At 40.9% G+C, this 69968-nt stretch overlaps 2 protein-coding genes across 4 annotated transcripts; both read right to left on the bottom strand.

Moving 5' to 3' along the window:
- Positions 1-5131: 5131 nt before the first annotated feature.
- On the bottom strand, positions 5132-14715 carry LMOD2 (leiomodin 2). Its single transcript, XM_066262207.1, has 3 exons — positions 14288-14715; positions 7895-9241; positions 5132-5608 (listed from the first exon to the last, which is right to left on the bottom strand). The coding sequence occupies exons 1-3, from the start codon at positions 14558-14560 to the stop codon at positions 5582-5584; spliced, it is 1647 nt and encodes a 548-aa protein (XP_066118304.1). The 5' UTR covers positions 14561-14715; the 3' UTR covers positions 5132-5581.
- Positions 14716-30088: 15373 nt separating this feature from the next.
- Positions 30089-66552, bottom strand: ASB15 (ankyrin repeat and SOCS box containing 15). Of its 3 annotated transcripts, XM_066262204.1 has the most exons (11): positions 66480-66552; positions 60320-60392; positions 54417-54525; positions 52670-52722; positions 52448-52579; positions 51202-51360; positions 43604-43849; positions 41125-41296; positions 38061-38631; positions 36973-37126; positions 30089-31981 (listed from the first exon to the last, which is right to left on the bottom strand). In XM_066262204.1, the coding sequence occupies exons 3-11, from the start codon at positions 54521-54523 to the stop codon at positions 31809-31811; spliced, it is 1767 nt and encodes a 588-aa protein (XP_066118301.1). In that variant the 5' UTR covers positions 54524-54525; positions 60320-60392; positions 66480-66552; the 3' UTR covers positions 30089-31808. The 3 variants fall into 3 exon arrangements, with proteins under 3 accessions (XP_066118301.1, XP_066118302.1, XP_066118303.1); XM_066262205.1 differs by lacking the exon at positions 51202-51360; XM_066262206.1 differs by lacking the exon at positions 36973-37126 and having other exon boundaries at positions 31896-31981.
- Positions 66553-69968: the final 3416 nt, after the last annotated feature.

Below are 69968 nucleotides of genomic sequence, written 5' to 3'. Positions count from 1 at the left end.
TTGAACTCGGCTGGGAAGTTGCTTCTGAGCCTCTCTGCTCTGTTTCTTCTGCCCTCGTCACACCCATGCGGTGTTCACAGTTCAAGTCCGCATCAGTCCGTCCTTAGATCACTGCAATCATCACCTAACTGCTCTTCCTGCCGCCAGGGTGGCCCTCACTGAGCCCATCCTTTGCTCAGTCACACAAATCATACCTTTAAAACCTATGTAAACATCACGTCCCTCCTCTTGAAATCCTTCCATGCATCGCATGGCTTTTAATAATTGAGACCGCATTGCTTAGTTTACACTAAGTCATTCTGCATGGGCTCCTGTGACTCTCGACCCGTCCCTGCCTTTTTATTCAGAAACAGAAACTCGTATGGACTTTCAGAAATTGCATCTTAGCAATGCCTGCCTTTGTGGTTCACATCAGCGTATACTTTGGCTGAGAGAAAGTTGCTAAACATGACAATTTGGTTGAAACCTAATTTCCAGTTGGTGTACCGCAGTAATGCCGCACAACTCTTGGCTAGCTGCGAGCTGTCAAATCATGTCTTTTAAGGGGTTTTGGGAAAAGTTAAAAGTTAGAATAACTCAAAGGGTTGAGTTGGAACAAAATAAATATCCAACATCATAGGACTAATCAAAATAACCTAAATATTCGACAGCTGTTGAAATTGCTTAAATAAAATATGGTAGGTGACACAACGTCGTTATGCACACTATCTTCCCCTTTGTGTAGAAAACATAGTTATACATGTATTTAAATATTCATTAGGAAGGAGCTAAAAGGATGTGTGCTAAGGGGTTATCAGTAGTTCTGTGTGGGTGGGATTTTAGAAATTCGTTATGGTCTTTTGCTTATCTGTATACTGTGATTTTTTAAAATAATCTTTTCTTTTGTAAAAAGAAAAGGCCAATAAAACAGTCCTATTCTTAATCCACCAAAATTATCAATGCTAGACGAAAAGACAAATATTACCTCTCTACCAATACATGTTTTTACAGAATATCTTAATCCTATGATTTTTGACATTTTTATAACACCCTATTTCCTCAAACTTAAATGTCCTTCCTCTTTCCCCACCCCCATCATTTCACTAACTTTTAGCCTGGCATCTTCTCTGTTTGTTTTGTTTTGTTAAATCCAAATCATCTTCCCTGACAGCTTGTCTTGACACTTTCTCTGCTTTTGGTTTACGGTTTATGGCAAACTGGCCACAAGTTTGACTCACATGTCAAATCCATCTAACGCCTGTTTTTGGAACAGCCTGCAAACTAAGAAAAGGTTTTATATTTACAAATGGTAGGGGGGAAAATCAACGAATAAAATTAGCAATACATGAAAAGCATATAAAATTAAATTTTTAGTGTCTATAAATAAATTTATTGATATATTAGGACACGGACACGTTCATTCATCGTGTATAGCTGCTTTCGCCCTGAGCTAGCAGAGTTGAATATTGTGACAGAGACCAAATGGCCCACAGTGTCTACATTATTTGACATCTGGCCTTTTGCAGAAGAAGTATGCTGACACTCGTTTTAGATGATCAGGTTTCCTCCCTATCTGTAACCACACAGGACTCTGAACCAACCTCTAACTCAGTTCTGGCCACATATCCTGGAAGGGATGGATATTTGCCTTAGAGTTCCCACTACTTTCAAATGGAGGACACTCTCTAATTGAACTTGGTTGATCTCACCACTGCATAGAGTTCCTCATACATGAGAGGCACTTGATAAGTACATACATGATGTATGAAGGAAAGAGTAAGCTCCCTCCATTAGAAAGTAAGTTACAGAGGCCAAGGGTTTTATCTTCTTTGTTGGCTGTGACTCCTCCTCAGTATCCAAAAGGGTATCGGAACAAGGTCCGCACTCAGAAAATATATTTGGAAGTTGTTCAGTGCACCAAAACTGGTTCTATATTTGAATTTTATAATTCTTAGGTCAATTCTTAGTCTTTTATATCAGGACATTTGATGATTGATGAAAATAAAACACTACCTCCTAAGACTCAGAAAAACAAAGGAAAAGACAGTGTTAACTTTGTCATAAAAGGAAGTAGTTAAGAGGCATTTTTTAAAGACTGTCATCTGGGAGTGTTCAGAGAGTGCAGCCACCGCCACCAGGAGCCTGCTCAGCAAGCTGGGGAGGGAGGGGAGCGAGATGACCCCCCGAGGGCGGCTGCAGAAGGCGGAGGGGGAGTCTAGCACAGCCCCTTCTCCGAGCTTACACAGTGGGTCAAGAACACCCAGGTGACCATCGACTTTCGACTATCGCAGCGACCAGAAGCACCCTGGCCACGTGAGGGCTTTTGACAGGCACTGCCACATGTTGCTAGAGAATGTGAAGGACATGTGGACCGAGGTCCTCGAGAGCAGCAAGGGCAAGAACAAGTTCAAGCCAGTCCACAAGGACACCTACGTCTCCAAAATGTTTCTGCGTAGGGATTCGGTCATTGTGCTCCTCCTGCAGAACCGCTGGTTGCTGGCAAGTAAGGGCGTCCTCCCTGTGGTCAGAACTCACTTCCCTGTCCCTTGTCCTGCAATGATCTGCCCTTTCACACACACACACACACACACACACACACACACACACACACACACGTTTGTGTGTATATATATAATTTTTTAAAGAATTTTGTAAAGAATATTCAGTATATCAAAATACAAGCATAGCAGCCTGTTGTTACCTCCTCCTGTTACTCACGCGTAGCAGCTACGACTGGGCAGGTATTAAATCAAGATCCTGCTGACACCGAGTTATTCAATACCTGTGGCAGCAAGGCCCTCAGAGCCAGTGAGACTCAGCATCTGGGCCCCATTTCAAATCGGGATGAGGTGTTCTTTAAGAGATTAATGTGCAGATGTAAATCATAGCTTAAACCCTTCAGCCAGTCTTGGACAGCCTCTTGCCCAGGGAGCTGAAAGCTCTTTATAGAGGATGAACTAATTGGCTTTCATACCGGCTCTGTGAGTCCGCAGGAGGGCTGAGCTAAGAATCTCTGTCCTGTGCTGAGTAACACCTTGCATGTTTACGGGACTGTCTTCTGAAATAACATCCTAGAAATGTTTTCCTCAATGACCGATGCACTCACTAAGTATCTGATCATACCACACTTGTCTTGTTATGGGCTTTATAATATTTCAGTTTGTAGATTGGGTGTGAGGGCCCATATCTTTATTTACATTTTGTAATGCACCTAGTAAGTGCATGCTGCTCTTTCCTGAGCCCAAAAAAGTTCCAGCAAGGCAGCCTTTTAAAATGCAAGGAAACTGGATTTGTCTCCTGATCTCTCCTGGTGAGAAGGCTGGGCCAGCCTTCCCAGACTGGAGGCCCCTCTTTCCACCCCTCACTCTGGGGGGTTGCCGCACACCCCTTTCTAAAATTCACGCATGGTTTTACTGACAGCCCAGTTTCTGAGCCACCGTTTGCTCCTCTGCTCGTCATGACAGAACTGGAAGCCGCTGCCATCTGGGAGAGCCTCATCCTTGTGCACCCGCAAGGGTCAGGAGGCAAAGGCAGGTCTGCCTGGCTTTCCATTCTAAATTCACACACACATCATGCACACACGCCTGGTAAAAACCTGCATTTTAGCTTTATTTCTTTGAACAACAACAATGGGCATGATTGTGAATACTAATCAAAAGAGGTAAACATACTGAAGTCACCACCAAGGGAAACTGAAATTGCCGCCATTGGAGGTTGAGCAGAGAGGCACAGAGGGGCAAGAGCTGTAGGGTCAGAGATAGCCCGTCTCACATGCAACCTTCCCCTCACTGAGCGGACGCTTCCTCATCTGTAAAATGGGATGATAGCACCTTTTAATGTTGTGAAAGTTCATTTCCCTGGCCAGTTGGCTCAGTGGTAGAGCGTCGGCCTGGCGTGCAGGAGTCCCGGGTTCGATTCCTGGCCAGGGCACACAGGTGAAGCACCCATCTACTTCTCCACCCCTCCCCCTCTCCTTCCTCTCTGTCTCTCTCTTCCCTTCCCGCAGCCAAGGCTCCATTGGAGCAGAGTTGGCCCGGGCACTGAGGATGGCTCTGTGGCCTCTGCCTCAGGTGCTAGAATTGCTCTGGTTGCAACAGAGCGACGCCCCAGATGGGCAGAGCATCGCCCCCTGGTAGGCATGCCGGGTGGATCCTGGCCGGGGGCACATGCGGGAGTCTGTCTGACTGCCTCCTCGTTTCCAACTTCAGAAAGTTCATGAGACAACTTAGATAATTCAGAAAATGTCACTTTCCACACAGAGTCAGGACATTGACCTCGCTCACAGACCTCTGGAACCCTCCTTAAGAAACATTCAAAGTTGTTCTTACAAACTAGGAGAATGGCAGAGCAAGAGAAATAGACTAAAAGACACAGACCCGAGAATTTTCTAGTGAAAATTGAACGTAATTTTGATTGAAGATAATCCAAAGCTTTGTATATGAAGCAAACAAGTATTGAATGGGTGGCCAAGAGGGCTTACCAAGGCCACTGTTCCACTCAGCAGGACACAAAAGAAACATTGCTAACCGTAGTGATTACAAGGGGCTTCAGAAGAGATTTATAGCTTCCAAAAAAACTGGAGTGGAGAACTACAGTGGAATGAGGGTAACCACTGGGAGGTCTTTTTGAATTCAGATCTTTCTTGAGTGTGAGGGGGTGGAGTGATACTCCATGATTACAGATTCATGTGTCCTTGTCTCTGGATGTGTGTTGTGCATGTCGACTTCACTGTGTGTGAGGGCACAAAAGGCTGAGACCTACTGGGTTTGGGCTCATCCAGGGACAGCTCAAAGGATAGCTTTAGCATCGACCACGAGATCAGTCTGAATTCAGGGGGTCTGTCTTCAGGCATTCATGAGCACCTATTTCCTGTTTACTGAGAAACTTTATTCTGAGTGTAAATTTTCTTCCAGAAAGAGTTGGTTTTAATGATAAATGACTGGAATGTGGGGGTGTCAGCTGACATTCTGGGTCTAATATCAATGCATCCAGAATGATAATAGCCAATTTGGGGTCTTTTCCTGAGTTTTTATCTTACTATCAAGAAGATTTTTTTTTAAGTTTTTAATTCCAGACATTTAGAAAGGGCTCTGGTCAAATTTTCTTGTGGGAAAAAGAAAAACAAAAAAAGGCAAATGGTAAAGAACCCAAATCCTTTTTTGGTCAGAATGTAATATTTTTAATATTTGACAATGTTACATACACACCTGAAAATGTATCAACTCACACAAAACAATTAGTTTGTTTTAAAAAAACTCAAATACTTCAATTCAAATTCATTGCGATTACAAAAATAACAGCTCATTTCATTAACTCCTTACAACTCAGTTACCAACACATCAAAGAGATAAAGAACAGCTTTAAATAAACTGCTTCCTGCCAATACAAACCTCATGACATTTAAAAAAAAACACGTTTATTTTCATATTTACAGAAGAAACATGCTGACTGTTTCTTAGCATTCCCTTTGGAATTAACGAGTGAGGTTATTTTTAAAGTCAGAGAACATTTCAAATTGAAGACCGTGTTCTAGAAACATCTCACAATGCATTTAACTCAATACCAGTGAATAAGTCTGCGTCCTCTTCTAAAGACTGTGTTTTTATCGGAGAGCTTCTGGAACTTCCACCTACAAAATAGGGGATTTTCTTTCAATAAGAAAACAACGCAAATGATAAACTGAAAAAGATCTTTCTCTAGCAGTATTCTCTGAGAGGAACTCTGATATAGGCTAACTATTGTTACGTGCGATTCAGATTTTATATTAAAAATTGGGTTTGAAGCCCCTTGCAACTCTGTGGCAGAAGTTTTGACAAGTGATAAATCTTTTCTGGAATGCAGATTAATTATACTTCATTGGTTCTCAAAATGTGCGCCAGGGCGCACTGGTGCACCCTAGAAGATTTCCAGGTGTGCCCTATGGTATCCCAGAGAAATATGTGCCTGTTGGAGACCAAAAACCCAACAGGGTTTTTGGAGTTTAGATTTTTGGGGGACAGAGGTGTGAGGAATTGGCTGTAAACTGACAGTCTGGCCAACCCCCCACCTCACTTGCCTGATAAGGTCGCAAAAGGCTGTTAAGCTCTGGTGCTGGATTGTTCACACTACCCACCATGTTCCCCGGAAAGACTGGACACGAGTTTCTTTTATCCATTGTTTGAGGTAAAGTTAAGATGATATGTATGGTGGGGGTTTTCTGCACTCAACACAATTAAGAGTAAAAAGAGAGGAATTCTTCAATGTATTGGTAAGGAAATGAGAGTTTGCTTTTCAAATATATGCCGAACATTGAAGAAATCGCTAGGACACATCAGGCTCATGTTTCTCATAAACACAAGAATGAAAAAACTTAACACATTCACGCCAAGACCTGCTGAATTTACTAAATATTACTAAGAATGTATCTACATATATAAAAAGATAATGTTTTTTAATTTTTTAACCCCTCTTTTTTTTACTAATTCTAAAAAGCATAACTCAAAAAATGTAACATAAAAATATTTTTTAATGTCAGAATAAATTTAATTTTGTTGTATTTATTTCATTTAATTACCATAAAAGCACATTTGGACTTTATATTTTTTCTTTAATATTTGACTTAGTTATTATAATATATTTCTCAGAAATTTGTATATAGTGCGCCTACAATTATTTGTAGGATTTTAAATGTGCCCTGACTTCAAAAAGTTTGAGAACCACTGTTATACTCAGTAGTGGGATTCAGCCGGTTCACACTGGTTTGGCAGAACGGACACCTAATTTTTCTTTGAGTTTGACGAACCGAATGTTAAAATGCACTTGTAATCAGGGTTCTTTCTAAGATGGAGTTTTTCAAAGATGAACCTAATATGTTCAGAGATGAGAAGTCACCTAATTGTTTCTAATATATCAAACAGAATGACTATTAGTCTAATTGGCCTACCTCTAAAGCAGGGGTCCCCAAACTTTTTACACAGGGGGCCAGTTCACTGTCCCTCAGACCATTGGAGGGCCGGACTATAAAAAAAACTATGAACAAATCCCTATGCACACTGCACATATCTTATTTTAAAGTAAAAAAAAAAACCAAACGGGAACAAATACAATATTTAAAATAAAGAACAAGCAAATTTAAATCAACAAACTGACCAGTATTTCAAGGGGAACTATGGGCCTGCTTTTGGCTAATGAGATGGTCAATGTGCTCCTCTTACTGACCACCAATGAAAGAGGTGCCCCTTCTGGAAGTGCGGCGGGGGCTGGATAAATGGCCTCAGGGGGCCGCATGCGGCCCGCGGGCCATAGTTTGGGGACCCCTGCTCTAAAGGAATAGGATTCTACTCCTACAGGATGGTCAAGGATAAATCACACAACCATTGATGCTCAGAGAAAAGCAAAGAAAATTACCAAGTAAGGACGACAATCAAAAAGCAATATAGAAATATCTTAAATAAGTTTTATTGTTTTCAGTCAGGTATTATTTAATATTTTTTTGTTGATATTTTAAAACTTTCTTATAGCATAATCTAGTTTTTGTGTGCCTCTTTATTGTTCTTAAGTATTAAATCCAGGAAATGATAAACTACCTTTCGGTATATCATTTTTTATACTTAGAACAGTCATTAGGGCAGAGAACCGGTTGTTAAATTATCTGAATCCCACCACTGATTATACTCCTTAACTTTTTTTTTTTATTACTATTACTAAGGCAATCAAGATTTTTACATGTTGGAGTGTCTTTAAATAGGCCTGGCCCTCAAAGGACCTACCAACGGTCCCCAAGCACATCTCTCAATGGAAATCTGTTCCTTAGGGACCACCTGCTCTTCCTGTGATGTGTTCCCTCTTGCATACTAAAATAGCAGTATTTTGAGAGGCGACTTTGGTACCACTGTGCCAGGGGGCCGCCCCCTTCACCTGCCCTGCGGGTACTCACCCTCCGCAGCTGTCTGATGCTGCTCCCCCGAATCTCCTCCATGAGGTTGTCATGGGTTGATCGTTGTGGGGTAGATGGTCGGGAAGTGTCTTCTGATTTCCTCTCTTGCACTGACTTCAGGGAATTTTTTATTTCCTTCAGGATATTGTTTGGCTGTTTCTTAACCTTTTTCCCTTTTTTCTTTCTCTGTCCATTTTGTAAGGCCCGCTGGGCCCTCTCCTGTTGCTTGATGACCTCCGCGATGTTCCTGGTGACGAGTTTGGCGTCCGGGAGCGGCGGCGGGGGAGGCGGAGGAGGGGGCGGCAGCCGCTGCGGAGGGGGCGGGGGCGGCGGCGGGGGCGGGGCCTGCGGGGATAGAGGCCGGCTCCGCGCCGGTTGGACTTTCTTGGGCAGTTTGGGGGATGACCTGGGAGACTGCCTGGGAGACGCAAAAGGCGAAGACCCAGGCGTTCCTCGTTGCCAGACTGCGGTCCTAAGGTTCGACCCTCCATCAGACCCCTCCTGCTGCTTCTGCTCCTGCATCCGCTTCTGCCTCTGCTTGTCCATGTTCCGCGTCAGGAGGCCCGTCATGCTCATCCTGGGCCCGGGGAGCTCGAAGTGGTAGCCCAGCCTGAGCAGCGTGGTGTTGTCGCGCAGCAGCTTGGCGATCTCCATCTCCACCTGGCTGCCCATGATGTGCCGCTGGTTGTGGAAGCGCAGCTCCGTGAGCACCGTGTTGCGCTGCAGGGCGCGCATGATGGCCAGGATGCCCTTGCCGGTGATGAAGTTGGAGTCGATGTTGACGTTGGTGATGTGCGCGTTGACCTTGAGCATCTCCGCGATGGCCATGGCCGCGCTGTCGTCGGCGTGCGTGTTGGCCAGACTGAAGGTCTTCACCACCGTGTTACCCTTGAGAGCCTCGGCGAAGCGGGTGAGGGTCTGCGAGGTGATGTTCTCGATGTTGTTCAGATTGACTTCGGTGGTGTCAGGATCATTGTTTTTAATCTTCTCTAAGGCATCCTCGATCACTGTAGGGTTTCCGCAAGGGTGAATGGCCGCCGGGGACTCTGCGTTCCTTCCACTGTGGCCATTGGTTAAATTGATGTTTTCTATTTGACTTTTAAATGTCTTTGACCTAGAGCCGTCAGAATTGACACTATCATAATTTACAGTTCCATTAATACCTTTGTCGTCTTCAATTGATCTTTCCTCTTCATGGCTGTCGTCTTCCTCCTCCTCATCCTCTTCCTCTTCTTCCTCCTCTTCCTCCTCCTCCTCCTCTTCCGTGTACACCTCCTCAGAAACCTCACTGTTACTTTCAGTAAAAATAAGCTCTTCCTCACTCTCTTCTTTGTCTTCTTCAGCCACCTAAAGACATGGTATCATCATTGTCATTCTTAAGCACATTTTTTAAATTTACAAAAGTAACATGGTTTTCAGTATATACACATACCACATCATTATGTTGTACACATAAAACAAATACATTGTTAAGTGTCAATTGTATCTCGGTAAATAAGAAAAGTAACATGTGGCATGTACAGGCAGACCCTAGGTTCTGTATTTTTGAAAATATTTAAGTATTTATATGCACAGAAAAGTAAAAATAGATACTATGTTAAGACAAACATCTGTCTAAGTTGCATTTAATAGGTAAATGTACCTGTTCCAACTTACATACAAATTCAACTTAAGAACAAACCTACAGAATCTATCTCGTTTGTAACCCAGGGACTGCCTGTAATACAAAAATATTGATATGTAGGGAGGAAAGTTTATCTCCTGGGTGACCAAGGTTAACATTACATTGCCCAACTCTCAATAGCTTTTCCTACAAATATTTTCTTTTGTTTTCTGCAGAATTCAATTTATTGAACTAAAATTTACTATCATTTTGCCATTTTGAACAAATAAGGTGAGACTTGAGCTTTGGAAAACCCTTGATAGATTTTTTATTCTTTTAACTACCTGCTCTGAACTACTTGACTAGTCTACTTACAATTTAGCAATTCCAACCCTCCATTCTGCAATCACCCTCAGCCCTCTGTCTTCGCATATTTCTAAATCCCAAACAAATGACAACAAAAATGCACAACATGCTAATGGATTCCCTTTCTTAATGTTCAAACCTTTTCCGCAAATTTGTCTCCTATAGCAGATGTGACAGGAGCCAAGTGCTCTCTGCCCAGGTCTGTCTCAGTATAGACAGAGGCAGCAGTGTCACTTGCTTCTTCACCATTTATCTACCTCTGGGGTAGAGCCTGGCAAAGGTGCTCGGAGACCCCACACCATCTGGGAGCTGCTGCTGTCCCTGTCCTTGCTACGGGGAAGGAACACTAATGCGCAGACCTTTAGTCAGAGCAGCAGCAGGTCAAAACTCGGCTCTACAAAGAAAAACTTTCAAGTCACCCTTTTCAGCAAATCAACTTGAAATCTCATGCTAGCGCCAGGTTAAATGAGATAGACTGTGGAAGACAGGAGGTGGGAAAGGTAACCACCCTTGGCTCTAACCAGACTCTAACTATAATGAGGAACAGCGGGGAACAGTAGAAAATCTTGAAGCAAGCCACTGCCTCAGACTGATGGTCTTAAATGATTTACCATGTATCAATTATGAAAGACTTTCAGGCCAACACAATTTCATTCTATCTCTGTCTTTCTTGTTTACAAGATTGTTCGAAGAAGTCCAACTGACCCCTTCTTTCTTTTTCTTGTTATCTTTGTGATTAAAAATAAATTGGAAATTGCAATGAGTTTGATTTTCCCAGGTCCTTCCCCTGGCCCCAAAACCTTGGTTCTTCTCTCTATATTGGCACAACTTTTTTTTTTACCCTGAGGGCTTGCGCTGTCTGAGGCCTGTGGAATGAGCTTTGGGTAACACTGTGCTTATCTCTGTTTGCCCAGTGGCTGTCACAAAATAGCTTCCAGTTAGCCACCTGTTTGGAGTGGCAGGCACCAAGTGATGGCCTGGGGAAGGGGTCAGCCACTCCTGGGATGGCTTGTCCAGTCTTAATTTACTCACTCTCAAGATCAGGAGGGAGAAGGACACTGTGAGTGTGTGTGTGTGTGTGTGTGTGTGTGTGTGAGCTGTTTGCATGGTTGCAGGAAAGTGACCTGTCTCAAAATTCAAGGTATACCATCTCTGATGCCAACCTTTAATTGTATTCACTTTGGTTTTTAAAGAACTTTAGGTTTTATCTGCAAGAGATGTTTTCCCCTCAAAATGTACTTCCTTCCAGAAAGCCTTCTTTGACACCCTTTGAAGCCATCCTAGCGATGTGTTCCCGTGACATTGTACTCCCCCCACCCAAAAGCACCTATTTTAATGAGTTGTCATTTTCCCAAAAGCCTTAGTAGGGTGAGGACAGTCATCATGTCTGCTTCCTTCACCTGGCACCGTGCTGAGCAAATAGCGGCGGCTCTGTAGGCATGTGTTTACTGACTAGATGTAAAACAACATTGGCTAACGGCCTCAGAGTCAGGACGAGGCCCAGGAAAAAAGCACCCATGGGGCTGGTGGGGTAAGGGGAACAATTGTCCCGTTTTCCTGGGATTGAAAATTATCCCAGGAAGCAGGAGTTTTAGTTCTAAGGTCTAGATAGTTCTAGACAACCTGAAATGGTTGGTCATCCTAGGTTGGGGGGCATCTAGGGAAAGAACACCAAAAGCGAGAAAGGTGTTTAGACAGAGGAGGTAGAAGAGGATGCAAAAAGCAATGTTCGCTTACTTTCCAAATTATTCCAGCTCTCCTGCCTGCTAGCGCTCTGGAGTTAACCCTGACCCTCTGAGAAGGGGGTGGGAAGGTGGGATGCGGCACAGAAGGGACGTGTGCAGTTTTTCCCGACACTTCCCTGGCATTGTTACCTGAACAAGGGGGTAAGAAGCTTGATTTTCGGTTCTAGTACTAGGTTTACGCACAAAGAATAGTTGACTTTTGACAAGTCGCCTCTGCAGGGGTTTGGGGGCGAGTCCCAAAGAAAATCCAGTGTAGTTGAGTGCTTCTCAAACGGTAGCGTGTGGCATAATTACAGGCAGGGCTTGCGAGACCACAGAAGCTGGGCTCCACTCCCAGAGACCCCTTATTCAGCAGGCGAGGGAGCAGAGATTGAACAGGTCTGAGAAGTTCCCAGATGATGCTGACCCTTGGGGACCCACATTTTGAGAACCATGGTCTTTGTGCTAAAAGAGCTTGGCTTGAATTTCAGTCGACTTTTTAAACTGTTGATCTCAAATGTGTTTCTTAACCTCTCAGTCTGAGTTCTCTAACATTTCAATGAAATAATGTGAGTGAACTCATTGGCACTTATGCCTGAGACCCAGCAGGTATTCAAGCGAGGGAGGCTAGAGCTTTGGTCTCCAAGGCCCCCTGCCACTATTTAGTGTAGCGTAATTTTGTGTGAACCCAGGGGGGGCAGAGGCTGCCATCCAGTAAGAATTGAACATGATATTCATAAGCTTTTCAGAGCCAATAGCCAGAAAACAAAAGACCCCCACCTCCTTCTCATGGTCCATACTGTGCTGCTCCTTACTTAGGCTGCTGTTTCCGCCCCCCACCCCCATCAGCTGCTTTGAGCTTTTTCCTGCGGTGGGAATGGATTTACACCCTCCACCAGCAAGCTTCTGCTCAGCACTCCTTGTGACTCCAGAACAGCTGGCCAGCGGGGAAAGTGTCGTGGGAGAAAAACTAACTAGCAGGGAAAGGAATCCAAGTTCATCAACACGGCAGCCTCTCTAATTGAAGTTGATAAGCCATTGGCAGGGATCAGCAAGACCTTTGGCAGGAGGAGGTGGGTTCCGTCAACAGCTGACAACAGGCTTTGCCCTTCGTTTCCCATCCATCTCAAGACATTATGACATTAAAATGCCTTTGTTGGGTTGTTGTTACAATGGCTGTCTGTCCCGAGTCTATTTTGATCTTTATATTAAGGAAACTTTCTAATAACTGTAATAAAAATGTCATATTTTATCTATTTTGACACATAGTCCCACATCAGGAAGAAAATACCCTCCTCTAAAAATCATGGTTGTGCAGAAATTGACCTCAAATCCTGGCCTGTAACGCATGTCCTTCCTGACCACCTCCCCCTCCAGCCCTTCCATGCAGGCAGCCACCGTGGCCTTGGCAGACCCTGGCCTGATCCCAGTGACCCTTCCTGCGATGATTGACATGGACAAAGCTTACACATATCTTGCCACAAATGTGGCCTACAGGCCCCATCGTCAAGATCATCTAACAGCGCCTAGATTAGTCCTGTGGAAGTCTCAGCGTTGGCTGCAGACCACTTTGGTTTAAGCCAACTCCAGCGGAGCACGGCGGTTTTAAACTATTGCTCCTGACCTGTGTGCTTCCAGAAATTCAGACATTGGTTATATTAGCGTTCTTATTGCCTTTCCTGTTTTCCCAGAGCACAGTCTTTTGAACTCCTTTTTAATGATTTCTTTGGCAAATTTAAAGCAACTGTTTACTGACCAGAGAACAAGGGTATAATATACCTGCAGTCTAATGTGAGTACATTTGCTGGCCTCAGAATCACTGTTGTAAAGTAGGAAGAAATCTCAGAGGCCATCTCCACAGGCATGCTTAACCTGAACCTTTGGGTGGGCTTTGGATGTATGTGATCATTTGGAGATTCTATGTAAAAGTTCGTGTCTGTATGCACAGTCACAGAGGCGTTTTCTTGAGGAGAGGTTCCATAACTTTCCAAAACCTCAAAGAGATTTTGATTCTCTCTCTCTCACACACACACACACACACACACACACTATTCGTTCCCACTCCCTCAGTGGACAGATGGGAGAGAGAACCCTGCAGAAGTGACTATCTATTCAAGGTTAACAACTCAGGGACAGAGAAGGGACCTGAAATACGGTCTCCTGATTCTCAGTCACACGTACTTTCTTACCATCCCACAAACTTCTTGGTGTTGGGAAAAGAATTTTTACTATTACCAGCATCACAGTCAAAGCAACCAGATTACCCACTTTTGGCTTTATAGATGAAAATTAATTCACTTAATTCAATTAATTCACTTAATTCAATTAATTCACTTAATGAATTTTTAAATGTATATATATATATACATTTAAAAATTCAGAAACAGATACTATGCCACATCCCCAATTTATAACTCAACTTAGATTTACATTTGGCAAAATAAACCTACACCTTACTTGTGCATTATTTTCTTCTCAAAGATTCCATCTTTACTCAATTATAGAACTCAAGCCAATCATTTTACATATTATGATCCATTGGGTAGCCATAGATGTTACATAACTATTTCAGCCTGAGACATTTTTCAGTAACAGGTTATAAGAAAGAGAAAGTGACAAGGACTGCATAGTTGGAGAAAACAGGTTCCCAGGTTTGGGGTGGGGGCTGGGAGCAGCGAAGGAAATGTCCAGAAAGCCTACCTTTCCAAACTCCCCCAGCCTCTCCTTCTCCAGGAGTTTTTGGGACTCCTTTTCCCAATAGGCCATCAGTGCCTCTCTGCTGAATGTGCCCGTGGGGGTTTTCTCTGTCAGACTCTTTTGTCTTAGCCCCACGGGAAGGCTGCGATCAGGCTCAATGTCTTCCAACTCCCTCTCTAGTTCCTTCAGCTCCTCGGCTGACAGGGAAGCGAGGAGTTCGTCCTCATCGATGGATTCATATTTGCTGAGTCCTCTCCGGTAGCCGAAGGTAGACATGATCCCTGCTTCGTCAGAGCCACAGGGAACTGGAAGAACCGGGCATTCAATGCAGCCCAGTGCAGGCAGGGAGGTGAGTGGGCAGGCAGGTCAGCAACTGGTGCTAGGAGTGACTGTGATAGCTTTTTAAGAGCGGTGATACAGGGCTGGGACAATGCAGAGAGCGGTGAAGGCATAGGCTGTTTTAAGCATCAGACGTCAGCTAGACATTTGAACACAAAGAATGTCACATCGGTGGTGGATGGCGGTCTCTGAACCAATGGGGATTATTAACATACTGGCCAGGGACAGATTTAGCTGAGCCCGATAGCTCATGAGGACAAGCAGGGAGTGTTTCAGATAGGGAGGGACACGGTTTTCACTTTGTAGGCAGACAACAGGGGAATAAAATTTATTTTGAAAGGAACTCGCTACCACCACTGTGGCCATGAAAAGACTCATTATGATTTTAGAGGTTGAGAACCTACTAGCATAGTCACTCTATGAGGACTTATTTAGGTTCTCCTAAACACATATTGTGGGCGGCGTGGGTGCTAGCAGATAGCTACAATAACGGCGCTTTTGATTGTTGATTGTATTTTGTAGTTTACAAAGCACTTTAGTATAATATTCTTAACCATAACAAGCCTTGTGAGATGACTAAACATTATCCTCCCTTAACAGATTTTGGCAACCAAGGCTCTGAGAGATTAAGTGAGAATTTGAAGTCAGACAGCCAGAACTTGCACAAGTGGCTTTCTCCACTGTGTTACAACATGGCTTCCTTCTCTTCACCCAGTAGTGTTGGTAAATAATTAGATTTGCCAATAAAACTCCAAAGAGTTGGATAATACTGAGCATGATGTGCCAGCCTAGTGCTAAACATTTTATATATTTCATCTTAATTCTGCAGTTTTGTAAAGTATGTATTATTGCCCATATTTTACTAATATACATTCAGAGAGGCCAAGTAACTAGCTCAAGGCCACAGAGCTAAGATGTAGGAGAGGTAGAATTTGAACCCAGATTTGTGTCTGGGCTGAAAACTGAAGAGAAGCTCATTTGAAATGATATATATGCTCATATTCTTATGAATGGGATAAAATATATAGTTTATAAGATTTTGTAAATTAATCATTTAGCATATAGATAAAATCTGTTAAAATGTGTAAGTGCTGAAATACACATTTATCAATCCATGTATAATATATGATATTTTGTTTACACATTCAGCAGCTGATGAATGCATGAAAATATTTGAACTGTTTCCAGGTTTGGGTTATTACATACAATGCTGCTACGAACATTTAAATGCAAACCTTTGTGTGGCCATATGTTTTCATCTACTTGACTAGATAAATGTGTAGTAGTGGAATTCCTCAGTTATATGATAAATTTACATTTAACTTTTGCAGAAAATGAGAGACATTTTTCCAAAACGGCTGCCCCGATTTACAGTCTCATCAGCCATGACGAGAATTCTAGTTTCTTCACATCCTAATTTGCTGTTGTTTTTTATTTCTGATTATAGCCATTTTAGTGGGAATGAAATATTTCACTGTAGCTTTAATTTTCATTCTTCTAATTATTAATGATGTTGAGCATCATTTCATGTGTTTATTGACTATCTTATTTCTACTTTGGTAAAATGGTTATCCAAATCTTATAGTCTTACTGGGATATACATCTTTCATATATTCTGGACTTTATCAGATATAGGATTTGCAGATATTTTATCCCATTCTGTAGCTTGTCTATTGGTGTCTTTTAAAGAGCAGATGTTTTTAATATTGATGAAGTCCAAATTTTCACTTTTTTCCTCCTATCGCTTGAGCTTTTGGTGTTATGAGTAAGAAATTTTTTTCCTAGCTCAAGGTCAGAGAGGATTTCTCCCATGTTTTCTTCTGAGTTTTATAGTTTTAGGTTTTTATATTTAGGTCTTTTACTGACTTTTTTTTCCCTTCTCTTCCAAGTGAGAGGAGGGAAATGGACTCCGCATGTGCCGCAACCAGGATCCACCCATCTGGGGCATTTCTCCGTTGCTCAGCAACCAAACTCTTCTTGTGCCCAAGGAGGAGACTCCACAGAGCCATCCTCAGTGCCCAGGGCTAATGTGATGGAACTAATTGAGCCATAGCTGCAGGAGAGGGAGAGAGAGAAATAGAGAAAAGGGGGAGAGGGAGCGGTGGAGAAGCAGATGGGTGCTTCTCCTGTGTGCCCTGACCCGGAATCAAAACCGGGGCATCACATGCCAGGCCAACACTCTATCACTGAGGCAAACAACCAGGGCTGTCTTTTACTCATTTTGACTTAATATTTGCATATGTGTAAGATAAGAGTCTAAATTCATCTTTTCGCATGCAGATGTCCAATTGTCTTAGCACTTTTTTTTTTTAAAGACTATGCTTTCCCTTATTACATTGCCTTGTTGCCTTTTGGAAAATTAATTGTCCATAAATGTAAGGGTTTCTTTCTGGACTTTCAGATCTGTTCTATGGATCTGTGTCTATTTTCTTATGTCAATACCACGTAGTTTTAATTACTGTAGCTTGTGGTACAGATTGAAATCACAAGTGTAAGACCTCTAACTGTTTTCTTTTGCAAAAATGTTTTGGCTAACTTTTATCTTAACTAATTATGGAATACTGCCTCCAAAAATAACTGTGACTCTTTCAATGACACTAATGAGAGAGATGCTTATGAATGTGAAAGTGATGAGTTCATGGGATAGTTCTAGGACCTGCGGCATATACTTTTGTTCAGCCTCTATGGTGACATATCTTTTTTGTTTATGTGAAAAGGGTTTGATTTTTGGAAGTGATATCAAATCATTATAACCAGCTATGATAAATAAGATGAGTTATGCAGTTGTATATTAACATTTTAGGTAAAACAGTGAATAATGATTGCAACTATGTAAAAACATGTGTTTTTTTGGGGGGGAAAAAAGAGAAATAAATACATGAAAATGATCACACAAGTTTATTTCTTCAACAAATTATGTATTGGCCCATATGACATGTGCAAATTTGGGTGTATGTAATTATGTACAAAAAATAATGGAATTGTGTTTTACTCTCCTTTCTTGTTTTTAATTTTTCTATAACATCTTAATGTTATTATTTTTATTTATTTATTCATTTTTTCAAAGAGGAGAGGGAGAGACAGAGAGAGAGAGAGAGAAAGGAGAGACAGAGAGAGAAGGGAGGGAGGAGCTGGAAGCATCAACTCCCATATGTGCCTTGACCAGGCAAGCCCAGGGTTTCGAACTGGTGACCTTAGTATTTCCAGGTCGACGCTTTATCCACTGTGCCACCTCAGGTCAGGCTAATGTTATTCTTATAATTTATTAAGCACACACTGCATGTCAGATTCTGTTTTAGCAGTGAAGAAAACCAACCAAGTTTCTTTCTTCATGGAACTTACATTCTAGTTGGGGGTGACAGACAGTCTATAAATGACCAAGTAAATATACAGAATATATCAGACAGAAACTCTGTGGGGAGAAACAGAGCCAGGTAAGAGAGAAGAAAGGGAACTGTGGGAATAATATTTCATGTAGGGAAGATGTCTGTAATAAGGTGACATTATAGCATAGACCAGAAAAGTAAGGGCTTGATATATGTAGATTATAATACTACACATTTAATGTGATTATAAAATAATTACTCAGATATTCCTGTGATCTCAGATTATCATATTTCAAAGGGATTTTGAAATACACGAATCCTCTCTTTATAACCTCTGTTAAGTGGTCAGCCAGTGTTTGTTTAAACACTTTCAGCGAAAATTTTACATTACCAAAATTTTATTCCACTGTTCGATGGTTCATACCATTACAAAATTCTTATTTCTATTGTGTTGAAACTAATCACTTGTCTGACCAGGCGGTGGTGCAATGGATAAAGGGTCGGCCTAGGATGCTGAGGACCCAGGTTCGAAACCCCAAGGTCACTGGCTTGAGCAAGGGGTCACTAGTTCATTGGAGCCCCCCGTCAAGACCTGTATAAGAAAGCAATCAGTGAAAAACTAAAGTGCTGCAGCTATAAGTTGATGCTTCTCATCTCTCTCCCTTCCTGTCTGTCTGACCCTCTCTCTGTCTCTAACTCTCTCTCGCTAAAAAAGAAAAAGAAACTAATTTCTTGAAATATCAGCCCACATATTGTAGTTTTCTTACTGGCACAACCAAAAATAAATATAGTCTCATGTGAGTTTCTTCTTACAAATCTTAGGTAGTCCATAAATAACTGTGAAAAATGGCTCCAAAAGAGGAGACATTCAAGTATTTGTTCAGTGGCAGTATCATTAAAAAAAAAAAAATAGCGTCAAGGACACTACCTTAAAACAATGGTCATTTAGATATCTTAGCATATATGTAACATCTCTCTGATTATGATAATAATCAGAACTCATGGGTAATAGTAGTTCACTGGATCCCCTGTAAGTATTCCCCTCAAACTTTAAGTCCACTGAATATAATTTGGCTGAGTGACCAAATACCATCATCTGACCTTGGAGAGACTTAAGTATGATGGATAATTTAGATTTCCTTAAAACCTTGTCTAGGCTCTGGCCAGTTGGCTCAGTGGTAGAGTGTTGCCCCGGGGTGTGGAAATCCTGGGTTAGATTCCCAGCCAGGCCACACAGGAGAAGCACCCATCTGCTTCTGCACCCTTTTCCCTGCTTCTCCACCCCTCTCCCTCTCCTTTCCCTCTATCTCTCTCTTCCCCTCCTGAGCCAAGGCTCCATTGGAGCAAAGTTGGCTCCAGGCATTGAGGATGGCTACGTGGCCTCCACCTCAGGCGCTAGAATGGCTCCAGTTGCAGTGGAGCAACGCATCAGATGGGCAGAGCATCGCCCCTTGGTGGGCATGCTGGGTAGATCCCGGTCGGGAGCATGCGGGAGTCTGTCTGCCTGCCTGCCCCATGCTTCTCACTTAAGAAAAATACAAAAAAACAAACAAACAAAAATTCCAAAAAACAACCTTGTCTACTTTGAGAGGAAAAATCAAATTATACTCCTAGCACCAGCATTTTCTGTTTTGGGATTTTTATTTGAGCACATTGTGTTTTGGGGTAGAATTACTTTTAGAGTTAATAATACTACAAGCCTTTTCAAGATTAGCATCGTTTATTCAAAAGAATATCACGGGGAGAATTATTTTCATGATTCCTGACTTGCAAACAGATAAACACAATTTCCCAGTATATTGGCAAATTCCCTTTTTTAGTGAAAACAGTGTTGTCTCTTTCAACCTTCATTTTCTCTGGTATCCTCTTGAAAATGCTGTTATTTGGCTCACGTTTGCCCAGTACCCTCTGTATGGACAGGTACTGTGCTGGAAGCTGGGATCATATACAGAAAGATAGACATTGATCTGGCCCCGCCCTTAGGAGTTCATACTCAGCGGGTGTGTGTGTGTGTGTGGGGGGGGGGGGGGCAGACAGCTTACAGCAACAGAGTGCTGAGGCCCCGCCCAGGCGCCGGCCAGTGGGCAGAGGTGGAGCACAGAGGACGAAGCAGCGCTGCCCACATTGGAGGAGTCTGAGTAGGCTTGGAAGTTGTTAAAGAGCTTTTCAGACAGAGATGAAAGCCTCTGAGCAAACCGCAAGGGTACAAAAATAAAAATCAAAACCAGCTATTACTCGGTGTAGGCGTGGCGAATAGGTGGGAGTAGCCGAAATAGTATAGCTAGTGCTTGTACTATATCAAATAGCATGCTTGTTTCTTGACCCCCTTCCCCTGCCATTTCTCTCTTTCTCTCTCTTAACAGCCACCAACATATCAACCTCATGCATGGCACATGGTAGCTGCATATAGATGTTGAATAGTTTTTATTTGAAGGGCCATGTCAAGGAGTTTTGGACTTTATTATTGTCTAGTGTTAAATGGAAGTCTCTAAAGTCATCCCATGGCCACCATCCATAGCCATAGTTTGCCTTCTTAAATGTAGGGAACTGTTCATCCTACCACGTATCGGGATAACGGAGACCTAACAAGAGTAAAACTCATCAGCACCTCCAAAAACCAGCAGTATCAGCCTGGCCAGCAGATCTGGTATTTCAATAAATACTGTATTTCATGGCTGATTGTGCCCTTGTCTCAACTAGAGTCTAAGCCGCTGTCCTCATTTTCTTCAGTGACTGCAACGCTGACTCCCCGATGCATTGTGGCTTGACGTTTCCCCCTTTTTCGTACTCTGCAGCCAGATAACTCTTTGCAAACACAAATCTCAACAGGTCATTCTCTGCCTAAAATCCTGAAATGCCTTCCCTTGGGCTTCAGACAGAATCTTTAACCCTCTCAGCTGGACTCCAAGATCAAGGCTGCTCACTTCTCCGGCCTCAACCTCGGTCACTTCTTCCAACTCTCCAACTCTCACACTCCACCCACACTGTTTCCAGACTCCATGCTTCCTCCACACAGTACTCTCCCATACCCCCAGCCACTGCGCATGCTCTGCCCTGTGCCTGCAGGGCCCATGCCTCCGCATTCCCTCAGGTCTTCAGTAACACTCTCTTGGGGAGACCTTTCTCCAAGCTCCTACCAACGGGAGCATCCATGGCAGTGTCCCACAGGGTCCCTTGTTTTGGACTGGTCCTCCCAGGAAAGGCATTTTCTCCAAAGGAACGGGTCCTGTCTGCCCAGTCACTTTCCCCAGGGCCTAGTACAGTTATGTGTCCAGAAATTACGTTTTTAAAAAATATCATAGCCAGGTCAATTGCAGTGTAGGTATAGACCCAGCTCTGGCAGAGCCTGAAGTTTATGCAGTATTGAAGGCCTGTAATGATATAAATTATAAAGAAAGAAAGAGTTAAGAAAATGAGACTTAAAACATAATAGCATTACAACAAACAACTAAATCAGAGGTGACTTCAGCTTCTTTCTTCTAAGAGCTTCTTGAGCAGTTTCCAGAAATGTTTATTTTAAAAATGCGCCTAAGTCCTGGGTGTTTGGCTCAGTGGTAGAGCGTGGGCCGGAGTGTGGATGTCCTGCGTTCGATTCTGATCAGGGCACATAGGAGAAGGGCCCATCTGGTTCTCCACTCCTCCTCCTCTAGCTTCTCTCTGTCTCTCTGCCTTCTGCAGCCATGGCTCAATCGGAGCAAATTGGCCCCTGCGCTGAGGATGGCTACGTGACCTCTGCCTCAGGCCTAAGAAGAGTTCCATTGCTGAGCAACAGAGCAATGCCCCAGATGGGCAGAGCATAGCCCCCTAGAGGGCTTGCTGGGTGGATCCCGGTTAGGGGCCATGCAGGAATCTGTCTCTGTCTCCCCTCCTTTCACTGAATTAAAAAAAAAAAAAAAAGAAAGAAAGAAAAAAGAAATGTTGCCTAATTGTAACCTGGCTTTTCTACCCTCCCATTCCCAGGGTCCTGGAAGCTTCCTCTGAATGTGGCCCCGTACTAATGAACAAGTTCAACTGGCCACTACATGTTCCTATCTCATGATGCCGTCTTTGTTCATTTCACAGGTATCTTTCTTTCTAAATTGTCCCCATTTTGCTGATGAAGAAACATGGACAGCATACACTCTAGTTTTATTTGCACGGGGAGGGGGCTGGAAATTCTCTTCTTCTTGCGAATGTCAAGGCTCTATCTACTGCTAACAAGCTGTTTCTAATTTCTACCTTTCCTCTACCCCTGCCTTTTTTTAAGGCTTATATAATATCTGTCACTGTATAGGTGCAAGGTCGCCTTCTGGACTAGACCTAACATGCTTCCCACCTAACCAGAAGGATTTGGGTTTTCAACATTTCCTGTGGTGGTTTTTCATAAGCCTGCTGAACTGAAGTAATGACCCCTAAGGAAGTTCAGCTTCCGACTTCACGCAGTCTGTCTGAGCGAGCTTCTCAGCTGGCCGCAGAGAGCCTCCCAGAGGGAATGTCAGGCTAAGGTCAGGCTCTGGACAGACAACAACCAAGCAGGCCATGGGGATCAGATGAGAACTGGCAGTGGCCTTATCAAGTCTTCACTCTCAGGCTTGGCAGTCAAGCAAATCTCCTAGCTATGCCGGCTTGTGGTAGGGAGCATGAGTCAAATTTAAAATTATTAAGGCTATTTATAATGATATCTTAAAATTGTATAACATTTATGGTTTACAAAAGGCTTTTACATACAGTGTGCTAAGCAATCTAACATAGTAATATGATCTTCATTTAATAATTGTGGGTGGCCACCACTTACGGGGGTATGAGACCACACTCGATGTTGTTGACACTAGTCCTTCCATTTTACAAAGGACGAAAGTGGATTTTAAGGCTCTGAGAGGTTAAAAAAATCTCTTTAAGGATATCTGGTTAGTAAGTGGTAATTAGAGTCATATTTCATGAGTCCCAGGAACTTCTCATGCTCAGAGTTACTGGTTTGTCATTTCAAACTGTGCTAAAAGGAACAACAGATGGGAAAGTTGGACATTTTTAATTGAGCATCTAATACCTTGCCTTATGTATAGTAGAATCAGTTATCCTTTGTTGAACTGATTCAAACATGTAAAAATGAGTCCCGCGCAAGCAAATGGAAAGATATACTGATAATGTTAAAACTGTAAAGACCCAGAAAACTGATTTCCAGGAAAAAGTCAGAAACAGGGAAAGAACTGCTGGATTTCATCAGTCAGGTCTTCCATCTTATGCTGCAGACCATCAAAATGGAACGCCACTCATGACACAGGGAGTGGACTTGATATAGAGCATACGACGTTCTAATAAAGGAAATTATACGTGGGGTGTATGGACAGTCTGAGGTGTTCACTCATTTCCACAGCTAGTTTTCTGTAACCCCGAGTGTTGACAGTATAGTTTTGGGTAGATTGGCTCACTGTGGTATTAGGGAGAATGAGTTGGAGGGCAACAGTCAGAGGGATCATGTCCCTGGGCGGGTTCCCCCCTCAGGTTCAGGGTTGCCATCACGTTAGAAAATTCCAAGTCCTGCAAGGAAGTGGTAACATTAAAGGGCAGGAAAGCTGAGAGCCTGCTGGGAAGAGGGGTTAGAAAGGTAACTTTAGTGTCCAAGCCCAGGAGTTTGGGAACTCGGTGTGTCCCATTCTGGGACTGTTAGTGCTTAAGAGCTGGGATCTTGTTACTGAACTTTTTCGTTTGCAACCGTATCCTGGAAATCTACAGCTTTCACAGAGTCGCACAGCTCCTCTCCGACCTTTACTCCACGGTTCCCCTGGGCCCTGAGGTCGCAGCCTTTAGAATGTCTGCCTTCTCTGACTTTCCCGTGGCGCTCACTTCCAAGTGCTGTCCCCCAACTATTCCTGGTTGTCCTTTCTACTACACCCCAGGAAATCAGACCTAGTGGCCACAACTCTTACTAAAGACCCGTCCTACTGTAACACGATTCCTTGTCAAATCATGCCCTTAGTAAGGCAGAAAATGTCATTTTGTAAAAATAACAATAATTATAACAATGTAGGAAAGTCATATTACACCCGGCATGAAAATGTCAGAGTTTGGCAGAGCGAGCTGCGCGTGTCCGGGTTGAAGGCCAGTAAGACAGGGAAAACAGCCATCAGTGGGCTGCCCTTGAACACTGTCTCGTCGTCTGCTTGTCTTGGTCTCATCAGCACAGCAAAACTAATAAATCATGTGCTGCTAGCACCAGAACCAAGCGCTTCCCTCTGAGCCAGATGATTTCATTGTTTAGTTGGGCTACCTCAGTGAGCGTGTAAACACAGCACCACCTGTCAGTGAGAGGCATACTCCTTCTATTCTTTTTTTTTAAAGTGATTTATTCAGATACCACTGACAATCCATAAAATTCACCCCCCTGAAGTGTAAAGTTCAATGACTTTTTCCAGTAAATTTACAAAGTTGTGCAACCATCATTACAATCCAATTGTAGCACATCTCCAGTACCCCCAAAAGATCCCAGTGCCTGTCTTCAGTCAACCTTTGTACCTAACCCAAGCCCAGGTGACTATTAATCTGTTTTCTTTTTTTTTATTATTATTATTAACCTGTTTTCTATCTTTGTTTGCTGAGTCTGGACATTTTAAAAAATGGAATCATACAATACTAGTCACTTGTGCCTGGCTTCTTTCATTTAACCTAATGTTTTGGAAGTTCGTCCATGTTGTGGCGTGTTGCTGAATATTACTTTGTTGTAAAATTATGCCATATCGTGTTTACTTACTTTTCAGTTGAGGTTCATTTGGACTGTTTCCACTTTTTGGGCTTTTTATGAACAATGTCATCTTAATCTGAACTAAAAATATTGAAAAGTATTAGGGTGGAAAGAGTTCAGGATTTGGCATCAGAAGGCCCAGGTTGAGTTCTAGCTTAGTTAACTCTAAGATTGATTTCCTTATCTACAGAATGGAGGTAATTAACCCCTTTCCTGCCCTGCCCTAAAGTAGCTGTCAAAAGCATGTGAGATGAGGTTTGTGGGTGGAACACTTTGTTAACTGTAAAACAGGACAAATGAAAGGCATTCTTATTGAAGTAGTTGTCCCGGAATGTACTGAAGTGAACTAGATGTTTCTCAAGATTCTTTCCACCTTTATAGAACAAATAATTAAGCTTTTGATCTATAAGAAATATCTACCCCCCTTTTTTCCTATAGACTTGATATTCTCATCATCTTTTCTCTACTAAAGTTTGTTATTTAGAAAGGCTTTGGCCCTGGCCGGTTGGCTCAGCGGTAGAGCGTCGGCCTGGCATGCGGGGGACCGGGGTTGGATTCTCGGCCAGGGCACATAGGAGAAGCTCCCATTTGCTTCTCCACCCCCACCCCCCGCCTTCCTCTCTATCTCTCTCTTCCCCTCCCGCAGCCAAGGCTCCATTGGAGCAAAGATGGCCTGGGCGCTGGGGATGGCTCCTTGGCCTCTGCCCCAGGCGCTAGAGTGGCTCTGGTCGCAACAGAGCGACGCCCTGGAGGGGCAGAGCATCTCCCCCTGGTGGGCAGAGCGTGGCCCCTGGTGGGCGTGCCGGGTGGATCCCAGTCGGGCGCATGCGGGAGTCTGTCTGACTGTCTCTCCCCGTTTCCAGCTTCAAAAAAAAAAAAGAAAAAAAAAAAGGCTTTAATATGATTCTATCTCTCTTAAGCTTACTTGCATTCTAAACCTTACTTTTGATTGACAAATACAAGTTTTTGTTTGAAGAAAAGAGGGTCTTCAGATATCCTAGTATCACCGTAGGAAGTCAGACTCACATTCAATCAGGGAATCCTCCAACCCACATATTCACTTGAGCTCCGTGGGAACCTGAGGCGATTGTGAAGCACAGGCACCCAATGAGGGGTTTGGAGTCAGAGCTGCGCCCAGATCGAGAGGTTTCCAATGAGTTTCAAGCCTTAGTAAAATGTTACCATTGTCCAGTGAAAGGTGATCAATGTTGTCACTTCATTGAAATAGTATTCAACCAAGTGGGATGATTAGATCTTTATGGATATTCAAACACTTATAAACATAGGTTGTTGAATATCTTGTCCAGTTATTTGAGTTCAGTGAAACATTAAAAAATAGCTTCCTTGAGGTCTTGGCCTGTTTGCTCAGTGCATAGAGCACTGGCCTGGAGTATAGGCATCCTGAGTTCAATTCCTGGTCAGGGTACACAAGAGAAATGACCTGTTTCTCTTTTCCCCTTCTCTCCTTTCTCTCTCTCTTGCCCTCCCACAGCCAGTGGCTGGATTGGTTCAAGTACAGGTCCTGAGCACTGAGGTTAGCTTGGTTGGTCCGATCATCTAGCTTGGTTGATTCAAGTATTGGCTCCAGATGGGTTTGCTGGGTGGATCCCAGTCAGGGCTCATGCAGGAGTCTATCTCTCTAGATCCTCTCCACTTACTTAAAAAAAAAATAGCTTCTTTGAGAAGCCAATTGAGACTTTGCTTCATATAAAAAGAACTTGATACTGATGTCTCACACCCACTCAATCCCAAGTTAAGTATCACATTTAGCACCCTCTACACCTTCTACCTTACCCAGCACTATTGGCTGCTTCCAGGAAGTTTTATCTTGATTTTATCTTGAATCTTACTGGGCAATCCAGGATGGAAGAATTCCAAAACAAGAGAGATGGCTGTTCCCAGTTTACTGGAATCGGAAGCACAGAATGTTAGTGCCCATCAAGAGCCTCTGGTGGCATCACTGGCCAGTCCAACATTAGAACTCAGGCGCTCCCTGTGCCCAGATTAGAATTACTAGGCTGTCTCTTTCCAAAAACAGCAAATCCCCAGACATCCCTAGCATTCCCTGAGGTTACAAAACATAGGCCACCGAGGTCAAATGAGTCTATTCCTTCTACACATCTTCTCCCCTGAGAAGCCCTTTCTTCCCTTTTCAACAATTAGTGATCAGGGCTTTACTAAGTAAAAGCAAATGAGAGGGGTTGCATACTAGAGACAATTCCCTGACGTTTTTATTCTGTGAATTTTCTCAAAGTATTTACAGATGATAGTAAGGCACTGTACACTTCTCTAACATTGTTTTTCATATTTTTGCATCTAAGCATGACAATCTGCAGACTTGTCCCATAAAACCAAGGTTCTTACTTTTAGCAGCTCTGGCATGATCACTGTCACTGTGTAATAATGATGGGAGCTCGAGTTTCCCATGTATTTACTCTACATCAGATAACATGTTTATACTTTTTTTTTTTTTGTATTTTTCTGAAGCTGGAAACGGGGAGAGACAGACTCCTGCATGCGCCTGACCGGGATCCACCCGGCACGCCCACCAGGGGGCGACGCTCTGCCCACCAGGGAGCGATGCTTTGCCCCTCCGGGGCATCGCTCTGTCCCAACCAGAGCCACTGTAGCGCCTGGGGCAGAGGCCAAGGAGCCATCCCCAGCGCCTGGGCCATCTTTGCTCCAATGGAGCCTTGGCTGCGGGAGGGGAAGAGAGACACAGAGAGGAAGGAGAGGGGGAGGGGTGGAGAAGCAGATGGGCGCTTCTCCTGTGTGCCCTGGCCGGGAATCAAACCCAGGACCCCTGCACGCCAGGCCGATGCTCTACCACTGAGCCAACCGGCCAGGGCCAACGTGTTTATACATTTATCTCATGTCTTGTTCAAGTTCAAGCAGCCGATAGTTGGTGGAGCCTGGTTCAAACTCATGTCTGACTACAAAGTAGTCAGAGTCCTCACCTATTGAATTATATTGCACGGCTAATATGCCACACTACAATGTGTATATATAGCTATAGTATATGTGTATGTGTAATATATATATATGTACTATGTGTGCAAATATGGATATGTACAGCTTGTGTTTTATTTTGTCCCATAAATACCTTGAAGTAGTTTAGAGTGTTTATATGTCCTAAATGATTTCTGATTTGGAAGGTGACAATACATGTAAGAGTGATGTGTCTTGAAACCAAAACTTGGTTAGGAATGTCCAGTAGAAGGTCAATGATGATTAAGTGTGTCTGTGTCATAAAACACTGCATCTTTTTTTGTACTTTCCATGCTGTCTGACCCACATGTACTGATTTTTCAAAAGCACGCATCGAAGGGAGTGTTCCCTGTGAATTTGCTCTGCAACACTTGCATAATCATTTGCACGTTTTCTGCACGGCTACCTGAATGCCTGGGAACAGGTCCTGGCACTTACGAAAATGAATGAACCTTATTCTTCAGGAGGTGCTTGGTTTCAATGCGCCTATGAAAGTATTGTAAGTTGGAAATGGAAATATTATACTATTAAAGGATCACCAAGTGAAAAGCTAAAACAAAACCCACTCAAATGAGAGGTCATAGCTGCCTTCTTTCTACCCAGGTTTTCTGGACAATACAAAAGAGAGTCCACTGTGACCAGAGAACATGACATCTTGGCCGCATGGGAAGATGTCATCAAAACTCTGTCATGTCGATTTCACAGTGGTTAGACTGTAGAATGCTTGGCTTCTCCAAAGGCTCAGAGGGATGAGCAGCTGTTGTTCTCTCCCAGATAAACTGACATATTCTAGGAGAAACAGTTCTAATTAAACAGAAATTAATTTCCCTTACCTTCTAGCCCATAAAAAAAATAAAAAAGGAAACACTGCTAGGAACATTCAAAATGTGAGAAAAAAAGATAAAATCCATTTTGGATACAGAGATGGCCTCAGTTTCATAGAATACATTTTTCTCCTGCTTTACAAGCAGCAAAAGAACCATTTTGAAAACCTATAGCATATGCAGTGAATTCATACATCTATATTATTGTATTTCTTGAATATATTTGCATAAATGCATTAAAGAAAATGTCAAAGCTTTAATGCATTAGAATTATTTAATATCTGAAGTATCTTGAATGGATTTATACAAAAATACATTAAAGAAAATGTCAAAGCTTTAGTTTATTTAATATCTGAAATCATTTAGCAAACTTACATCCTTGTCATTATTTTTTATTTATTTAGTGTGCTATTTACACATAACAATGCATTTTAGCCACAAGTAGGAGAGCAACAGAGGAATCATGAAATCTATACATAAAACATTAACTATAGTTTTAATTAAATACATTACAGTTTAATTTATATAAAAACTATAATCTCTAGGGGATACAAGGGGTTAAAACTATAGCTCTAATTGTACAGGTAATTTTAATACCTATTTATGTCTCAAAGATAATTAAAACTAAATACAATCTGAAAAACTCACAACAAGTGAGGTATTACAATTGAAAGACTATAGTAATTCTTAAGATTAAAATACATATAAGAAAACATTAAAATCTAAGAAAAATAAGTCTAAATAATTACCTTATTAAGGTTATATAACCAAATCAGAGATTCAAAACTATCATTTACCATGAGGTCACTGGTTATTTTTGTCTGGGTCTCATATAACATTCACTTATTTGATATATTCAACAAATAATATGTGAACTCTCTCTGTGCTCCAGGGAATGTATTCGGCCCTAAGGAAACACTGGAAAAGAAAGCAGACATAGACCCTGCCCTCATAGAGCTTACAGTCTAGTGGGGCAGACAGATGCGAACACAGGAGCCTATAACATAGAATGAGAATTTCTGAGCTGGCGCCTCCCATCCCACGGGAAGCAGCACCCATGCTGAGACCTGTGGGATATGGGGTGAAGAGGGGATAGAAATGGGAAGAGAATTCCAGACAGAGGAGAAGAAAGGGCGAAGACTCCTTAGGTGCAAGGGAACATCGTCTATTCTACAGCTGTGATTCCCAAAGAACCTGAGATACTTGTTGAGCCTGAATGAAATTTTCACCCATCAATGGGAAATTGACAATACAGTGAGTAAATCTTTCCAAAGCTAAAGGTATTCAATTTCAGTAACTGAGTTTAAGGCTACCTTATTTTCTGGCATTAAAATGGCTTCTCTATTATGAAATGACATTGATAGTAGGTGACATATATGAACATATATATCTAGTTATATGTTATATATATTTTATATATGTAAATACATATGATTTTTATATTTATATATAAATATATATGATTTCTTTATAAATGATATGTAGGTATATGTTTTTAGATATATATTTTTATATTTATATATTATATGTAAATATATATATAATATATCATATATGAATAATATAATTCATATATATAATATATAAAATAAATATATATAATTTGCATTTTCTTATCCCTCTACCTGGGATCCTCTTTATATATTTAAACAAAAGACCTTATTTTTAAAATTATTAAAACAAAAGTTACTGATATACTGATGTATAGATTTTACATAAGTCTGAGAATCACTATTGAAAGAATAAACTTCTGAAAGGTGTTGAATACAGTTGAAGGGGAGGGGTGAGGGAGCTATCAAGCGATAAGACTAAGGAGAAAGGCAGGAAATTAGATCATGAAGGGCCATGGAAGAACTTTGTACTTTATCCTATGAGCAATGGAAATGGTTTTAAGCAGGGGAGTGAAACTCTACTGACATTTGTAAAAATCGCTGTGGGATGTTGTATGCAGAATGCATGTTGAATGGGGCAAGACAGCCTGAAGGACGGCCAGTCAGGCTGCACCCTAGTACCCCAGGCAACTGGAGATAACCGCTGGAATTAGGGTCGAATCAATGAGACTGAGTACAAAATCACTTCCAGAGAGATACTTACCAGGATCTGGTGATCTATTATATTGCATAAGGAAAATGAGATAGTCAAGGCTAATGTTCACGTTTTTGACTTGGGAAACTGAATTGATAATTGCGCTAATCATTGAGCTACAGAATGTAATAGAAAGAGCTTTTTGGCAGAGGAAGATAGAGTTAATTTGGGATATGTTGAACTTGAGGTGTCTGTGTTCATGTTTATTAGGGCAACTGTCGACACAGATCTCAAGCATATGCGGGAAAGAGCTAGACTTCAGATATAAAATTTGTAGTTAACCATATGCAGGCAGTAATCAAAACTGCAGATGTGGATGAGATGCCCCAGAGAATGTAGCATAAGGAGACACGAGGGCTTGAGACATATTACAAAAGGGTTGGCAGGAGATGAGCAATGCAGAAGGAAGCCAGAAACAACACAGTTGGGGAGGGGAGCTGAGACACCAAGGTGTTGTGGAAACCAAGGAAAGACCTTTCCAAGGAGGGAGCAGGCGAGTGTCAGGTGCTGCAGTGTCTGTTAAAGGACTGGAGAATACTCATTGAAATTATCAACAAGAAGTTCAGGGCCTTGAGAAGGGCAGTGGAGGGAGCAGGAGCCAGATACGACCTATGAATCTGCAGGCAGGAAGGGACTCTTTCATGCAGCTTGGCCGTGAGAGAGAGGAGAGGAAGGTTCAGTAACTGCCTGAAGATGTGGTTTGAGAAAGTGTTTCTTTTACAAACACAAGAGAGAGTTGCTGATGGACATTGTAGGAGCCACTTGATAGAGAGAATTTGAAGACTTGATGCAAGTGAAGAAAATCAATAGAAATTCAAATACAAAATATTGACTTGCTTAAAAAAAATCATGATGTAACCGAAGGGATGGTTACCAGGTGGAAGAATAGGGGAATGGGTGAAAAGTAATATTGTACTAAATTCGCATGGTGACAAATGATTACTAGAATTAGTAGGACAATCACATTAGAAGGTATAAAAATGTCAAATCACTACATTGTACAGCTGTAACTAATATAACCAATGTAATATTATGTATCAGCTATACTTAAATTTTAAAAATAACAATGCAAAGGTCTTTAAAGGTATAAAGTACAGTATTCTTATAAGAACACAGGATCCTGTTATAAAATTGCTAATGGATTTAAATACACCTAAGGATGTAAAATGATTCCAAGAAATACTCTTAGGGAATCGCATTTAAAAATATTTTTAAAATCACATTTTAAAATATTATTTTTTAAATTATTGCAAGTTTAGCTCTTTCCCATAGAGATCATAATCTTTAAATAATATGTATCTTTGAATAGGTGGTGGGACAGGAAGCTTCTCCATTGAGGCTGGCTGGCAGAGTCGCTGGAGTCCCATGAGTCTTCGGATTTTTAACCGACACAAATGCTTTAATGAGCAAGGGTTCTCTAAATTGAATGGGAAAAAAACAAGCAAAAATAAAAACCAGTATTAGTGGATTGATCTGGCATATATAGATTGTTTTAGAATAACATGAATAGTGTTATTGTGAAAAACATTTATACACATGTCAGCAATTGGTGACTTAAAGTGAACTCAAACTGTATTGAAGCCTTCCAGACCATTCCTCTAGAATGTAAGCTCCAGGAAGGTAGACATTTAGTTTGTCTCTGGGTCAAGGGGATAGCCTGGCTCATAGGGGGTGTTCAACCAGGATCTTTCTCTTTTTTTTTTTTTTGGTCTTTTTCCAAGTGAGAAGAAGGGAGAATAGAGAGACAGACTCCTCCTGCATGCACACTGACCAGGATCCACAGGTCAACCTCCATCTGGGGCTGATGCTTTGCCCATCTGGGGCCATGTTTGCAACCAAGGTATTTTTAGCACCTGAGGCAGAGACTCCACAGAGCCATCCTCAGTGCTCAGGAATGATGTGCTCAAACTAATCAAGCCATAGCTGTGGGAGGGGAAGAGGGAGAAGAAGTAGAGAAGCAGATAGTCGCTTCTCCTTTGTGCTCTGACCAGGAATTGAACACAGGATGTCCACATACTGGGTGGGTGCTCTATTACTGAGCCAAGGCCAACTAGGGTATTTATAAATGAATGAATGAACTTGATTTAAGAGAACAAGTGCTCACATTTCCTCTTACTTATTTTTTTTAAATTGAATATTATAGATATACATTTCTTTACTTTTTCTCTCTTCTACCAGTCTTTCTAATGAATAATCATCCAGGAAACATCTGATGCAAATGTTTCCATATGTCCATGACTCTTAGTTTTGTTTCAGTGTCCTACACTTAAATATTTTATATTTAAAAAAAAAATCTATTGCCCTGGTCAGTTTGCTCAGTGGTAGAGCGTCCCTGGTGTGTGGAAGTCCTGGGTTCTATTCCTGGTCAGGACACACAGAAGTGCCCACCTGCTTCTCCACCCCCCCCCCTCATCCTTCTCTCTTTCATTCTCTCCCCCCTCTCCTCTTCCACACATACACACAGTCATGGTTTGATGGTTTCAGCAAGTTGTCCCCAGGCACCGAGGATGGCACCATGACCCCACCTCAGGTGCAAAAATAGCTCAGTTGGTGAGTGACAGAGCAGCGACCCCAGATGGGCAGACCATCACCCTGCAGGGGGCTTTCTGGATGGATCCTGGTTGGGCCGCATGCGGGAGTCTGTTTCTGTGCCTCCCCGCCTTCGCTTAATAATAAAAATAATAATAAATGTATTAAGGTTAAATATAAGAATTAGTGTTTATTTTCCCCCCTTACTTTATCTATATTGCAGTTAGAGTATTGGCACATTATCTCAGCGATGCGAGCTAGTGACAGGACAGCATAGCACACCGGCTCAGCCATAGGCTTTGGACGTGGTCAGATTGGATTAAAATCTTGCCTCTCCGTTTAGTATTTGTGTGATGTTGGACGAGTTACTTAACCTCTGTGAACTCAGTATTCTCATCTGTGAAATGTGGATAAAAGTAGGACCTAGCTCATAGGGTTGTTTGAAGATCAAACAAATTTATTCATGTAAAATATTAGTAAAGTGCTTAGTATGCTTTCACCATTCAATAATGTGAACTATCACTCAATTCAAAAGTAAAAGACATCACATTTCTGTTACGTTTGAGATGATAAACAATTAAATGATCTTTATTATAAAAAATAAAAACAATGTTTTTTAGAAACTATTGAGGCAAAATAATTGTTACCGAAATAGGCAGAATGAACTATTTTATTTTCTTCCTCAACAAAGATGTTGCCTTCTGTATATCTGGAGGAATCCTGACATCCAGTGGTTGACCATACACATAGCAATCAACTGACACTGGTTGCAATAATGTATGACTGAAACAACCCAAAACCGTCCTCTTATTTTTAGTTGGATTGCCTTTCTGAAGTTATAAGAATTGATCATAATTTCTTAAGATAAACACATAAAAAATTAATTACCAATTAGAAGCAAAATCTGATCTATGACAGGAAGCATAGTGGTATTGGAGAAAGAGCCATGTTTTGAAAGGAGACAGACAAGGGTTGGAATTCTTGCTTTGTTACTGTCTCTGGCTACAACTTTGGAAAATTAATTTGTCTAAGCTTTAGGGGTTTTGCCGTTACAATCTCCAAAACGTTTTAACCTTTTCGTTGTAAAATGAAATATAGATAGAGCAACTGAACAAATGTAGAGTTTCTTAAGTTATTAGAAGTGATTATTAGGTCAACATCTTTAATGACCTCCCGTGTCATAAATAAAAGACCTTCCCCAGCCGTCCCAGAATTCCATCTGCAATCCATCCCAAGCTCCGTCCGTGTACTCCCCTCCGTAAGGACCACTGTTCTGACTTTCACAGGAATCACTCCTTTAGAGCATCACCATCTCAGTGTGCTATCCCTATACTACAGAATGGACAATATTTTTACTTTGACATGTCTATTTTTATTTTTTCTTATAATTAATATATATGGGATTTGATTGTGATTCTTTTTTTTAATGTTTATTTTATTGATTTTAGATGAAGGGGGAGAGAGAGAGAGAGAGAGAGAGAGAGAGAGGAACATCGATCTGTTCCTGTGTGTGCCCTGACCAGGGATTGAACTGGCAACCTCTGCACTTCGGGACCACAGTGCTCTAACCAACTGAGCTATCTGGTCAGGACTGTGATGCTTTTCTGTTGCTCATTTTTATGTAAATTTTGTTGTTTTGAATTTCTGGAAGGAAGTTAAGTTCAAGATAGCTCTTTTAAGTTAACAGAGGTTCCTATTCTTGTGCTTTCTTGCAATGACCCAGAATATGGTGTCTTGCTCTGAGGCTTCCAGCTTTGTTGGCCACCTCACTGATGTGGCCCACTCTCATCTCTGTCCTGCTTCTTCCTTTCGACTTTACTCCCAGTGTGGCCTCCATTCAGAGAGGGAGGCCTGACAGCTTAGTTTCATGAACTCATAGGGACTGTTTTGTAATTCCCCTTAGCCTTGGTTTTTTATTGATAAAAATTAGCATGATAATACAGGTTGTGAGGGCTTCATGTTTCACATCTACAGTTCATACTTTAGACAAACTTACCATGTAATAAAGATAATATAAAAACCCTAATATTGTAGTTTTTAGACTCGCTAAATTTATTAAGTGTTTTTAGTGTTTTGAATAGTATTCTAAGCATCTTACAAGCATCATGTCTTTAAATGCCCACAACAACCTTGGTTCTTTTTCATAAAATAAAAAATTCTTTTCTCCTCAATAAAAGGAGAGTGACACAATGAGTTGTGGTTTGTTTACATGAAAATATTAGCCCTGAATGATATATAGAACCCCGCAATTCTACTCTGAGACAGGGCCAGAATTTCATTCCATTCTAGGTCCATCTGACCCCAGAGGTCAATTTCTAGGCTTCCAATCTCCTCAGATTCTTTAAGATTCCAGTTATTTTCCTGTAAAGTCTCTTCTATTGTAGAACTCATTCCAGGGGAAATCACTCTAGGAAAATCCAAGCTTACTTCCAAATGTGCATTGGGTTGAACCATCACTCCTTCTCACCATGGTCTCCATCTTTCCCACAAAATTCAGATGAATTGATTTAATATAGAGGTTTTGATTGAAACTGAATGTTTAAGTGAAAACCACTTTATCACTGATATTTCCTTTTATAGAACTTTATACTAACAAATTTGGTACGTGAATCAGCTCAACATTTTAAGTTTCAGCTTGTTGAGTGAAAAATATAATAAACCTAATTTACATAAAATTTGCCTGATCCTAAAGAATCAGTTGAAGTTTTGCTATTTCATTCAAGGCTAATTTAGGTTTACTAAGAGTGCCAGAATATATAAAGGTAATGTAAAGTTCTGTGATGCCTCTTTAGGCTCCATAAATTAAATTGGTGTGCAAGCAGGCTTTGGAACCTATTTTTTCAAGGCCCTGGCTGGTTGGCTCAGTGGTAGACTGTTGGCTCAGCATGTGGATATCTGGGGTACGATTCCTGGTCAGGGCACACAGGAGAAGCACCCATCTGCTTCTTCCCCCTTCCCCCTTGGCTTCTCTCTCTCTCTCCTCCTTCTGTAGCCATGGCCTGATTGGAGCGAGTTGGCCCTGGGCACTGAGGATGGCTCCATGGCTTTTGCCTCAGGCACTAAGAAGAGCTCAGTTACTGAGCAACATAGCAATACCCCAGATGGGCAGAGCATCACCCCCTAGTGGGCTTGCCAGGTTGATCCCAGTCGTGGTGCATGCAGGAATCTGTCTCTGCCTCCCCTCTTCTCACTGAATAAAAAATAAAATAAAATAAAATAAAATAAACCTATTTTTTCAAACCCATATTTTGAAAGAGAAAAATCTCTCCAGTCTATTATTTTTTTTCTGGTTTCTATGCATTGTTGAAGTGATGTTAGCTGCAATTTTATTGAAACATTTGTAATATAATTCACTTTTATGATTATAACTAAACTTTAACCTGGAGAAGACAGAGTAGCCTGCCTATAATATAAACTTCTGATGAAAAGACTGTCAATAAACACTTGAGAGAGAGTATAGCAGAAAGGATAATTCTAATTCACACCATTCATTCACTCAATAGTTATTGGGTATCTACCACTTACTAGGAATTATGCCTAGCCTTAAGCATACAAAAATAAACCAAACTGATCGCTGCCCATATGGGGATGACAGTCTACATACTTTATGATATTATAGAAGTTGATTTTTAAAAATGGAGTTCTTGTTAGAATGTTAATATAGTTATAACATTACCCACAATATGATTAAAGAGTTGGAAAGTATCAAAAAAGCTAGAAATAAGTATCTTAAACTATATGGAATGTTGAGGATGGTTCTAAGAAACATAATTCTGAAAATAGAGTGCAGCACTGAAAAAGTATCAAAGATGACATAAAAAAAGTTCTCCTACAAACATTTTTTCATTTAAAAAAATTGTGGGCAAAACTTGTTTTTACCTAGTATTCGACGGATTTCCGGCCATTCTCTCTGTAGTTCAAGTGCTGACTTCAGTTTAGAGCACAAAGGGATGTAATCCATGTAATCTATTAACACACGGATAACGCTGCCCACCAAGTGCTTCATCCAAGGGACTGTAATAAACTCACAGAACTGAGAGAATTGAAAAAATTTAATTCAGTAGCACTTTTATATGCCATATACAGAAACACTAGATTTTGTTATCAAAACTGTCTTTGTCTCTTTACAGGAAATAAACAGTCCCTTCTTGTAAGGAGCAAATAACAACAACAACAACAACAACAACAAATTGTTGCTTGTTTCTCTGAAGTCATGGTCCTGGAGTTAAGTGCATGGCTCAGATGTGATTATAGCCAACAAAATATGGAAGAATCGTGACCCTCCTATGATTCTCCGTCCATGCTGCTAATCACAATATTCCACCAAATAAGCTTATTATTAATCGCATACATTTTCACATTCTTTTTTTTTTTTTTTTTTTTTTTTTGTATTTTTCTGAAGTTGGAAACAGGGAGGCAGTCAGACAGACTCCCGCATGCACCCGACCGGAATCCACCCGGCATGCCCACCAGGGGGCGATGCTCTGCCCATCTGAGGCATTGCTCTGTTGCAACCAGAACTATTCTAGCACCTGAGGCAGAAGCCATGGAGCCATCCTCAGTGCCCAGGCCAACTTTGCTCCAATGGAGCCTTGGCGGTGGAACGGGAAGAGAGAGACAGAGAGGAAGGAGAGGGGGAGGAATGGAGAAGCAGATGGGCACTTCTCCTGTGTCCCCTGGCTGGGAATTGAACCCAGGACTCCTGCATGCCAGGCCGATGCTCTACCACTGAGCCAACTGGCCAGGGCCCATTTTCACATTCTTCTTCATTCAGTTTCCAACCCAAGAAAAACAAACATCTCTTTGGTGCCTAGTTTTACACTTATATCCCCATACTATTGCCAACAAAAATTTGAGAATGAGAAAAATATAGAAGAGTTGCTTTTTCTCTTCTTGTTACACCTGTAAATGAGTCAAAGTTGGGATGATGACCCAACGTGCAGAACAAAAGGATGTAGGCAACTCACCGGGTTATCCTTTATTACACAAGACGTCCAGCCCGGCAGGACCTCTTCCTCTATCTCTGACCACACAAACGAATTCCCAAAGATGTCCCCGTGCAGGCACTCAAAGCACAGCTCCACCTGATAGCCGTTATTCAGCAAGAGCCTCAGCATTACCTCATCGTTCAGGGCATACTGAATGGCACTGGGAAAGCGAGTGTCATTCACATGCATAAAATAACAATTGACGTTAGCTCCATGGGAGAGAAGCAGCAGGACAATTTCATGGTTATTGGCTCTCACTGCCACCAGCAGACAGTTGAGGGGATCTAAGTTGGGGTCTGCACCTGCATTCAAGAGGACTTCTGTGCAGTGGATATCGTTATTAGAAACAGCAAAATATAGCGCAGTCTTCCTCTCATCGTCATAGCTCTCGGAAATGTGGTCAGCAAGCAGAGCATTGACATCAAAGCCATTTTCAATGAGCAGTTCGAGGCACTGGACATTTTGCCCATCTGCTGCTGAGTGAATTGGTGTCAGCCCACTTTTCTGGATTGCGTTCTTGGATGTTACTGGGATAAGATACTTCAGTGCACTAAAATAAAATTTAAAAAAATAATAATAATAAAATAAATATGGTAGGAAAACAGTCAAGAAATCAATTAAAACAGCTTTCTCATGAAATAATTAATGCAATTTGTTTAGTTTCCTTTACTTTGGCTAGATGACCACATTCCTTTACTTTGTCCATCGACTTGCTATTTAGTTTAGTGTAATTTAGTTTAGTTTTTATTAACATCCCATTCTAAATATTCCTGGAGATCATCTAGGATCTTATGTTTGGTCCAAGAATTTTGGTTCCTCAAGAATCCTCCCCATCTTCCAATTCTTTGAAAAACATAATATGTATAATCAACCAATGCTATTTAATGAAAAATATAAAAGAAAAGTAAGTCATCTGATGCCATAGAGAAACATTTCATACTCTTGACCATTAGTGACCTTGAACATCACTTAGTGCAACTGTTTCATTTAAGAGAACAGCAATATGAAGTCTGAAGATGTGAAATGACTTGTCCAAGGTCACACAGACATGGAACAAGTATTAGAATTTAGGCCTCTTGAATTCTCATTCATTACTTCTCTTTCACTATCCATGCTTTAACATTGGCCATGTATATCCTGTCTGCTTCAATATAACTTGAAATTGAATTATTAGCCGTAAGATGATCCTTTATTATTTCATCAACCTTATGTCAGTCCAACTGAGATAACCAACCACAGCTTATGTTTCCAAGAACTGTGGCAATAAGCACATATCTATCAACAATTGAATCTAGAACACAAAATAAATGCACAAGAGGCAGAGAAACAGACTCATAGATACAGAAAATATTTTGACTTGATGGGAGGAGGGTTATGGGGTATGTGGAAAAGGTAAAGGAATTAAGAAATACAAATTGGTTGTTACAGAATAGTCATGGGGAAGTAAAGTAAAGCATAGGGAATATAGTCAATAATATTCTGAGAACTATGTGTGGTGTTAGATGGGTTTGAGACTTATCAGGATAACCACTTAGCAAGTTATATAATGTCTAATCACCAGGTTGTACTCCTAAAGCTAATATGATATTGTATGTCAATTATAATTTTTAAAAAAAGGAACTTGTGATAGTTGTAAATTTCACACCTGACTAACCAACTAGACGTGTATGAGAGCCACCAGCAAGGATAACTTGATCTCTTGTGCCTAATTCAGAGGTATCATGTGTGAATTTATGAACACTGGGAACAAATCCAGGTAAACTTTAACAACATGTCACCTAGCGTCAATTATGTCATTGGCCATTTAGCTAATGTGGCCACTGAAGGGGACAGAGTCTAAGTATTTCAAAGTTTTTGAATTTATCAAATATATTTAATTGTCTAAACCCAACTTCTCATGGCCAGTGGTTTAATATAATGATTATAGACTTCTATTGATGTGCCAATTGTGGCATGATCTGTGATTTAAAAATCTATGAAACATTTTTTTTTGGAATAAAGGAATCATTATAAGATGAGACTTTTCTACTCAATAATATAGTTGACATTATATCAATACTATAATAACCATACACATTGTTACATACGTGGAGTAATACTGATAGTATTTTCACAAATTTTGATTCTTTGCAAAGGGTAAAAAACTTAGAAACTCTGTAGTCTTTTTAAACTACCCTTAAAAAAACAGGAAGGCATATTTGAGGGGCTTGTGAAGAATTCTCATGTGTAACTTCCTTCTAAAAGAATAACTCTTCATTGTAAAAGTGGTATACAGTCAATGTGGAAATTTTATAAAGTACAAAAATATGATGTGTCTTGGTGTGGGCCTCTTTTGGAGATGGGTGAAAAAGATAAAGCAATAAAAAAGTACAAATTGACAGGTATAAAAATAGTCATTGGATGTAAATTACAGTATAGGAAACATAGTCAATAATATTATAGTAACTATGTATGATGTCAGATGGGTACTAAACTTATCAGGGTGAGCACTTATGTCTAAACACTATGATGTACATCTCAAATATAATGTATGTCAACTGTAATTATTTTTAATTTTTAAAAATAAAAATATAAAAAGAAGGGGGAAATCAGATGAATGTTTAGAAGAACAACACTTTTGAACATTTGTCTATTTCTTTTTTGGATTTAGGGCAGTGGTCTCCAACCTTTTTTGGGCCATGGACCGGTTTAATGTCACAAAATATTTTCACGGACCGACCTTTAGGGTGGGATGGATTAATGTATCACGTGACCAAGACAAGCGTCAAGAGTGAGTCTTAGACGGATGTAACAGAGGGAATCTGGTCATTTTTAAAAAATAAAACATCGTCCAGACTTAAATATAAATAAAATGGAAATAATGTAAGTTATTTATTCTTTCTCTGCGGACAGGTACCAAATGGCCCATGGACCGCTACCGGTCCACGGCCCGGAGGTTGGGGACCACTGATTTAGGGTATCCCATAGAGAGACTTGTGATTACACTGTATATGCAATCTTGTATATTTAACTTAAAATGATCATGCTATGATTTATTACTCACAGATAATGTCCCTCGTAGGCAGCCCGGTGTATAGGAAGATGCCCAGCTCTGTTAGGTACATTTCCGCTTCCTCCATATTCCAGCAGGAGAGAAATGCAATCAGGATTGCCCCCTCCTGCTGCCTCAAACAGCACCGATGCCCCATCATCGGCCAAAGCAAACACATCGCCCCCTGGCAGGAAAACACATGGCACAGTGAGAACTGGATGGATTGTCAAGATAGGGCTTCTTAATAATAGCTTGTTGTTTTCCTTTCTGGTTAAGACTTGAAATGAAAACTATAGCGTTGGGAAATCTATGTTCTTGCCTGACTGGTGGTGGTGCAGTGAATAGAGCATAGACCTGGAATGCTGAGGTTCTTTTGGGTTCAAAACCTCCAGATGGCTGGCTTGAGCACAGGCTTGGGGGGTTGAGCACAGGATCATCAAAATGTCCACAAAGGTCACTGGCTTGAGGCCCAAGGTCACTGGCTTGAAGCCCAAGGTTGCTGGCTTGAGCTAAGGGTCACTGGCTCTGCTTGAGCTCCCTGATCAAAGCACATATGAAAAGTAATCAATGAGCAAATTAAGTGAAGCAACTACTACTTAATACTTCTCATTTCTCTCTCCTCCCTCCCTCTCCCTTCCTATCTCTTTCTCTCTCTCTCAAAAAAAATCTATGTTCTCAATATTTGTAATAAACAATGATGCAGCATGTTTCATTTTATTAGAAAACCTTTGCATCACTAGAACACCTGAGAAATTAGTCAATTTCTAGAATAAGTCAATTTCTGTAATAGATAAATACTCCCAGGAAAGGGAGGATAGTGAGACTTTTAAGTTTTAAGACCACAGTAAAGAGTCTATTTTATTTCAAGAAATATTTATCAACTGTTTTCCATGTGTAAACACTGAGTGTGACTCAAGGGAAGGTCCTAAGATGAGAAAATATATTTTAAGAAACTCAAAGGAGAAATAAAACAGAATAGCATCAGAGATCACAAACTGTAACAATCACAGGCCATCAGGACTAGTGGCACAGTGAGGGGAGAGAGGTCTGCTGTTGACTGTGGGAGCTGGGGGCAAGCTATTTACTGCTGTGAAACTCCATCTCATCTAACTAGGCTGATACAGTTTGTATCATAAAATTTATTTTTCTTTAATGGTCTTATTTATTGATTTTTAGGGAGAGGAGAGAGAGAGAGAGAGAGAGAGAGAGAGAGAGAAGAGTAGGGGAGGATTGGGTAGCACCAATTCAAAGTAATTGTCTCTCCTAAGTGCCTTGACCCAGCAAGGCCACTGCTTAGAACCAGCAAGCCCGGCACTCCAGGTCCACACTCCATGCACTGAGCCACCATAGGTCAGGCATCATAGAACTTATTTAATATTTAAATGAGGCTGCACTTTGGGAGCCTCAAGAATGTTAGTCTTTTCCCCATAGATGCTCCTTGGTTATCAGTGGTCCTAACCTTTATTTACAGATGAGGAAAGTGGGAACGCAATGTTTCAGTACCTAGGCTCGGGACAGACAATGAGTAGGTAGCGGAAACTAGTTTTCAGAATTTGGTTTCTTAATTCCTGGTTCTGTAGTTATATAAAGCCGTTGGTGGTTTCAAAGGAGGGGCAATATCACGATCTGTTGGGAAGAATTAGGGCAGGTTTTAGGGAGAAGGTGTCTCAAGAAATTGATTTTGAATCACATTGGACGGAAGTCCAGACGAAGGCAAAGACCTGACCCAAACCTGGCAGCAGGAATGGGAGGGATGTTTGGGAGTACTGTCATCTAATTTGGGTGGAGTGCAGGATGGCAGGTTGAAAGCAGTGAGGGATACACTGGATACAGCAATTCGGGGTGATGCCTCGGGACTTGTGTATGACTCGGGGGGCAGTGGGGAGCCACTGAGGATTTTTTGAGTAATTGCAGCTGTCTTTTAGGCTGAGAAGCTGAGAACAGTATGCAATAAGTCTTTGCCAACTGGGAAACTAGAAACCTGGAGAACAGTTAAGAACTGATCACATTGGTCCAGAGGAGATGTGAGGGGCCTGCAGGATGCAAAGCAGAGGGCCTGCCAAGGTGAACAGGTGAGTGAGACACTAGCACTCGGCCATTGGCTGGATTTGGAAAGGAAGGTGATGGAAGACTTAGAGGTAAATCTAAGCTTTCAATCTTGGATGAGAGGAATTATTAAATCAAAAGTGTGAAAGAAGAGGAATTCTGTTTAGGAGAAGATGAGTGTGAGGGCCTGGTGAGCCATGGATGTGAAAATTAGGCTGTCCGTAGGGAGAGCGATCAGGGCTGGGCATGCAGATTTGCAGGTAACCATGGACAGGATTTAACTGAATTGTGGAAGAGGGGGTTACTGAGTAGGTTATTGAGAGCTGGGGACCAAAGCCTGATGCCCAGTTACATTCAGGAAGGGATGAAATGCCAGTAAGGAATGGAAGAAAGGAAGTCCGACAGGCAAAAGGAAAGGCAAGCCCGTGCGATGCCTTGAACGCACCTTTGTGGATTAGGTGTTCCAGCACATCGCAGTGGCCATACTCAGCAGCGACACCTAGTGGTGTGACGCCAAACCCGTCTCTCAGGTGGACGTCGCCACCGTGCCTCAGGAGCAGAGCTATGAGGTCTTTGCGGCCTTGTTTGGCTGCTTCGTGCATTGCCGACCATCGCTTGACACAGGGCTGGTCAAGGCTGGTGTTGTGTTTGAGCAGAACAGACACCATGTCATAGGAGCCTTCTTTTACAGCTTGAAGATGATTTTTAAAAGAACAATCAGTGGTAGGCATGTTAACAGGAATATCTTAGATGGTATTATAAGTTACCAAATTTAATATCGAAAGAGATATTAGCTACTCTCTTCTACAAGAGACTATACTATTTTTTATATGCCTTACATTTCTTATATCCACACTTCTATTGTGGAATTTAAGCATGCAAGATAATACTGCCTTTGCTTTAAGACCCTGAGCTGAAGAGGTTCAAGAGTTTCATGTAAAACAGTACACACTGCTCAGATAAGATGTTGTATATAATCTTTTTACATTTTAATTTCTTCATTAACAAAATAAAAATAACCTCCTCTTTGGGGTTGTATAAATGAAATAGTGTATGTAAAATCTTTAGCATTTACTAGGAGCTCAGTAAATGATAACTCTTATTATTATTAACATCATTTTATCATTTCTAGGATCCTGGAGCCACAAGTACAAATAGCTTTATCAAGTTTTTCCCACTTCTAGAAAGAATTTTATTTTCCCCACCAAGGATAGCAGTGCAAAATGAACTTCTCTTTCCTGCTTTCTTAATGGGCGTTCCACTATAAGAATGTTTAGAATTTAAGGAGGTTGGTTGTTCTAAACAGATGAAGTCTATGGCAGCGAATCGATTGCAACAGTAGAAGCTTACTAAATCAGCTGTCTCTCCCCCTGTCTGCTTGACTCTGGTAATTGAAATTAACTGTTAAAAGTGTTTTCCCCCTTTCAATTAATAACAGATGTCCCCATCTTAGATATAAAGATTTCTAAAAGATGTAATGCAGTTTCTCTTATCAATAAATAAAATCTTATTAAGAAACAACAGGATGTACGCTACTCCCTGCAGAGGGAGATAAATACAGTTTCATTCATTGACTCATTCAGTACATGCTGGCTCTATGAAAGGCCCCGTGGTCAACAGGAAAAAACAGATGTGGTTCTCCCTTGTGGAACTTTAGAGCTTAGGGACGAAGCCCATCCTGTTTGATGTTGGAAGAGAGACTCAGAGTCCTGGCCTTCACCGGGACAGGCAGGAAGAGACATAGGGCCCCAGAGAACATCCTGGGCACCCAGGAGGCTGAATGCAGAAAGGCTCCAAGGCCAAGGCTAGGGAAGAGGCTCTAAAAGGTATAAAAAGAGGACGAAGACAAACTCTGCCCACCACCTTCAGAAGCAGGCAAGCCATCACTGCCACGAGATTTCAGTTTTTCTCCTACTCACTGTCTAAATCGAGGTCTGTTGACAAATGCCTTTCTCTGAATGACCCATCTGCCACGGGCCACTCTAATTACAGTGAATGACCTCATCCTAGCTGGTGTTATTGCAGAGCAAACATCAATAAGGTAAACGAACTAAGAGGTGTATCCTCATTTCTCTTCTTGCTCCTATTGCATGTTTTCCTTTTGCCTGACTCAGAGAATAGAGTGTGCACAGAGCTTCATATTCCTTCATGAAAACAACAGCATATATAAGCCATATCCTACTTAACGTAGTTTTCTTTTTTAAAGAATAAACCTTTTCAATATAATTTTTTGGAAAGAACATATTTGATCTTCCAGAAAAGTAATAACACAAATTGTGGAGAGCCCCCACAAGGACATTCTTATCCAATAAATGGCCAAAATATTGAAAACTAGTAAGTCACTGTGTTTGTATAACAAAAGTACAGATTAAATAATTTATGAAGTAAAAATACACATATATACCCTAAATAATGACACTTTAGGAAACCAAGTTTCAGTTGCAGAGTTAGGGAATTAGAATTTTCCATAGTTTTTAGCTACTTGGAACACTTTAAAGTAGGCTGGTACTAAGACTATACTTTCAGTGATCATTTCTATAGTTTGTTACTTGAGATAAAGTAGGCTGGTGCTTTTTATTTTAAATTTTTGTCACTTTGTGGGTATTTGTGTTTTGCTCAGGTAATTTCTTCACATCACTTGTCAGCAGTGAATTATTTGCTCACTCACATGACATACAAATAGAGAAGACGTTTCTGAGGCATCTTGACAGGAATTGGAAGACAGAAAGAGACGTTGGAGTAAAGAAAATATATGTTGTTTTGTGAGAAGGAAAATGTCTGAAGTAAAATTAACTGGTTGCTTCTGTACCCTAGGCTCCAGTGGCCCAGACAATCTGTGGCTATCTGATTAGGGAAAGGTGACACCAACTTCAGAGGGTGGGAAGAAAGGGAGTTTAAGTGAAAAAAAAAAAACCCTTTAATAAGTGTCAGATCACCACAAATCAGATATCTACCACTTAGCAAGTAACTATATACACTGAAGTACCATCATAAGGGCCCAATGGCTGATGGGAAAGGAGAGTCCTAGAGGGACCAAACATGGTGGTTTTTTTGGTCATCTAAGGTTCTCCATAAATAAATACAATGATGATGGCATTGGGTTAAGAGAAATAAAATTGGCGTTGCTCAGAAAAATAAAAACAGCAGTTTTTTTTCTTTTCTCTCCTTCCTGCGTTAATGGACAGTGAGTAGAAAATTTCAAGTAGCCCATAGCTTCAAGAAGAAAACTGAAATGTTTCTGTTGAGAAATCAGCTGACAGTCTTATGAGAACTCCCTTGTAGGGAACTGTCCTTCTCTTGCTGCTTTTTAAGATTTTCTCTTTGTCTTTAATCTTTGCCTTTTTAATTACGATGTGTCTTGGTGTGTGCCTATTTGGTATCTTCTTGACTGGGACTCTCTGTGCTTTCTGAACTTGTGAGACTTCTTCCATCACCTGGTTAAGGAAGTTTTCAACAATTATTTATTCGAACAAGTTCTCTATCCCTTGCTCACTCTCTTCTCTTTCTGGTATTCCTATTGTGCATATATTGCTATGCTTAATGTTGTCCCAGAGGTCCCTTTGACTTTCCTCAACTTTTTAAAAATTTTCTTTTCTTTTTGATGCTCTGCTTGGGTTCTTAATGTTATCTTGTTCTCTGAATAACTGATTTGATCTTCTGCTTCATCTAACCTGTGTTGATTTCTTCTAGTATATTCTTTATTTGGGATATTGTGTTCTTTATTTCTGACTGGTTCTTTTTTATGGTTTATATGTCACTTTTAATGATTACTATCTCTTTGTTTAAGTTCTTACTGAGATCATCCATTTTTCCCCTAAGGTCCTTGAAAACTGTTATAACCATTGTTTTAAACTCTGTGTCTGGTATCTTGGTTGCTTCTATTTCATCTATTTCTTTTTCTGAGGATTTCTCTTATTTTTTCATTTGGGGCATATTTCTTTGTCTCCTCTGGCCTCTAAGCAAACATATTCCAGATATTGGGGTGATGCAGGCAAACCTCATAGGTGGGGCAGACCCTTCTTTCCCCTCCCAGGCAACAGCCTCTAGGCTGGGGAGATATGCACTGAAGGTCCCAGCTCTGAGTAGCATCATGATCTCTTCATGGGACTGAGCTTAGCCAGGCAGAGTCCCAGCTGCTGGAAAGACAAGTCTAATGAGTCTCCCATTGAGGAATAGGACAGGCTGAGCTCACAGAGGAGAAAGCAGTGGTTCCTCTCTTCCCCAATGGTGCAGACCAATTACCCAGCACCAGCCCATCTAATTTCCAGAAAAAGTCTTCCCAGGAGATGCATTCTGAAAACCCCAGCTCTGTACACACTTTAATCCTCCTGTGGGACTGAATTCAGCAAGCCAGGGCCACAGGGAGTAGCAGGGCAGATCACGTGATTCAACAGGTGGGGGTCAGGGGTGCTGATTGTGCAACTGAGGTGAGGAAGAATGGTCCCCTTTCCAAAGCTACACAGTTCAATCACTGTCCGAGTCTCTGCCAAGAGCTTCTCCTGAAAAAGAGTGCCCCTAACGTCACTGCTGCATGCAACCCACAGACCCCTCTGCAAGACCCAAGCATGGCACATGGTATCACCAGGAGCTGGGGGATAGGGCAGTGCTCTCCCTAGGCAGAACAACAGAAATGCTCAACCTTGGGAATACGGCATCTGGGTCTCTAGCACACTCCCTTCTCTCCCAGGAGGACTGACTTCCCCCTGATTTTCATCACCAGATGCTATCTGGGCTCCTCGTCCCATCTCTGTTGCTCTGGGTTGGGAATCCCTGCATGGGGTTGAGACCCTACGCTCCTGGGGGAGGGCACTTTGTAGCTGAGCTATCCCTCTAGCTTCAGTGCCACACATGGGTTGGGGGAGGCAGCCCTTTCCATGTCTCCGCCCTTCTTAGCAGTCTCTGTGCAGCTTCTGTAAATCCTCAGATATAATATTTCAGTTCAGCTAGACTTCAGTTGGTCATTCAGATTGATTGCGCTATAATTTAGCTGTAAATCCAGTTTGGCACGAGGAGCAGGTTAGTGTAGCTTCCACCTATTTTGCAGCCAACTTGGCATCTCCACCATTTGGTTTTTAAAATATATTATTTCCAAAGGTTAATTCTATTTTGACTCTGATAACTCAATGATCAAGTTCCTTTCTCACACTTCAGATACTGCTTGAGGACAGAAACCAACAGATGAAACTTTGAAATGCATACAAATGTTTAATGCTCTGAGCACTGGCTAGCTAGCTCAGTTGGTTAGAGCATTGTCCTGATACGCCATGATTGTGGGTCCGATCCCTGGTCAGGGCACGTACAGGAATCAACCAATGAATGCCTAAATAAGTGGAATAACAAATCAATGTTTCTCTCTCTTTCTCTTTCTCTGTTCCCTTTCCTCTTTCTCTAAGATCAATAAACATTTTTTAAATGCTTAATGCTGTTTTGAGCTTCAAACATTAAAAAAATTAAAAGAAGCAAAACACAAAACAAAACACAGATGAGTGACAATCATGACTTCTTTGTCCCTTAAGAAATAAGTGAGTTGAGAATAGTAAGTGGAGACTAATTCTATGTTTGCAAAGTGAGATGGTATACAAACTCTGGAAAAGTGCGTCTTTTTAAAGAAGACGAAATCGAAGGCTATCTATAGAAACAACAGCTACATGGTTGTCGTTGCAGATACTCCATGGTATATGCCTTTTCAAAAATAATACAGACCACTTTCACAGTGCTGCATCAGCCCATGGGAGAATCTTCTAGTTAGAGCTTTAGTGCCAGCTCAGGAGAAAAACTCTGGCTTATTTATGAAAAGCACCATGTTATGGTGACAAAAAGGCTAATTAATATGTATAGAGACAGCTTTCTGTTCTTCTGTACTCATGTTTCCTCTTTTCCTTTTAGCAACAGAAACTCCAAGTTGTAGCTGGTCACAGTCTATCCAGGTAGAGTCTACAGATCCAGGCCTGCCTTGTACCAAAGTGTGGCTATGTGGCAAATTCTGTGCTAATGAATGGAAATGCCATGTGCAATGTCAAGGTTGTCTTCTTAAAGGCGAAGACGCTTTCCTAAGACTGTGCCTTTCCTCCTCCTGCTGGCTGGGAAATGGTGACATTTGACAGTTCTGTGTAACGGTGGCCAAGCCACCCTGTCATCCTGGGGCCACACACTCTGAAACATTGTGTGCGAGAGCAATAAATGTCTTTTTTTTTTAAGTCATTGCTATTTGTTTACTTTGTGTATCTGTGTTTGCTTTTTGTTACAAAAGCATTGCTAGTGCTCTAACTATAATATTAGATTTTCTAATTGAATCTGCATTTAGGGAGGCCGAAAGTTCTGACATAGGGGACGAGTAAGCAAGCAGGAATCAGATCAGAATGACCCAGACTGTGGTGACCTTATATATTTAACAAGTTTCGTCCAGGGCAGAAAGCCTTCCCCATTATCCTCCTCTGTCTGCTGACGACCCCTTTGCATCCTCCAAGACACAACTCAAGAGCGACCATCTCTTTGAAAGCTTTGCAAATCTAGTGCTTTCTTATTTCCCTAATTTACTTTGAGGACACACCGTTCTTACAGTATTTGTAACACAAATTTCCTATATAAGTTACTGCTAGCTCTCCTACTGGGCTTCTGGAGGGGAAGAAGACTGTTCCATTCATCTTTATATAAGTGCTGCCCAGCGCAGCACCTGACTCAGTGTAACTTCTCAAAAACTGTTAGTTGCATTGATGTTGTTGAATTAATGTTGTCGAATGTAAATATTTTATTAATGGTCATGACTTGTCTAAGTTTTCTGTTCACAGTGCTCAGGTTGTTTTTATAATTCTAGTGATTTCTCTGTGAACAGGAGCTGTGAGAGTGTTAACTAGCTATGACCACAGCTCATGGTGCTTTATTCGCTTTCCTTGTGATTGCTGATGAATTATCTTAGGTCTTCTCCTCTTGCCTTGCACATGTGCACACACACACACACACACACACACACACACCATATAATGACTCTTCTCTCCTGAGCATCTATCATGTGGCAGGGGTTTAGAATATTTACTTTAATTTTTATAACAATTCTGCATGATAGGTAGTATAGTTTCCATTTGTACATGAGGGAGCTGTCTCTCGTAACTGCAATCTCATAGCTGGCACTTAAATTCAACTAATAATAGTACACTATGTATTGAAAAGTTGGTAAGAAAGCAGATCTTAAAAGCACTCATCATAGGAAAATATTTGTAGCTCTATGAGGTAACATAAATAAAATAAACTTATTGTAGTAATCATTTTACAATATACACATAAACAACTCATGTTATACATGTTAAACCAATACAATGTTATATGTCAATTATATCTCTATAAAACTGGGAGAAAATAAATTCACAACTCTCAGATGCCAAAGCCCAAATTCTTAGTCCACAATCCCATGTCCCTAAGAGAAAGATGTTATCTCTGGTCATTTGTAGGTAGTAACTAACATCTGCTTCTGCAAACAGACCTGCCAATTTTTTTTGTCACCAAACAGCAGAATACACAAGATTGACAAGAAGCTGACAAATGACACCTTTAGGTTTATCATTGTTTCTTTGCTGTGTTATGTGGTGAACCCCTTATCGGTGCCCAGGGCTGCATCGGAGTACTTGGAATCTGCTGACTCCACTTCCTTCCTGGTTGGCATCATTGTTCTGATGGGGACCTGGAGTCCTGCTTTGGAATCCCTTTTCTGCCTCTTTCCTCTGGCTATCTACCAAACATGCAACCCTCCTTACAGCTGGACCCTTCCTAGAACATATTCCTTTAGAACTGGTGGCTCTGGCCTCATAAAACTCATTTGGATCCCTCCTGGTTAGCTGGTACTGAAGGATATTATACATTTGACCTCTTTGTGGAATAGAAAAAAAAGTGTTAGCAAAGGTGAGATGGGAGAAAGCAGAGGAACCCAGGGAATGGGAGGAGATGATGTCACATAATTTTAGCCAATATATAGTGGTTTCCAATAAATATTTAATAAACATTTATTATTTGTTTTAAACTATAAAAATTCTAAAAAAAAAGGTCATTTACCAATCAGAAGAGGTGTCTTTCCTTTGTCATTTTTGGTGTTTGGCCATACTCCCTTTTCTAGTAAAGTTCTTACATTCTCCACCAGACCAGCTTTGACTGCCAAAGTCAAGGGTGTTTCTCCATCAGCAGTCTTGAACTCCCAGAGTGTCTTATAGGATGCTGAGGTGTGAAAGCATTGTGTAAAAGTAAAAGCCTTCATTTAGAGGATATCACAGATCAGAATAATATATTATATACATATTAAATTGAAGAAAGCCAATTGATAAAAAAGTGAAGACTAAGGAGATGTGAGTAAAGTCTATCGAATGATAATCTTGCTAATCAAGTTGACAGCTAAAAAAGCCAACATCTATGTCTCAAGATGCTCTTTTCTGTTTGCAAATGAGCTGTAAATTCTCATTTCCTGATAAATTGTAAATCAAATTCCCAATCCTTAGTATTGTTATTTAAATTGCATCTGATACTGGTTTTTGTCAAATGAATGTGGGAATGAGAATATAGTTGAACAACTGTATCTTGTCAGAATATGTTAGCTATATAGTATGCTTAACATCATCTTCTATATTTGTCTGTCTATATGTCTAGCTATCTATTTTATTTAGTTGGCTGGCTGGGTGGATACATGATCATGAAATATCTATCATTATCTTCCAGAACATAACTAGGGAGCAACATTGACGGTTGAAAGAGCACTTGCAAAGTATTTTATAAGATACTGAGGTATGAACAATTCTGTGTTAGCATGTGAAAATTATTATTAATATTTAAGCTTGGGTCAATTTACCATCATATTTATTAATGCTTATAATATAAAAAATTAATGTAATATAAGGACAAATATGATAAGTACTATTTGTTGTACTGTGTAATCATCTTTTGAACACTATTAACTTAAGAGCTAGTTCAAGATTAAAACATTAAAAACTGACTTCTAAAAGCAAAAAGATGTATATTCAAATTAATCAATTTATGCTATATACAAACTTTGATCTCTTTTAGGTGATAACAACATCTTCCTGCCAACCTTTGTCACAGTCTTAGAAGGATGTAAAGGGTGAGTACTGAGACTCACAAAATGTGCTAATTTTTATACCCTACATTTAAACACCATGGATTATTGCCTTTCCCCAAATTCAAGTGATCTTTTATTGTGCTTTTCCCTTTTTGCTTAATATATTCATTGAACACACTTTCAACTTCCACTTTTTGTCTTTGGTTTGGTCAAAGGGATTTTATGTTCTCTTACCATCCAGAACAATTTCAAGTATTTGTTGAATGGGTTGCACAACAGCTTCATGCAGTGGGAACCATCCCTTTTCATCAGCTTCATCTAAGGCATATTTGTACTTCACATACTCCTGAAGCTCAAGAATGTGACCTAAAGTGAACACATGGGCGGAGAACAAGTCTCTGTCTTGACAAGATGGATTCTCCAATTCACCCCTGTACAAGCAACACACTCACTTACCTTGTCTTATGGCCTTGACGAGCTTTCTGTTTTGATCACTTAGTGGTACAAATCTTCCAGAGAAGGAAACAGAAGCCATAATTATAAAAGTAATTCACTCTGAGGAACCTAAATTTTAATTTATATTGAGTTCTGTATGTCATTTCAATAATCAAGATTCATAGGAAATGTATACAACTTTTGAAGTAATTTCATCCACTTTAAAAATGTAATGACGGGATGGGGAGGAGCTAGGGGGAAGGGTATTAAGAGGGACAAATACAAGGTGACAGAAAATGATTTGACTTTGGACGATGGGCATATTACATAATCAGCAGTTCAAATGCTATAGAAATGTTCACCTGAAACCTATGTACTCTTCAGTCTCACCCCGTAAAAGTTAATTTTCCAAATAAAATTTTTTAAAAAGTGAATGAATGATAAAAGATGAACCATAAACACAATAAGACCTAAAATAAATGAAGACATATGACTGCAAAAATAATAATAATAATAAAATGTAATGGCTAAAAGTCAGATCTAGGGTATGTTTATGATACAATAGACCTGAGAACATTAGTGAAGATGACAGAGTATAACATTTTAACACTGTCTCTGAAATTAATTCTAAGCAACAAAGAAGGAGTAAACAAATAGAGTCGGAGTCAGAAGAGTGGGGTCCAGATTTTGTGCTTGATGATCCGGGGGAGGCCAGTCAGCCTTTCTGAGTGGTGCTTTCTTCCTCTGTGAAGTGATGGCAGGAAATAGGAAGATCTCTAAAATTCCATGCTTACAAAATTTTGATTGTTTCAAGTCCCATGGCAACTCTTTAGTGTGTGTGGTTTTAGTCAAAGGAAGCAAAGCATTTCATAACCAATTGATTTAATTCTATCAAGTAGCAACATTTTCTGGCATTCTAGGGTTGTAAAGGGGAAAATGAAAGAGAGCAGAAATTTAAATGCAAGATGTCCGTTTTTTAAAAGCTCAAAAGCAATAATTTTATAGCATTGACTCTGTTCAAAAGCGCTACCAAATTTCAGAATACAGGATTGTAAATAGTATTGTGGAAGGTAAACATAAACTAAAATTTATTTTACTCAGAAGAATAATGTGTGTGGTCCAAAACAGACATTTACTTTTGCAGTTTTATAGACTCTATAACCCCTGCTAACATAAACCATCAATTCTATGTATAATTTGTTAACTTCTGTCATTTGAAAAGTAGATAATGAAGTAAGTTCTGGCTTATATATTACTTTGTTATATATTATAGAAGCCTCAACCCTTCTCCCATTCATTGAACACATGGACTGGGTAGATTAGCATTCTTCACATTGTAAGGATGCAGAACTAGAATACATTACTGATAAAGGTTGCCTGAGCCAATAGCAAGATGGGCTCTGGAATATAGAGAACAGACTTCTGTATACATGTCTGTACATTATTTGTATAAATTGTACTTGAAATTTACTTAAATTTATTGTCATTTTTATTTCATCTATTTTTTTTAAAGGCTATCATGTACAATCGAATTCAACTAGAAATGTCCCCTCTGGTTATTTCGATCTTCTGTCTGAGATGGGGGTTTGTGGACGATCAGACTGCTAAACCTATCACAGTGGCCCTTGTAAAGCTGTTAGATTCTCTGTCTGCAAAGAAGGGTGAGCATTTTCCTTGAGGAGGAATTGGAGAGCATAATCTATCTCATCTTACAACAAAATGAATGTCATAAAGAAATGTTGTTGTGAATAGCCAATTTGACTGTTACCTTTCAGGATAAAATCCAGTCTTGCTGGCTTCAATGGATTCTTGAATAGTGAGCTGAATATCATAACTTGTAAGATGATCTTCCTCAGGGTCATCATTAGTATCCATGACTAAATGTAATTTTGAAAATAGCCATTTCTTACCATCAGCAAGTGGCACAGAACACCATACAGAGTCAACATAAAAGATGTAAAATGAAAAACTAAAACACAGTCACCTTTCTCTATTTAACAAACCCAAATGCAGTTAACATTTTCATCCATATCATACATGAAGCCCATTCTAATTTTTGAAGCCTTTAATTACCTGCTCTTTGGGTGTCTGCATTTTCTAATTTTGACTTCCTTTTCAGTAATGACTACAGTTGGGTTTCTAAGAATTCACTTTTTCCATGTTTCTGACCTACAAGAATTTTGACCCATCAACTTCTTCAAGGCACTGTTCTACACAGCACATTGTAAGCTTAAAACTTAAGACAGTGGCAGAAATGGGGAACAATGGACCTTTCATTTTTTATTCTTTATTTTGTGGCTGCTGTGCTTGCCTATTAGCTGATGAATTCCTCTGCTAACGCCAGCAATGGTCTGAGTTGGCTGCCTTGAATTGCAGTGATTTTCAAGACTCTGTTGAGGTGAAGGGCTTCCCTCACTCATCTCCACATCCCCTACTACTCTAGAAGGTGCTTGGCACAGGGAAGTTTTTAATGAATATTTGTTGAGTTAGAGAGAACAGGACATCACAAATGCAGTGGCCTAGTCTTGCCCTCAGGAGATTTGAAGAGTTGAGATAAGGACCATCTTAACTCCATCCCCAGACACCAGCCTTCCTATACAGACTTTAAATTCCTTCTCCCTGCACAGTTACAGCTATTATAAGCCACTGCTCGTGACTGGTCCATCTCCTCTGAAGATAATATACAGAAATACAGATTATATCTCATTGGCTTATTTCTTCCAAATCCAAATATCAAATTAACAGAGTGAGTGTCTCCCATTACTGCTGGATAAGCTGTTTTATCTTAGAAAAATGTAGGTAAGTATAGAAATCCAAATAGTTCTACAGCTAGGCCGACTGACCAATATGAAATTATTTTTATTGGTTATAATTTTTATTTTTTCAAAATATATTTACAGCCCTGGTTGTTTGGCTCAGTGTTAGAGCATTGGCCTGGTGTATGGATGTCCCAGGTTTGATTTCTGGTCAGGGGACACAGGGAAGCACCCATCTGCTTCCTCCTCTCACATCTCTCTCTCTCTCTCTCTCTCTCTCTCTCTCTCAATCCTACGGCAGCCATAGCTCGGTTGGAGAGACCTGGCCCCGGGCACTGAGGATGGCTCCATGGCCTCCACCCCAGGTGCTAAGAAGAGCTTGGTTGCTGAGCAATGGAGTAATGACTCAGATAGACAGAGCATCACCCCCTAGTGGGCTTGCCGGGTGGATCCTGGTCGTGGCACATGTGGGAGTCTTTCTCTGTCTCCCTTCTTCTCACTGAGTATATTAAAAAAATGTATTTGCATCGTAGTATGTCTTTTCAAGGTGAAAAACCCCCCAAAAACAGTATTCTGTGGGTAATTTCCAAAACACAGTTGGCACTTACTTTATCTCTTTTCATTGCTCAAGGTTAGATTAGCTGAAACATTAAGGTCGGTTCTATTCATGCTGACTGCCAAGGTTCCTAACCTATGCCCAGACTGCACACAAATCAATCACGTCATGATGATTGTATTGTTTGGTGTTCTGCACCAGTGGCCTCACTATCACCTTGAAACAGAAAGGAGAGAATAGTGATAATGCCTGCAGATAGGAACAGCACTCCAGTAAGCATAAAGCTTTCTCACACCGTGATATCTCAGTCTACTCAAAAAGCTAACATATGCCCCAGGGATTCTATTCAACAAATACAGTTGTACTTTGAGATACAAACAGACCCAACATACGAATTTTTTTTTCTTTTTTCTTTTTTGTATTTTTCTGAAGCTGGAAACGGGGAGAGACAGTCAGACAGACTTCTGCACGTGCCCGACCGGGATCCACCTGGCACGCCCACCAGGGGCCGACGCTCTGCCCCTCCAGGGCCGTTTTTCTGTCGCGACCAGAGCCACTCCAGCGCCTGGGGCAGAGGCCAAGGAGCCATCCCCAGCGCCTGGGCCATCTTTGCTCCAATGGAGCCTCGCTGCGGGAGGGGGAGAGAGAGACAGAGAGGAAGGAGAGGGGGAGGGGTGGAGAAGCATATGAGTGCTTCTCCTGTGTGCCCTGGCCGGGAATCGAACCCGGGACTTCTGCACGCCAGGCCGATGCTCTACCACTGAGCCAACCGGCCAGGGCCCGGATTTTTTTAAGATTCGAGCTGCAACTTGGTCCGTACTTAAGTTCAAGATCCGAGCGAAATTCCGAGATATGAGTCATGATTCAGGAAGCTGCCACTAGTTGGCACGTTGGCACATGGGTCCAGTATTGGCAGTTTGATATATGAGTTGACTGACTTACGAGCTCAGTTACAGAATGAATTAAATTTGTATCTCAAGGTACCATAGTAGATTCAAGTGGTATTTTATTTCATTTATATTTTATTATTTACTCATTCATTGTTTTTCTGCTCCCTCTAGGCTGTAATCTAGTAAGAGCAGAGAAGTATGCTAGTTTGTATCAACAGTGCCTGGAGAAACAACTTCTCATGAATAATGGTGTCTACATGGATATTGAAGGAACCAGTTAATAAATGAACACTAACATAATCTAGGCTCTGCTTTATTCTTAGGACTATTTTCCTTAGGGATAGAGTCTTTCTTCCAACTAAACAGATTAGATTTTGCACTCTGCTCTTGGTTTCATTTTTCTCACTTTTGTGCTTTCTTATTTCTCCTCACTCACAAGCCTTCCAGCTGTTCACACCCATGGTCCACTCTGCCTCCAGCCTGGCTCAAGCTGTTCTTCTTATGCAAGACTTCGCTGAAATTCTCCAGTTCCTCTCTGGCCTTGTTTAGCTGTGAATATCTTCTCTTCTACAATATTTTTCCAACATCTGTGTTTTATATTCTCACTTGGACTATTAGTTTCATGAGATAAAAACAAACTTTCCTTTTTCCTTTATGTCTTCTCTCTCTATTCCACTCCTAGGCAATCATAACAAATACCTGTTCTCAGCGGTCAATGGAAAAAATTTGTTGACTCATTAGCAGTGAAAAAGAACTGGGTCCTTCAGACAGCACAATTAGATGATGAAGTTCAACCTGTGGCATTGCATGTTGCCTTCTCACCAGTATCACTGTGGTGAGAGCGGATTGCATGGCTCTGGGATTAGTAATGGGATACAGAGCCTTTCACCTATTTAAATCACTGGCTTAACTCTAAACCTGTTTGAAATTTGGGCTTCCAGGACATGAGATACTCCTCAGTCCTCCTTAGAGAACTGAGTTGATCTGTGGAAATAGTTTTTTTAATATCCTTTTAATTATCATCAGAAGGAAGTTATCTAAGACTCTTAACTGTTTTGAATTGGTAATGACAGCAGGGTAGAAATGGTGAGGAGACTCCCAGTACATAAAATAACCCCCACCCGACACAAGCTGTCTTCAACCTTTTACTGAAAGCTTGGGGGAAGGCGTATCACTGGAATGGATCTAGAGACATCAAGATGCAAGGAGAAGGGAAAGGAAGGAATGATTTATCTGTACCTCAAACTCAGTGCCAACTAAAAGCTGGCAACAGTTGATTGGAGTCTTTGTTTAAAATCATCTTTAGGTCCTGGCCAGTTGGCTCAACGGTGGAGCGTTGGCCTGGCGTGCAGGGGACCCGGGTTTGATTCCTGGCCAGGGCACATAGGAGAAGCGCCCATTTGCTTCTCCACCCCACCCTCCTTCCTCTCTGTCTCTCTCTTCCCCTCCCGCAGCCAAGGCTCCATTGGAGCAAAGATGTCCCGGGCGCTGGGGATGGCTCCTTGGCCTCTGCCCCAGGCTCTGGAGTGGCTCTGGTCGCGGCGGAGCGACGCCCCGGAGGGGCAGAGCATCGCCCCCTGGTGGGCAGAGTGTCGCCCCTGGTGGGCCTGCCGGGTGGATCCCGGTAGGGCGCATGCGGGAGTCTGTCTGTCTCTCCTCGTTTCCAGATTCAGAAAAATACAAAAAAAAAAAAAAAATTAAAATCATTTTTAAGTAAAAAACTAACCAGGTATCAGAGGAAAGGCCAAATCATATTTTGATATCCCTGAAGACCTGTTTACATGTGCCCACTCCTCAGTCTAGAAAAGTTAATTAATCCTTCCTAAATAATAGTTTGCCACTCTTATTCTCCACAAGTAGCTGATTTACAAAAGAATTGAGACAAACCTATTGGACAGTTAGATTTTTTTACTGAAAGCACTGGTTAACTTTGCTGAGGGTAAGGAACACATTTGATGAAAGCAATGCCTTCTCTCCCCAGAGGGGTGCATGCCCACACAAAATTTTGCATGAACATTTAGCGAATTCATGTATCCTCTGTGGCCTCACACATCCCAGGTAAAGAACCATTCAATTAAGGATTCTCAAATGTAAATGTATTATTCAGATATCAATAATTATTAGTTTACAGATGATCTGAGTAAAATCCTAGATTTAGGTCATGGGAAAAGAAGTCTGGTGATTGAGTAAGTTTTAGATTATCTTTTGTAATAATAAAAATGGTGATTATAGTAATAGCCATAAGTTATTGAGTAATCGCATCATTTCCAAATATGTATGAAGCACTTTGCATGCACTGCTTTGCTTTAATCCTCCAACTTTACTTCTAGATATTAAGGATCCACTGTGCATAGGTGGAAACTTGGGCTTCAAGAGGTTAACAAACCCACCCAGAGTCACAGAGCTAGTAAGCAGAGCCTGGACAGAACATGAGACCTTCGTTTTGAAGGTCTTTCCGAAGCTGCAGAAAAACAACCTGCAGTCTGTTGCCCTTAAAAGAAAACACTCTGATCTCACTCTTAACAGCCAGCTCTTGATGACAATGACTTCCAAAAATAAAAAATAGCTTCCAGGGACACATAAATCGTTATCTTTGGTTGCATGTGATAAGGCTTTGTGTTGCTTACGCTGGTCAGTCGGAGGTGTCCTAAATGTGTCCTCATTCTGTACTTTTGTTTTGGAGTCTATCTACACATTACTGTCTACACAACAGGATGGACATGTCAGGTGGTGCCTGACTGGAGAGGTCAGGAAGTTGGGATGAGGTTGCAGACTGTGATGCGGGAGTGAACCCGGGTACAGGTCACCTGTCTGCACTGGACTCTCTCAGCTACCTCCAGTCCATGGTCCATGATGATGCCAAACTGTGGATGAATTTATAATGCCTCCCTAGAGCTTACTGTGAAACATGGAACTCCCACAGCACAGGACCGACCAGGTCCTCCTTTTCCCTGAACTGGGGTGAATATGACTTTGTTCCCTATGAATTGTTCAGTTGGCTTGCTTCCAGTGACATCCAGATCTGTTCAGCCCACTCACTCTGTCCATGGGTCCTAAACAGGGCTGGCCTAAAGAGTCCCTTCAGTGGATGGTGACAAAGAAGGGCTTTGTGTCCATAAATATTACTCTGCCCCCAGCACCTGTCACATCAGCGTAATTCTGTTACATCAGTGAGAGATTCTGACCTTTAGAGCTTATTGTTTCATCTTCCAGTGTTGCTTTTAAAATGCCAGTAGCACCAGACTGGTCCCCAGTATAGAATCAGATCTCCTGGGAGAGTTACATGGGGCAGAGCCTCTAAGACTGAGTCTAGTGGGAGGTGATAAGAGAGGAAAAGAAAAGAGCAATCCAGTAAAATTGGGCTCTAGTTCCAGTTTATACAAGGCCAGCCCGTATCCAAACCCCGATGTCTGGAGGAGGTAGAGGTTCTGCTGTGTGGAAGGGGAGACCTGAGGAAATTTTCTTTTACCTTGAAACTGCTACGGGTCTTGAGTGATGAGCTCTGCTTCTGGGGGTCCCGAGGAGAAGCGTCAGGGTCTGTCCTATAGGGGGAGAAGCAATACAGGGCTTGTTCATTCTTTGGTTTTGTTAAGAACATACAGTTATGTACAAAACAACGTGTATTCTCATTTCCTTCATTTTGACCATCTATATAGGTAATTTTAAAGCTATAGTGAAATCAATATAAATAAAATGTTGTTATAACTTTGATTTTTATTTGGTGGCGACACACTTTCAGTTTTTTCAGAATCCTGTAGCACCAAGTGGCTTCGTTAGGCTGATTTCAGCAAGACTCAACTAGTCCTCCAGAGATTTTAAAGAGAAGTAAAACTGTCAGAACTAGGTTCCCACAGACACAGGTTACTTTTATTTATAAGTCATAAGTTACAGCAATTTCCTCTTCATGGTATTTGCCTCCCACGGCCTCATCCCCAAGTGAAATATATTTTTAATTTTTCAATTACAGTTGACATTCAATATTATTTTTGTTAGTTTCGGCTGTGCAGCACAGAGGTTACATAATCATATACTTTGCAAAGCGCCCCCCCCCCATATTCCCAGTACTCACCTGGCACTCATTGCAATGTTATTGATTATATTCCCTATGCTGTACTTTATATCCTCTTGACTGTCTTATAACTACCAATTTGTATTTCTGAATCCCTTCATCTTTTTTGCAGACCCCCTCAAACCCTTCCACTCTGGCAACTGTCAGTCTAAAGAACAAACTAAATTAACAAACAAGACTGAAGCAGACTCATAGACACAGAGAACAGACCGATGGCGTTTGCCTTTTCTACTCTAGAGAGCCTGTGGATGACAGAGAGGACGAGACCAGTTCAAACAGCATCTCCCCCAATGCCACCACCAGCTCTGCACGCACACAGTCTCAGTCCAGCGAATGAATGCTACTTGTATGTGGCCTCAAAGTGACATAACTTAATATTTTAGAAAAGATAGGCCCTGGCTGGTTGGCTCAGCGGTAGAACGTCGGCCTGGCGTGCGGGGGACCCGGGTTCGATTCCTGGCCAGGGCACATAGGAGAGGCGCCCATTTGCTTCTCCACCCACCCCCTCCTTCCTCTCTGTCTCTCTCTTCCCCTCCCGCAGCCAAGGTTCCATTGGAGCAAGGATGGCCCGGGCGCTGGGGATGGCTCCTTGGCCTCTGCCCCAGGAGCTAGAGTGGCTCTGGTCATGGCAGAGCCACGCCCTGGAGGGGCAGAGCATCGTCCCCTGGTGGGCAGAGCGTCACCCCTGGTGGGCGTGCCGGGTGGATCCCGGTCGGGCGCATGCGGGAGTCTGTCTGATTGTCTCTCCCCGTTTCCAGCTTCAGAAAAATAAAAAAAAAAAAAGAAAAGATATAAAAAGGCAAAATGGACATACTGGTCTCTAGACACCAAATAAAATATCTGGTATGTGACAGGAATTCACTAAGTCTTTGCTGAATGAATGAATAGGTGGATGATCAAATGATATAATACTGTGAAAATTAGCCAAAGAGTAGGTTGACCTTGCGTTTTCTTTCTATATCATACATATGATTTTGCCAAGTACATTTCCAATTTTGGGACTGCCTGAACTAAGGCTTAATTTCTAAGTAAATACACTAGCAATAAAAACTGTCATACTAGTTTCACTTTTCTCTAGTTTCATATTACGAAACTAAACATTTTTAGTCTTCACTATTCATTTTTAAGTTAAAATTGATTATGACAGAGATACAGGAAGATGCATGTTAGCATTTGAAAATGACATCCAAAATGGAAAGGTACTTGGGGTTCACAAGTCTGTGGATTTCTCAGGGAATATAAATGTAGAATAGAAAAGGAGTCGCCTTGGAATGCTGAGGTCACTGGGTCGAAACCCTAGGCTTGCCTGGTCAGGGCACATACAAACAACTAAAGTGAAGCAACTACATGATACTTCTTGCTCCCACACTGTTCCCTCTCTCTGTAAAATCAATATTAAAAAATCTTAAAAAAGAAAAAAGAGCAAGCATAGCCCATGAAGAGGCAAATTATTAATAAATGTGCTTATCATAAGCTAGTATGATAATATGATTTTTAAAAAGCCCTACCTTCAGTCTTTAATTCTAAATCTAAGAATCTTATAAAAATAATCAGAGATGTGGAAGATTTGTATGTGAAAATGTTCATCTCAGCCAAATTTAAACTGACACGTTAGAAATGATACAAAATTATCCAATGAAAGGGAATTCACATAAAACATTATTGTATAGCCAAACAGGTGGAAAACCATGTAGTTACTAAAATTCATACCCTTAAAGTATATTTAATGTCACAGATGACGTTTTGTGTATGAGAACAATGGTCGTTTAATTAGGCATGACCACCCACTTGGAAGAACTAAGATTGACTTTTTATGGAACCAAAGCTTCCAGAAAACAGACTTGGCATCTGGCTCATAGGTTGAGCCTTACAGGGGATGAGATAGGTCACTTCCAGGCAAGCCAGACACTTTAATGACATTGGGAAGAGTGCAAATGGCCCAAATTTATAGTCAAGTAGATGGAACCCGGTGGAAGAAGTTTCTTGGATTGGGGAAAAGCTGAAAGATAAATCCATTTAACTATGTCACCCAAGTAATGGCTTCCTTATGTAAGTTATTGTATCTGTCTACATGAAACCAACAGGTTATTGTCCACTAATTAGTGAGTGACAGCTCCAGAGGAAAGTGAGACCAGTCACAGACAACAAAATAGTTAAATTTGGTTTACACAACTGAGTGGTAGGGTGAGTAAAAATGTTCTGACTACATTCATTAGCTACGATAACAATAAAAATTAAATATCTCTAGACCTTAATAAATAGTATAATATATGTATATATCTATTTGTGTATGTATATACATATATTCATATATATTGATATATATAGATATATGTATATATATTATTTTTCTAAAATGATTTGGGCATGGTATATTTTGTTTGACATGGCAGAAGTTCTTGTCTGGTACTCAAATCTTTCTCTGTTTGTAACTCACTCAAAAATTAATGAGCCTTTGCATTTCTTTGTATCTTATTTTGAGTTCACGTACAGGCCATTGATTTCTTTCTGCTGGAGAGAGTTGAGTGTGGTAGCTGAACCATCATCCAAATCCCGTCCTCTGAGATTAGCTGCCTCATTAGTTGTGTCTGACATGGTGCAAATAGTCAATAAACATTACCAGGGACTACTCTGTGAGTGAACTCCTCTGGAACGCGGAAGTAGAATGTTAGAGATGGCTCAGCAGGTGTAACTCTATTCCTCACACTGGACAGGCACTCTGACACAGTCGCAATTTCCCTCCCTGTCCTTTACTCCAGGATCACCAGACTTCCCAGCAAAGGACCATTAGGTAGCCCTACCTGGAAATTCCACTTACAAGATGCCCAATAAGTAATTTTCCAGTCTCAGCTGGCATACCAAAGTAGCAAGAAGCCTACTATATCTCCACACTGCACTTCAACTTTGGCCAGCTTTAACAGTTAGGAAGAACATTTAAGTTGAATCGATGTCCTCAAGATGTCATTCTATGATCCTTGTTGTATTCCTCAGAGCCACCCTGAGATTGAGATCTTCCTCTGCCACATGGGAGCCCTTTAACTATCACCCAGGAAGGCTTTTGGTCCTTACTGAGTCTTTTCCTCCCAAGACTGGACAGCTGTCCTTCTTTTGGCATAGGTTCACCTTCTTTCACCATCTTGATTGCTTTCCTGTACACATACGTGTTTAATATCCATCTCTTGCTCACAGATGCTCTGGGCCATGAGCTCTGATGCAAGTCGAAGTCACTTAAACACATTAAGCAAGTGTGGTATCTCCTTTTGTACCAGACACTAGAATCTGCTAATGTAACCCAAACAGATGAGTTGGGGGCTATCATGTTACACATTGATTCCCTGTTGCCCCAAATTCTACAAGTCATGTTTTCCCCACTTATAGCTGTGTAATTCTTGCGGACTTTAATTCTATTGCATTTTGTTTATTTATTTTAGATTTGGTCTTTATTATAGTCTGCTAAGATCTAATGTGTTTTCTATCCCTCCAAGTTTTGTTCTTTTTGTAGATATATTTGCATGTTTTCTCCACGTCTGCTTCATTAATAATGATAAATGCTGAACAGAAATGGGCACAGCACAGAGGCCTTCAGGTTGATATTGATCTACTGTTTAGCACACTTCCAGAAAATATGTTTATCCAGCTACAAATTCTCCTCAAGACACCAACATCTAGTATTAATGTCTCCTTCTCAGCAACGAGACCATCAAGAGATACTGTCAAATACCTTGTTGAAATACAGATGCACAGTATCTACATTCTCATTCTCACTAAATCAAAAATACAAAGAAGAAGAGTTGACTCATCAGTTCTCAGTGATTCATCTCTTTTTTTTCCCCTAAGGATCATCAGAATATCTTATCTGCTCATTCAAAAATAGCCATTCAGTATCTGCTATGTCCAATCACAGTGCTAGACACAAGGCAATAGGCTCCATGCTGTCAGGAAGATTACTGCCTTTAAATAATGCATTATAGAGTTTCCCCAGAAACAACATTACTATTACTCTTCCCTCCCCTCCCTTTCCAAGGTTTTGCAGAGTCTAGCACACAGCAGGTCCTTAACATATATTTTTTATTGAATTTAATAATTATTAAAAGTAACATTTACAGAGTGCTTACCAGTGACATGCATTATGCTTAGTGCATTAAATAGATTATTTTATTTCAATAACACACTTTCCCCCATTTTACAGATGAGAAAACTGAGCAAGGCACAAATGTTTAGGTAATTTTCATAAACCCAATCATTTGACGTTAGAGCCACACAGGTTTAAGCACTATAGTTTACTGTGATGACTCATTGTTGGGCAAACAAGTGTGTTAGGCTTGCTTGCTTTCTTTGCCTGATTGGTGCACAAGCATGGGGCAGCACCACGTGTGTATAATCTATGTAAGGCTGCAGGTACTTGCCCTCAGTGCACAGATTGTAGATTGTGGACTGCCTATCACCATTGGGAGGGTCCATTTTTGCTATTATTTGCCGGGGAAGGCATATTTTCCCCAGCCTGTTTGCTCATCAGTCAGCAGAGAGAGAGAGAGAAGCGGTCTTCCCTGCCTCCTTGCCCATCCACCATTGCGAGACTAATAAACGGAATGAATGGCCCACCATCCTCCAGCTCCACAGCTCCTTTACCATCTGCCTGAATCCAGTAGGAACCTACATGGCCATGGCCATTGCCTCATACTCATCTTCTCTCGTGGAATTAATTAAAAGGTCTCAATTTGCAATCCTAATACTCCTAAGCCTCAGAAAAAGTTTTCTAAAAGGGTTTAAGCAAACAAACAACAAACCTATCAAACAACTCTAGCGGAAGTATAATTTGTTTAGGTAAATTTTCCTTGAAGGTATTCTCATGAAAACAACAGAAGTCTAAAATAATATTTTATGACAATAATGCCCTCAGCACAGAGCATTGTTAGAACCTCCTTGTCTACATTCCTGCTACTTCATAGACATCACTTCATTTTAGATCCAGAAACTTTCTTAGAAGTTATCTATTCATGTAAGAACCAGCTAGGTGGTGGTGCAAATTCTAAGGACTTTCCAACATCAAGAGTCTGTGACTTCATTTGCAAAAGCAAAATTCCATTGAGTTCTTTTTCTTCTTCTGGTTTAAAAGAATTTAATAGAATTTTTTGATCTGAATATAAAGCATCCATCTTTTGCTATAAGTGATTAAAAAAGTCAACAGGAATTTATTTTAACTACTGCCAAAAATCATTTAACATTTTTTTTTAGAAACCAGGGTCCTTCTGGAATTCCAGAGTGTATATATTAACACTTCCTATAAGTATATTTATTCCTGTTCTGTTTCTCTCATGATGCTATTTTTTTATTATGATTAATAACCATGTAATTGAGTTAATATTCTATAAACAAACAAAACAACATTGGCTTTATTCTGAAAAAGGCCCTAGACAGGCAAACCCACGGGTGGTCAATTGGAAAGAAGGAAATAAGAAGCTACCACAATATGTATTTCCATCTGTTTCAAGTATTCTTAATACTAAGCTACTTATTAAGATAGTTGGTGAGGTACAGATCAAATATTTCATAATCTCACCTTTTGGAATGATCGTCTTGTCATTCTTATCCAGGGCCTTGCCTTCCTAAACCAGAGGAAGTGCCTTGAGCCAATGTGTTCCTCTGTGTATCTAAAATTAAGTACCCAGTTGGTGGTTAAATTAAGATCTGACCTTGTGCAACTGAAACATAAGTGGTTCCTGGCGCACAGTAAAGTATTACCCATGACTTCTCTAGACTCTCATCAAAAGAAACACAAACCCACAGAGGTAGAATAAGATTATCTGTGTCCTGATTGGTTCAAAGAGCTCTCATGAAAACAAATGATCTGCCAACCCAGCTGCAATGAGGGCTCCTGCTGAAGGAACAGGGCAAGACCACTTAAATCGAATTAAACCATATTTTTAATTTAGTTGTTCAAGAGACATTAAATCGATGAGTCTGTGCAACTGAAATCCAAATCCACTCTTGATCGGTTTTAACACACTCTATGTCTCATGCTTTATCGTTTATACTCATTTCAAATCTCATTAAGTACAATCGAATTGCCATAGCACTTAACGGTCTTTCCTTTGATTTGCATTTACTAGCTGCCAATCTGATATACACAGATGGGGATGTAACAGTCAGTAACATCTAATCTGATCAGGGATCTCTAAGGTCCTGTTATAGAACACGGATAATCCTAAAAAAGTGAGCAGCCGATCTGAAGCAAGCAGAAAATCAGGATTTAAACTGGGGAGAGTTGTTTGTATTCTGCTTTTAAAAAAAAAAAACAATAAAGTTCGGTGTCTTCACTGATTTTCTAATGAAAATAATCTGCCTTACATTTGTTTTCACATGGTAATCCTTGGATTAATTCGGGCCACTGTCAGCATTCACGAAGCCATCTGGCTTCTGTTCCCACCACTCCACTCAAACAACTCTTCTTAACAGTCTCAGTCAGCTGCTAGTGTCTAAGGTAGAGCAACACTTTCTTATTTCTCAGGATCTCTGTTGGGTTTTGTGCATCGATCTTTCCCTTTTTCCTGAAACTTTCTACTCCTTAGAGCAGCGGTTCTCAACCTGTGGGTTGCGACCCCAGCGGGGTCGCCTAAAGCCATCGGAAAATACATAATGCATATCAGCTATTTACATTCCGAATCATAACTGTAGCAAAATTACAGTTATGAAGTAGCCACCAAAATTATTTTTTGGTTTGGGGTCACCGCAACATGAGGAACTGTATTGTGGGGTCACGGCATTAGAAAGGTTGAGAACCACTGCCTTAGAGGAACTCTGTAGCTTTTGTTTTCTTCTGATCTCTCTGACCCATTCTTTTTGCTTGGTGTGAACGAAGAAACATGGGTTGAAGTGAATTCACCAGCTTTATTTCAAAACCTGGAAAACTTTAATTAGAGGACCTAACTCTTCCTTGTAATAAAAGACATATTTCAGTCCTCCTTGGAGCAAACCTCAAGAAATATTTTGTATTTATGCCATATTGATGTGTCTTGAAAGAGTCAAGGTCAAAGGTTAGAAGACAGTGCATATTTTATCATTTTTCATCTCATTTGGGACTTTTCAATAAAGAATTTTTAGAAAAGTTACCAGCATTGTGAAGTGCTTTAATTTTTAGACAGTACTTTTTAAAACTTACCATATTAAAAATTCATATAAAGGTTTAGAGTATAATGCAATTTATGGGAAAATCTATACCCGACGTTTTAAAATGTGGTTTGGCACATTTCAGGGACATTTCTACTCTTATATCAATCAATTTATGCTTGTTTTATCCATTTATAGAATAGTTATTATACCATAAAATATTTAAAATAATGTTTAAAATAATAAGACAGGCCTGACCTGTGGTGGCGCAGTGGATAAAGTGTCGACCTGGAAATGCTGAGGTCGCCGGTTCGAAACCCTGGGCTTGCCTAGTCAAGGCACATATGGGAGTTGATGCTTCCAGCTCCTCCCCCCTTCTCTCTCTCTGTCTGTCTCTCTGTCTCTCTGTCTCTCTCTCTCTCTTTGTCTCTCCCTCTCCTCTCTAAAATGAATAAAAAAAATAAAAAAAATAAAAAATTTATAAAATAATAAGACAAAAAAAGAATGGTTATGTGGTAAATAAATGAAAATATGTTATTGATGACATAGACATACCACTTACTATCTGTCACCTTATTTTTGTTATTTAAATGTTTTGAGTCTCAATTTATTTATATGTAAAATGGGAGTGATAATAACCATGATAATAATAACCATAATAATGAAAGTAACAGTAATACAATGACCATGGCACCCACCATGTTTATGAAGTCTGTTGGTCAAGTAGTTAATCATTATATACACACAATAGAGCATACCTTGAGTAATTCAAATATTTAAAAGAATATCAGTTCATAATGCTAATAACTACTTCCATATCTGCTTATTATGGAAGTTGGCTTCTCCTGCTGTTTTTCTCAAAATGGAAAGGAAGTATATCAGGTTTTTGAACGCTGTGCCTCTGGTTTGTTTGGTAGCATCTGATAAGGGTGAGTTTCAGGATGGGGTATGATCCAGCAATGAAGCTCTCTCTGTTCAGTACATATAATGACACTGACATGCAAATACATGTCGCTTCCATTTACATAGCAAGAAATGCGCACCCTGTGACAGCAACTGACATGGGGAATCTTAGGTTGAAATGGGTGGAGCCCAGTGTTAGAGGCATAGTCCCTAGAACCAGCATTTTAAAAATTTTTTTATTTATTTTATTTTATTTTTTTTACAGAGACAGAGTCAGAGTGAGGGATACACAGGGACAGACAGACAGGAACAGAGAGATGAGAAGCATCAATCATTAGTTTTTCATTGCGCATCGCAACACCTTTGTTGTTCATTGATTGTTTCTCATATGTGCCTTGACCACGGGCCTTCAGCAGACCGAGTAACCCCTTGCTTGAGCCACAACCTTGGGTCCAAGCTAGTGAGCTTTTTGCTCAAACCAGATGAGCCTGTGCTCAAGCTGGCGACCGTGGGGTCTCGAACCTGGGTCCTCAGCATCCCAGTCTGACGCTCTATCCACTGCACCACCGCCTGGTCAGGCCCTAGAACCAGCATTTTAATTTTGGGGACAAGCCATTTGGGTAGCATTGCATCTGAACTTCCAGGAGCAATGAGTCCTCCTGGCCTGCATGTGTTAAGGCAACTGCTGCTTACACCTCACTTGCCCACAGGTACTCTGAGTTTCTGAACAGATGTGTGGGGCTTGCAGGCCTTTGTGAATTAACAAGACAGCTCTTGCTATAGGTAACCATACAAGCACAACCACCCTCACCTGAAAGGATTGATCGATTCCTCTCTGACCCAGCTCATTCTTTATCAAAGCCTTATGTTGGGCAAAATGGTGTTGTTCTAACACCTGGGAGAACCCTGTTTGTTTTGTCCTATGATTTTGCTGTTTAGTAAGCAATACCTGCACACAGCTCACTTGGCGTCATCTTTGATATACTTCAGATTTTCTACTCCTTCCCCCCTTTCTGCACTTCTTCATTATTTTGGCATT

The sequence above is a fragment of the Saccopteryx bilineata genome, chromosome 2 (genome assembly GCF_036850765.1).
Source record: "Saccopteryx bilineata isolate mSacBil1 chromosome 2, mSacBil1_pri_phased_curated, whole genome shotgun sequence".
In the NCBI taxonomy this organism is placed as follows: Eukaryota; Metazoa; Chordata; class Mammalia; order Chiroptera; family Emballonuridae; genus Saccopteryx; species Saccopteryx bilineata.
The sequence above is the reverse complement of the archived record's forward strand: the minus strand, read 5'-3'. Positions and strand labels throughout refer to the sequence as shown.

Excerpts from the sequence above, each read along its gene's own strand:
- ASB15 (XM_066262204.1), bottom strand. The coding sequence starts at position 54,523 with ATGGATACTAATGATGACCCTGAGGAAGATCATCTTACAAGTTATGAT. Across the intron at positions 52,580-52,669 it reads CGTCAAGGCCATAAGACAAG|GTCACATTCTTGAGCTTCAG; the intron begins GTAAGTGAGTGT and ends TGTTCACTTTAG. Across the intron at positions 51,361-52,447 it reads ACTTGAAATTGTTCTGGATG|CATCCTATAAGACACTCTGG; the intron begins GTAAGAGAACAT and ends TTCACACCTCAG.
- LMOD2 (XM_066262207.1), bottom strand. The coding sequence starts at position 14,560 with ATGTCTACCTTCGGCTACCGGAGAGGACTCAGCAAATATGAATCCATC. Across the intron at positions 9,242-14,287 it reads GGCTGGGGGAGTTTGGAAAG|GTGGCTGAAGAAGACAAAGA; the intron begins GTAGGCTTTCTG and ends CCATGTCTTTAG. Across the intron at positions 5,609-7,894 it reads GCATCAGACAGCTGCGGAGG|GTGGAAGTTCCAGAAGCTCT; the intron begins GTGAGTACCCGC and ends CCTATTTTGTAG.